This window comes from Neoarius graeffei, chromosome 24 (assembly GCF_027579695.1).
Source record: "Neoarius graeffei isolate fNeoGra1 chromosome 24, fNeoGra1.pri, whole genome shotgun sequence".
Classification (NCBI taxonomy): domain Eukaryota; kingdom Metazoa; phylum Chordata; class Actinopteri; order Siluriformes; family Ariidae; genus Neoarius; species Neoarius graeffei.
This window is the reverse complement of record NC_083592.1, coordinates 23,110,307-23,182,395: the sequence shown is the minus strand read 5'-3', so window position 1 is coordinate 23,182,395 and position 72,089 is coordinate 23,110,307. Positions and strand designations below refer to the sequence as shown.

General features: G+C 45.5%; 2 protein-coding genes and 1 long non-coding RNA gene across 3 annotated transcripts; 1 reads left to right on the top strand and 2 right to left on the bottom strand.

The window, feature by feature from the left end:
* Nucleotides 1–15,509: 15,509 nt before the first annotated feature.
* On the bottom strand, nt 15,510–17,678 carry LOC132872735 (uncharacterized). Its single transcript, XM_060907782.1, has 2 exons — nt 17,356–17,678; nt 15,510–17,152 (listed from the first exon to the last, which is right to left on the bottom strand). Exons 1-2 carry the CDS (start codon nt 17,477–17,479, stop codon nt 15,660–15,662), a joined length of 1,617 nt encoding a protein of 538 aa, XP_060763765.1. The 5' UTR covers nt 17,480–17,678; the 3' UTR covers nt 15,510–15,659.
* Nucleotides 17,679–30,385: 12,707 nt separating this feature from the next.
* On the top strand, nt 30,386–57,233 carry LOC132872352 (uncharacterized). The gene is made up of 6 exons (XM_060907123.1): nt 30,386–30,512; nt 55,604–55,706; nt 55,801–55,928; nt 56,256–56,435; nt 56,713–56,927; nt 57,126–57,233. The coding sequence occupies exons 1-6, from the start codon at nt 30,386–30,388 to the stop codon at nt 57,231–57,233; spliced, it is 861 nt and encodes a 286-aa protein (XP_060763106.1).
* A 634-nt stretch (nt 57,234–57,867) lies between these two features.
* LOC132872734 (uncharacterized) lies at nt 57,868–58,474 on the bottom strand. Its single transcript, XR_009651476.1, has 2 exons — nt 58,206–58,474; nt 57,868–57,927 (listed from the first exon to the last, which is right to left on the bottom strand). It is a non-coding gene; the product is annotated as an uncharacterized LOC132872734 (long non-coding RNA).
* Nucleotides 58,475–72,089: the final 13,615 nt, after the last annotated feature.

Here is a 72,089-nt window from a genome sequence, read left to right as displayed (position 1 = left end):
CTGGTGCTGATGGCCATTCGGTCCACTCCTCACCGCACCACTGGAGTCACCCCGTTCGAAATGATGACTGGCCGTGAAATGGTTCTTCCCTTACACCTCCTCTACCGACCAGAGGACCTAAGCGTTGCCACTGCGTACACCGCACACCAGTACGTCACCGACTTGCAACGCCACTTGCAGGCCACATTTGCGTGGGCCCAGGAACACCTTGAAAAGAGTGCGAAAGGACAGAAAGCTTACTACGACAGAAAGGTGACACACCGTGAGTACGAAGTAGGCGACAGAGTCCTATACTTCAATTTCACCAAACCGGTAGGAGTAGCCAGAAAATTCTTACCCCGTTGGTCCGGCCCTTTCGAAATCGTCGGTAAACTGTCCCCTGTCGCCTACCGCATCAAAACTTCGAAGCCCAGCCAGGCGCCTTCGTATAGATGGGTCCATAGCAACCAAATAAAGCTTTTTGAGCAGTCCACACTCCATAGGGGGGTGGACAAACAATAAGTTATAGCCTGCCCAACTTAGTTGCATGCCTCTCAATCCATAAGCGTGCATCTATAAGTAACCACCCTTGTTACCACTCAAATCGGAATAACAAACTCCTGTATGTTGCAGAATGGCCCCTCTCTGGATCCTCGGCATCTTCCTAGTCCTGCAGACCACATTGGCCGGTAACATAGTGGAACCAGGTCCGCCGAGTGGCATCGTTCTCCAAGATGCCCCAGGACTGCTCCTCACCAATTGCCGCGTCCATACCCAGCGCGTGTACACCCGCCTCGATCCTTGGGACGTGTACCGTAAGCATTTTAGATCGCCCACACAAACAAACCTCGAAACCGGGCCTGACTCCGAGATTGGGTCCAACATTGAACACGCCAAGTGTACCACAGTTCACATGCTCGAACAGTTACAGAAGTTCATAGTCACTGAGGAGGAACTCAGCGGCAAAACACGCCCTAAACGGTTCCTCGGAGGACTACTTACTGCTGCATCCGCCATTGGCTCTCTGTTCTCAATGGGCCTGTCTGCCGTTAACACCGTTAGCCTGACCGCGGTCAAACGAGAAATGAACATTCTTAAGGAAGAAATGCCAGAAATCCAGGGTAGACTACTAACTCAACAGGAGGAGCTGCAGGGCCTAGGCAAAACCCTGCAGGGAACCATACTAACCGTTAACATGCATTCTACATTAATCAAGAACACAGTACATGCCGTAGACAGGCTAGCGACAATCATGAGAAGCGAAGTCAAGTACGTCCGAGTAATCCGAGACCTAATGCAGGACCTGATGAGAGAAGTAAGTAGCTCTCTCAGCACCCTGAGTGGAGGTAAAATCCCACCATATTTGATACCCCTCAGCATGGTTGACAGCACACTCCGATCTACTACCACGACTAACGTTTACTCATCACAGATTCATCTGGCTTATAGTCTTGGCAGTGCTATCCCCATTTTTGTGAACCCTCAAAACCTAGAAATAGGCTTCATCCTCAATCTCCCCGTTATTGAACGGCAAAACATCTACAGAATCAAATCTGTCCTTAATGTAGGTTTCTGGAACAACGACGTACACGTACGTTTGCAGACACCTTCCACCATAGCCTATCACGATGACAACCCCTCTATCTACCTCGTCCCTAACTTAGACATGTGCACCTCTACCAAAGATATCCACTGGGTCTGCCCCAGCAATCCCTTTATCCGAGACACCACAGACCGTCTCTGTGGATTGACAAAAGTCCCCGAGCAGAAGTGTGCAGGCAAATTGTCTATTAAAGATGAAGGAATAGGAACTAGAGTAGAAAGAGCTGGTAATCGGTGGCTAATCAACACTCCCCAAACTGAGATTCTGGTATCATATGATCAACATAACACTGCCACTAGAATGAAGATCCCTAACGAAACCTCTCTCCTAAGTGTCCCACTAGGAGCCACTGTTCACGTGGGTGACATCACCCTCCATCACCTTAGCGCTGACCAGTATGAGACCGAGATAGAAATGCCCGATGCCTTCCCAGGTCACGAACTTGAGATAAACTCCACCCTCCAAGCACAACTACTGCTGGAAGGGACCAAAACCGTGCAATTCGATCTTAAGCCCACTGGCATCGCTACCACTTTCTTGAATAACCGCGCAAACCCTTCGTCCGATCAAGGATCTTTAATAAGCCGAATTGCGCTGGGATTTCTAGCTAGTGGTTGGGTTATCACAGTCTTCATAGCCATCACTCTACATAGGTACATACTGACACTACACCGCAAACTGGACAAAACGGTCTACGCACCTGAGAAATTAGATCGTGGCATTGTCCGATTCTCCATCAGGCCTAAGGCCTCCACTAACTTTCTTGAAGAGTAGGCTTGCTAACATGCTAACTAACCCCTCTTTTCCATTTTCCTTTATGGAGTTTTGATTATTATTTTTGTTTGCTGTGTGAAATATTGTATGTAGAAGGTAGTTAAGTAGCCATAGTGTAATTGTTTTCATGTCCAAGTGCCTATGCTTTCATGCCCAAGTGCCTATGCATCTTATGGACTGTATGAAATGAATTGAACTGTTGAACTGTGTCTGAAAGACTTTTCACAGAAAGGACCCTTGGAACTACCTCTTTGTGGAACTACCTCTTTGTGGAACTACCTCTTTGTGGAATACTAGGGACCGTGGGTCGCAGACTAAACACCATGTGCCCATAGGGTATCACTCCTTTCAGCGCCTATGGCCAAGGGGGGAATGTTGGTAACTCGCCAGCGCCCCCTATAACGATCCCACAATTCCTTGCGCGCTCCACCCGGATGTGACGTAAAGTGGAACTGCTTTAACTGTATCGAGAGCGCCTCGATTCATCCTCTCGTGTTCTGACTACTGGAGTGGTCGGACGGACTGTAGGCACGCTCGCCTACAGTGTTGAGACTAACCGCTATTGTCTGAGAACAGCCTGTTCAAATTAGTTTCGGCCGAACTTTTGAACGACCCGCTAAGTTTCAGCGATATAGTGGTTTTGATTCTAAACCTTTGCAAAGTTTAACTACAGTTAAGTAGTTTTCCACGCTAAGAGGCATTTGCGGACAGCTTCGCTCCTCTCAGCTTTTTCTCGTCGACGCATCACCGGAGGTTTCTCCTGAAGCACCGTGGGCCAGCTAGGCCTCCATCTCCCTGCTTCGTTAGCCGTGGTTGGACGCAACGCGCCGCTAACCTCCTCTCCTCGGACTGCGACCCTCAGCGCGGACATCGGAGAAAGAACTTCCATCGCATTGAGTAGGCACTTGGGCAAATTTTTAATTTGTAGCTTATTCAGATGGTTGTTAGGGTCATGTTTAAGCTTTGAGCTATTTAGCATACCCGCTCAGACACGGAAGGTGTTTGTTTGTTTTTATTGTTTGTTTTGGTTCTGTTTTTTTTTTTTTTCTTTGAACTTGTTAGACAGGGTATCTTGCATGATATCTTTCCTTAACTCCATTGCTAGCTTCCCTATCTGATTAGCAGCGCAGCGACAAGTTTGTTATTTTAAGCTCCGAGGCTAGACCGCTACAAGGCCTAGTCCTCTCCATCCATACACACTCTCTCTCTCTCTCTCTCTCTCTCTCTCTCTCGCGTTGAGTTCTTTGCCTAGATAGTCTGTTGGAAATTGTTGTTAAGTGCAGTGTTTGGATCCAGCTGTAGCGTGGTCAGATTCTCCTTAGCAACTTATTGCTAGCTACCTCAGGGTGATACGCTAGCTCGTAGGCTTGTGTTCTCGACTAGGCCTGCAGGCGCCATTTTTCCGACGCCATTTTGATACCTTCCTCATTGAGTTACCTGTGATACGACACCTAGGCACTGACCGCCATTTTGTTTAAGCATTGCCAGAGTGGCTAGTCATTAGCATCTGCCCACAGATACCTACACAAAGCACACATTAGCCACAGAGCTAATCCTTTGTTCTATTTAGCTAACATTCCTTTGTTTTAGCTAACATTCCTTTGTTTTAGCTAACGACAAGCTAGGTCACACACACACACACACACACACGCACACACACGCATCGGCTTGCCCTAGCCTCACACACACGCACACACAAGGGATTCTTTTCTTTTTCCTTCTATCTCTTTCTCTCTCTCTTTCCCTCAAATTTATAGTCCAGGTGTAATTGTTCCATTGTTTTGTCTTGTTATTACCTTTGCCGACATTGAATGTATTTTGAGATTATTATTATTAGTGAGTAGTAGACAAATAAAAGCTAATAAAATTGAATTGCATTTTACTTGTTCCTGTTGTTTATTCACAAGGTCAACTATTTAGAACTCCTTTTTCCTTCAAAATTTAGCTTTTGTATACAACTGGGTTTCCCATCTAATACAGAGCTACCATTAATCTTGAATGTAACCATTCATGGTGAGTATTAAGATTAATAATTTAAGATTTTATGAGACTGATCTTTATTTATAAATTGATTAATTTAATTATCAATTATTACATAATTTATAATTTAATTAATCCCAATTCAACCTACACAAAACATATTTTTGGCGACATCTGACAAGTGATACATTTGATCTGTATTTTCTAGATGACTGGCTTTATAAAATCCAATGTCCTTTGAGTCCATGGGGCTGAAGAACAGTGACTAGTTTCAAAAACCTCCTAAAAAGTTATGTACGTTTTTTTTGTGTTCCCTCATCGCGAGTGAGGCAAGGTGGCAATTGTTGGTCCACATGTATGTTTGATTTTCAATATTGTCTTTGAGTTTTCTGGGTTTCATGAAGGCTCTTTCCAATGTGATGTGCCGGTTGTTGTAAAACCAATTGGGGTTTCCTGCAAACTTTTTTAATTTCGTGTAGTTTTCAAATGGAAAGGCTGATACTCCATTCAATGTTCCATATCTCCTGACATCATAAGCTAGATGGCATAAATTATGCACATTATACACCAATTAATTTGCTCCATATAATTGTTCAAATTCATTCAAAAAATGGGACTGAGATTGGTAATAAAGAGATTGAGGAAATTGGTGCATTGGGAAGATGGAACGATGCCTTACAAAACAATTGGGCACAGAAGGAACTCAATTTCTGACAAACGTCTTGGCTTTGAAATTCAATTAGGATGTGTTATCTTAGCTGCACCAGTCTTGCAGACATAGCCATCACTGCCTGAGAAACCAGCTTACAAAACAGATCTCCTTTCATCCAAAAACGCATCAGTTTTCGAGTGACGCCTAGACAAACGAGATGCATGTAATCCAGGATGAACATTGTTATCATGCCTAGATTAATTCGAGTAAGGGGGGAGTCACCCTTGTGGTGGTCCTCATCCACTTTTCTCAAAAACTGGTCATCTGTGCGGGGCACAGCTGTCTTAGGGAAAGTCATATGGTTGTGTATCAAATGGCACTTTGCCGAAGATTGGCTACAACTGCAAAGCTGAGCTCTTATACAAGGGCAAAGCATCCACATTAACTTGTAAACCAATCAACTCGCTAACATTGTGGAGGGCATCTGTTGGTATTGTCTGGAGGTGTTTAGGAATGCAAATGTGTAAATATTCCGCTCCATAGGCTGCTATTTTAGCTGTTTTTAGCAGGGTTCGAGCTTGCTTTGGCAGGCTTGGATGGAACTCCTGTAGCACACTAAGAAGATCAGAGGTGTTCTGTGGCGCATCCTTCCTCAGATCCCAGTCACAAAGAACATTTGTCAATTTTGAACATTCATCTTCACTATCTTCATCAGTTTCACAAACATCCTCTGAGTCACTGTTTTCATAGTCACCATCTGAGGTCATACCATCAACCCTCTTATTGTTAGTAATCAAATGTTTTCTCAAAAGTCAGGTTTTTTTTTTTTTAAGGATCCCTCAGGCCAGCAGAAAGACATACTCATCTTCCCCTTCAACACACAATTTCACATTTAATAATAAAAACCCATGCACAACTATTTTTGTATTGTGTTGTACCTTCAAGAGGTTATTTGAAATTATTTTAAGTAGAAAAACTGAAATAGTGGGTAGCATCAAAGCAAGGTTTACAGGTATGGAAATTTCAGACACTTTAAGGCAGTCTGAAAAGGCTTATTCACTCACCTGAAAATGTAAGTTTAATGACAATGCTTTTTATATTCTGGAAGATGACCATTAGTGTGGTGAAGTCATGTGATTTAATTTCACTCCATTCAAATCTTCATCTAAAATGGATTTTATTGGTACTGTCTAAACACATGTCATTTTGGTTCATTATTATGAGTTTGAAAATGTTTGAACCATTTGATGACGTAGCTCAGAGATAAAAGCCTACTTGCACACTACTAAACACGGCAATAATTTACCAAGGTGATATATTGATAGCCACCAAAAGGGTTAACCTGCAGCCCATTCACGTCCACAAATGATGCCTATTACGCTACCAGTAAGGTGAAACAAATTGCAATTAGTATGACTTAGTTTGGTGACATTTTTTCTATAGATATCAGTCTGTTCTATGGAAAGAAATAAATGGGAGGCATTCACGGGTTCTGGTTGCAAGAAAGGAGCGAAGACACCGTTAAAGGGTGAGAATATGTTATACATCGGCATCAATGGTTATAGGGATTAGGACTACATTTCTTCATCTAGGACTACTTGAAGAAACCGCGTAGCCTAGTGTGCAATGTCCTATAGTGCTGAAATTCTTGCTGTGGCATTATCAGTTGAAGCAAATGTAAGTATTTTATTTCAGAAAGCCATCACTGGTTTTACTTGGAAATTGATTTAATGAGGCTTACTGAATTGTCTGGGCGCCTTTGTGTTGCATAGCGGCCATAATCAGGCTGTTTGTGAATACCGCTCTAATCGTTGTCTGAAGGTTGTTGATGTCAGGAGGGGTGTATACCAAACCACACAGCAACAGTGAACAGTCGACATAGTTAAACTTGCAAAACAATCGATGTAGCTGCTATGCTATGTAAAATCATAAGTCAGTCTGTATTCTGCTTCTTGTCTGTGATGGAATGTGTCAAAATGTAAACAATGGCATCACAAATGATTCGCCTGTGGGCTGCCCACAGAAAGCCCACATCGGCCCAATTAAGAAACGACATATGGGCCCAAATGGGATAGCCCGCATTGGGCCAGTAGTGGTATTCCTGGGGCAATCGGGTAATTGCGGGCAGCCCACAGCTAGCCCGTGGCTGGGGTTCTGACGTGGGCAAGCCCTCGCTGGCCCTGTGTGGGCTAGGTTAGGGCTGGCCCTAGCCCACACTGCCCGAGGAAAGCCCACACGGGCCCCGTACGGGCTTGTTTGCTGGGGGCACACTCAATGATTAGAAAATCAAAAGTGGCACTCAATGTCTCAAAGGTTGCCGACCCCTGTTCTGGACATTTGCAGCCCAGTAGTAATGGATAAAACTGGGCAAGGCTAATCCACCTACACTTCGCTGCCTTTGTAAAAGATTCACCTTAACTCTCGGTACTTGATTGCCCCAAATAAATGAGGTCACAGCTTGACCTAGCAGTCGAAAGAAAGACTAGGTAAGAAAGAGAGGTAAACACTGAAAGAGGTATAAAAACTTTGGGAGAACCGTCATCTTTACAGTATTTATACGGCCTGCTAAAGTAAGAGGTAAAGCAGACCATCTTTTGAAGTCATCCTTTGTTTGATTAACTAGTGCTGTAAAATTTGACGAAAGGGAAGTGAAGGACTTCGTAATCTTAACTCCTAGATATTTGAAACCTGAACCAGAAATGTGAAACAGAAGGGAAGGTGTTTGTCCAGATGGTGCTTGTCCAGATGGTGCTGGAGAGTCTAGTAGGAAACATTCACTTTTCTGCAAATTCAGTTTATATCCAGAAAATCTCCCAAACTCTTCTAATATGGAAACAATTTTAGCTGCGCAGGTGGTTGGATGGCTGACATATAGCAACAAATCATCGGCATACAATGAAACCCTGTGTTCCAACCCCCCTCTTACTATACCCTGAAATGCTGTTGTGGTTCATAAGGTTATGGCAAGTGGTTCGATCGCAATGGCAAACAAGAGTGGGGAGAGTGGGCAACCTTGTCTTGTGCCTCTATTCAAGGGAAAAAAAACTGATCTCAAGTCATTGGTTTGCATGCTTGCTTGTGGATCCTTATACAAGAGCTTAATCCACGAAATGAAATTTTTACCAAAGCCAAATTTATTCAATGCTGCAAATAAATACTTCCACTCGACCCTGTCGAACGCTTTCTCTGCGTCTAAAGAAATAATTGCTTCAGGCAGACAGTCTGTGTTTTTTGTATGTGCTATATTGATAAGGAGATGTACATTCGAGAAAGAATGCCGACCTCTAATAAAACCAGTTTGATCTTCAGAGATGATTGTTGGAAGAAAATTCTTCATCCAGCGGGCCAAAATTTTAGCTAGGATCTTTGCATCCACATTTAAAAGAGATATCGGATGATAAGAACCACAATGGGTGGGATCTTTATCTTTCTTGAGAATAAGTGAGATAGATGCTTGAGAAAATGTGGGGGGTAAGGAACCTCTTTCCAGTGATTCAGTAAAAACTGCCATGAGGAGTGGGGCAAGCTGGTCTTTAAACTTTTTATAAAACTCGACAGGGTATCCATCCAAGCCTGGAGTTTTTCTGTTCTGCATGGCCATAATGGCATTGAGGACCTCCTCTATCTCTAAAGTTCGTTCAAGGGTAGATGCATCAGAGTGACTAAGGGAAGGGGTTTTCATTTTATTCAGAAAAGTCATCATAGGGGTGGTATCTGTAGGGAAATTAGAAGTGTAAAGTGAGATGAAATGAGTGACAAATATGTCATTTATGTGTTTAGGGTCTGAAATTAATGTACCATGTTCATCCGTTACTTGAGGGATAAGACGAGATGCAGCCTGGCGTTTTAATTGATGAGCAAGTAAACGACTGGATTTATCTCCATATTCATAGAAAGTCCCTCTGGTTTTAAACAAAAGTTGTTCTGCATGTTTAGTGGTTAAAATGTTCAATTTAGCTTGCAAATCTATCCGTTTCTTGTTCAACTCTGCATTAGGTGACTCAGAGAAGAGCTGGTCAAGCTTACTTATAGATTCAGTTTCTTTCCAATTTCTTATCCATCCATTAAAAAAAAAAAATCCCTCCCTCCCGAAAATTTTTTTGCTCACCCGGTGGACAGGAAACGGATTTTTTTTTAAGGATGGCCCAATGGAAGTGGATGGGGTATTTTACAGTGATCTGGTTCAGGCCTCGATAATCTATACATGGCTGGAGGCCCCCTCCTTTCTTTTCTACAAAGAAAAACCCCACTTAGGCTGGAGATTTAGTGTCAGACATACCCCTGCTGCAGAGCTTCTTGCACGTACTCCATCGCTGCTTGTTCTGCTAATGACAAAAGGTAGATGCAGTTTCACGGAGGAGTCATACCTGGGAGGAGGTCAGTGGCACAGTCATAGGACCAATTCAGAGGTAGGCCACAGGCTTTCCCTTTGCTGAATACCTTCTTCAGATCCAGATAACAGGTTGGGACATTGTCGAGGGAGTCAGGCTGAGGGCTCTCTACCGAGGTGGAAGAGTGTGTGATCTGTGGAAGTTTCAGGCAGTTTTGCAGACAAGAAGGTGACCACTGAAGAATGTTCCATTGTTGCCATGAGATCAGAGGGTCATGTAGTTGGAGCCATGGGTATCCTAGAATCATGTGATTTGAAGTCAGGGTGACCAGGAGAATTATCTGTTCTGAGTGGATGGCTCCTACTTGAATCTCATCGGGAGTTGTTCAAGTTGAGACCAGTCCTTCCCCTATGTTAATAGCTTTCAGTTTGATGGGTCTCAGAAGGGTGTGGGTGGTGAGTTGATACCTCTGTATAATACCACTGTTTATGAAGTTTCCCTTAGCCCCTGAGTCAATGAAGGCAGGAAGTACATGGATTGAGTTTGATAGCTTTAATAACACATTCAAACAAAGAAAAGAAAGTGTCTGGATCCTTCTCATTAAATTTTGGCACCAATCTTAAATTTGGCCTGACATCCATGACACCTTCAGAAGTTATTTTGCCATCTTTCAAAAGATTTAATCGAAGAAATTCCAGATCTAGTCTGGCTTTTTCTAATTCAATTTGATTATTTTCTGAAATATGCTTTATTTTTTCTTGTTCAATTTGTAACTGAAGCAATTCTTTCTTTTCCTGAAATGTCATATTGTAACGGTTCACTATGCATGGGTGGAGCACAGAGGACGGCAGGACAGAGATCAGGTTCGCAATAGGACTTTATTGCCACACTTTTCAGTGAACAATCTTTCACTCGAACAGACACACACACACACAACCAGCGTCTAGTTCGGGGATGAGCTCCTCTGCTCTCGCTCTCCCTCCTTAAGTAGGGCGCGGTCACTGGGAAGACACACACAAACACAGGCTAATTGAAGTCAGGTGTAGTGATTCCGCCACTTACCTTCCCTGACTCCACCCTCCTGTCACAGACCAGTGCTTGACCACGCCCCCGCTGCCACATACCCCCACCGCCCGACTCAGGCCGGGCGGCCGTCCGGCCTGCAGCCGACTACCCTCCCCCCTTGATGGGAGAGGAAGTCCGCCACGACCATCTGCGCCCCCGGCCTGTGGACCACCTTGAAATTGAAGGGTTGGAGTGCCAGATACCAATGGGTGATCCGCGCGTTGGCATCTTTCATGCGGTGGAGCCACTGGAGGAGCGTGTGGTCTGAACAGAGGGTGAAAGGGCGCCCCAGCAGGTAGTAACAGAGGGCGAGGACCGCCCACTTGATCGCCAGACACTCTTTTTCTATGGTGCTGTAGCACCCCTCATGCACCGACAGCTTCCTACTGATGTACAGGACGGGGCGGTCCTCCCCCTCCACCTCCTGGGACAAAACTGCCCCCAGCCCTCTGTCCGATGCATCGGTCTGTAACACAAAGGGGAGAGAAAAGTCAGGGGAGTGTAAAAGTGGCCCCCCACACAGTGCAGCCTTTACCTCTGAAAAAGCCCGCTGGCATTGCTCCGTCCACTGGACCAGATCTGGTGCCCCCTTTTTAGTGAGATCAGTCAGCGGGCTGGTGACGTCTGAATAATTAGGTATAAACCTACGATAATAGCCAGCCAGCCCCAGGAACTGTCTCACCCCCTTTTTGGTCTTGGGCCTCGGGCAGGCCGCAATTGCTGCGGTCTTGTTAATTTGGGGACGCACCTGCCCATTGCCCAAGTGGAAGCCCAGATACCGTACTTCCACCCGCCCAATCGCACACTTCCTTGGGTTGGCAGTGAGACCCGCCCGCCTCAGCGACCTAAGGACGGCCCTCAGGTGTTGCAGATGCCGCTGCCAGTCGTTACTATAAATGATAATATCGTCTAGATAAGCGGCCGCATAGGTGGCATGGGGCGGAGGACCCTGTCCATCAGCCGCTGAAATGTAGCGGGTGCCCCAAACAGCCCAAACGGAAGTGTGACGAATTGGTATAAGCCAAACAGTGTGGAAAAGGCCATTTTTTCTCAGGATAGTGGAGTCAAGGGGATCTGCCAATATCCCTTCGTCAAATCCAGTGTCGAATAAAAGCGAGCAGTGCTGATTCGATCGAGCAACTCATCAATACGAGGCATTGGGTACATGTCGAATTTAGACACCGCGTTGACTTTTCTATAGTCCACACAGAATCGGACCGACCCGTCGGCCTTGGGTACCAAGACCACCGGGCTGCTCCAGTCACTGTGGGACTCCTCGACGATGCCCATTTCAAGCATGTCCTGAAGTTCTTCCTGAACCACCTTTTTTTTGTGTTCCGGTAGCCTGTAAGGGCGGCTACGCACTACCACCCCTGGGGGCGTCTCAATGTGGTGCTCTATGAGGTCGTTGCGACCGGGCAGGGGTGAGAACACGTCCGAAAACTCAGTCTGCAACTGGGCGACCTCCGTGAGTTGGGTCGGGGAGAGGTGGTCTCCACAGGGGACCGGAGAGGTACGTGATGCCAATGCCCCTTTTTGAACCTCCGGCCCCAGATCCGCCTTCTCCGGAAGCACCGACACCAATGCCAAGGGGACCTCCTCATTCCAGAGTTTAAGCAGATTGAGGTGGTAAATCTGTAGCGCCCCACCCCTGTCCATTCGCCTCACTTCGTAGTCGACGTCCCCGACTCGCCGTGTGACCTCAAAGGGTCCTTGCCACTTGGCGATCAATTTGGAGCTCGATGTGGGCAACAGTACGAATACCTTATCTCCCGGAGTGAACTCCCTAAGGCGCGTACCCTTGTTGTACAGGCGGGCTTGCCGTTCTTGGGCCTGCCGCAAATTCTCCTGGGTTAGGTCGGTGAGCATGTGGAGTTTTGCGCGCAGGTCCATAACGTATTGAATTTTGTTTTTACTTTGGGAAGGCCCCTCCTCCCAATTTTCCCGCCACACGTCTAGAATGCCGCGCGTCTTACGCCCATATAATAATTTGAACGGGGAGAACCCCGTGGACGCTTGGGGGACCTCTCGCACTGAAAACAACAAGGGCTCGAGCCACTTATCCCAATTACGCGCGTCCTCACTTACGAATTTTTTAATTATATTCTTGAGGGTGCGATTGAACCATTCCACTAAACCGTCCGTTTGTGGGTGATACACGCTGGTGCGGATCGGCTTAATCCCCAAAAACCCATACAGTTTGCGCAGTGTCCATGACATAAACGTGGTGCCTTGATCAGTCAGAATCTCTTTCGGGATTCCAACTCGGGAGATAACATGGAAGAGTGCCTCCGCAATACTGCGTGCTGAGATATTGTGCAGGGGCACTGCTTCCGGGTATCGTGTTGCATAGTCCACCAGAACTAATATAAAGCGGTGCCCTCGTGCTGACCGATCTAATGGCCCAACGAGATTCATCCCAATTCTTCGAACGGGGTCTCGATTAATGGTAGAGGGCACAAAGGTGCTTTTGGAATGGCCGCTGGATTTACTAACTGGCATTCGCGGCACGCCGTGCACCACCTACGAACATCGCCGCGAATCCCCGGCCAATAGAATCGGGCCATTATTCGGGCTAGTGTCTTATGTCGCTTTTCCACTACAAATGCGGCTGAGCCGTGCCGTGCTGAGTCGAGCTGAGTCGAGCTGAGTGGGACTGTTGGAGTTGCATTTCAACTACAACCGCGCTGAACCGTGCTGGCTGGAAGTGGGTGGACACATTGGGTGGAGTTAGCGAAAGTGGGTGGACGTCCCGTGATGTCGTTAAGCGGCGCAAACAGTGACATCAGTGAGCTTTTAAGCGGTAGTCTCACGACCCGGATAGTAAACAATAAACATGGAGGACATGGAGTCGTTAGTGTTGCTGGTCTTGGTTCTGTGGCTTGTTGTCACCGACAACGCCAACAGATACTGGCAAGAGCGTATAGATGAGGCGAGGCGCATAAGGCTTCAGAAATTCTCGTAATTCGTAATTCTTCTTCTTCCGGGTTTACGGTGTTTACAGATCCCAGCGCGCTCGCGGGGCGTGTGTGGGCATGTGAGGACACTCCTCCTCACCAATCAGTGCACAGGGGAGTGTCTCCTCACGCCCCCAGACTCACTCGGCTCGGTTTGGCTCGCTTCAGCCCCACTCCAAAACGGTGCGAGTTTTAGGGGCTAAGCAGGGCTGAAGCGAGCCGAGTCATGCTGTTCTTTGGTAGTCGAAACGCGAGCCGTGTCGGGCTGAAGTGAGCTGAAGCGAGCTGAAGTGAGCTGAAAAAGGGTAGTGGAAAAGGGCCATTATCCTGCCCTAAGTGTCCAGCCATGGGATTAAAGTGAGCCGCCTGGAATTCCAATTCCCAGCGGCTCTTTGGAATTAAAAGCTGCGTGACTTGCTCTTTCATCTGAGTGTCCTGCGTCACTCGGTATAATCTATCTTTCATAATAGAAAAATAGGGGAAGGATGGGATGGAGTTCGGCGGGAGCGTTTGACCATCGATTGCTCTCACTTGGTCAAACGCATGCCGCAGAGTCTCGTCTCGCGACTGTTCTAACGGGAAATCCGCGAGGGATTCCCCGAGAGAGAGAGGAGGAGCCGGTGGCTCCTCATTCTGATGTGGAGATGACGTCGACGGCTCTGTGACAGCTGCTCCCGCCAAGGTGACACCGGGACCTCCCCCTGCTGAAGTATGGCAGGACCCACTCTCCACTAAACGGCTCATCAACTCCCCAAATCCCAGCCACTCAGTCCCCAAAATTATTGAGTGGGTGAGGCGAGGATTAACCGCCGCCTTTACTATGCATTTTTCCCCTCGGAAGAAAATGTGGACCGACACCAACGGGCAGCTGTGAACATCCCCATGCACAGACAACACCTTCACCCCCTGTGCTCCCCCCCAATGCCTCATTTTGCACCAGGCTTTGGTGAATTGAGGTTTGATTACAACCGGAATCCACCAATGCCTGATATGTATCCCCTTGAATACTCACCGGTATGCGATACGCTCCGGCCCGATCAAGGGTGGCCTCTGGCGCGTCGGGGATCCGAACCACCCTGCCCACCTCCATCGGTGTGCACTTCTGTTGAAGCTGGCCCGGCTCCCCGCAGCGCCAGCAAACCGTCCTGGGCTTCCTCTCTGCACCGGTGTTCTGGGGCTCACTCACCTGAGGGGGGGAGAGACAGACACAGAAGGGAGAAATGGAAGGGCACCGCGGGTGCAGCGGGCCGGCTGGGGTGGTGCCAGTCCCCGCCTCCGCGGTGGGGGAATGGGGCGTGGATGGGACACAGGAGGAGGGGGAGAGAGAGAGGGAGAAGAGGAGAGAAGAGAAGAGGCTGTCTGCTGTCCTGCCATCGGAACAGCCACCAAATGATCCTCCGCCAGCTCCACTGCCTGATCCAGCGACGCTGGGCGGTGGCACTGGACCCACTCCGCGGTTCCTGCTGGCAAGCGAGAGATGAATTGCTCCAGCACCACCTGGTCGAGGATAAATATCTGATACTCCCTATTAGTCAGACAGAACTGAGGAAGCCTTTCGGACGAGAGGTGAAAAGTTTTCAAAAATCTTCAAGCAAGTCCAGTTGCCCTTTTCTCCCACCCACAGTTTACTATGACCTGGATGATTGAGAATTTTCACAGACATATCAAGCAGGTAAAGAAACATCTACACTATTATGTCTGAAGATAAGAAAATATTGAACACATCTAAACTTATCAATCCATCACTCACTTCAAAAATTGTAAAACTTATTAACACCAGAATGACCACGGAGGGGTCAATTGACCTTTTTACCTAAAAGGCCCACAAGAGGGTCATTTGACCCTTTTTACCTAAAAGGCCCACAAGAGGGTCATTTGACCCTTTTTACCTAAAAGGCCCACAAGAGGGTCATTTGACCCTTTGGACCCCCTGTGGACACTCCTTTTGTTGTGGAAATGTGGCTGTTAGCGGCTCACAGAAGTCACTTGAGTCACAGAGTCGCTTGAGCCGTGTTTTTGCATGTGTGTGTGTGTGTGTGCCCATATGGTGGATTTATAAACATATGGTGGATTTTTATGCAGTGAATCATCAGGATGAACGAGAATTTGGGATCAAAACTCTTGACATTTATTGTTAAAAAAAATCAAAACAAAACATATTTACAATGAATGAAAAAGCAACTGTTTTCCCAGTTTTCGTGTGGAAAGTTTTTGCAGAAGTAACTGTTATTTTTGTGTGCCAAAAATAGAAAAAATATATTTACAAAGAAAAAAGCATATTTACAAAGAATGCAAATGAGTGAAATACATTTGAGCAGTCACTCACAATTCTGGCACAGCCATTGCTCCTTTCTGCATTTCCCACATGTATATTTATAACAGCCAACACAGCGCACAGTTGCACGATTGTCCTTGCATTTGATTTTAGCCTGACACTTGGCTCTTTGTCCGAATTGTGGTGTGGAGGGTTGTTGCCGAAGCAATTGCTCCTTTTGGACCTTTTTCATACCCACGTGGGAGTGAGCCAACTCTCTTGCCAGTTCAAACAGGAAATCCACCCGTCTTTCCTTTCTCCCAGTGCATAATTGATAGAGCACGTGGGCATTCAGTGCTGCAATGTCTATCATGTTGTAGAACACTGATATTGGCCAGCGCCTTGTTCCTGCGCGGACAGTGTATTCCCGCACCATCTGGTCCATGATATCGACGCCGCACTTTGTTGTGTTGTAGAGTGTGATGGTGTTTGGCTTCTTTTTGGCGGTTTCCTGTGTCTGAATCGTGCTGTGCATGCTGCTGAGAACATATACTGTCTTCTTCCGCTTGGGCGCATACACAGTCAGTGTGGCACCAGTGGATGAAAATACCTGGGTGGTAAATTCATCGCGGTGCATCTGTCGAGTTGATGGTGGAATTTCTTGGCGAATCCTGTTGACTGTGCCGAGGATGGTTGAATTCCGGCTAAGTAGTCGTTTTGCAAGTGACAGTGATGTAAAGAAATTGTCTGTGGTAACATTTCTGCCCTTGTCCAAGAATGGTTCCATCAGCCTCATGACTACACTCTCAGACACTCTCTCCCCACGAGGCCGAGTGGGGTCCTTGCCAAGATATGGGAGGATGTTGCAGACGTATTTGGTTTTCAAGTCACACGCCACCCAAAACTTGATACCAAACTTGTCTGGTTTAGTTGCAATGTACTGTAGGAAACAGCAGCGAGTCTTGCACGGGAAAAGTTGTTCGTCAATGGTGATGTGTTGACCAGGGATGTAGGATGTGATGCAGTTGGTGACAAACAATCCCCATATGTTTGAAATTGCAGCAAACCTATCAGTCTGTACTCGCTCGCTGCGGGTGTCTCTGTCATCAAAGCGCAGGTGATGCATGATGTTTTTGAAACGCCCTCGGGACATGGTTTCGATGATGTGTGGGTTTCCCAGGTTTTTCGACCAGCAGTCATGCAGTGATGGCACCTTGATGATTCCCCTCATGATGGTGATGGAAATAAATGCCATTAGTTCAGGTATGCCCATGAACCAATCCACATGCTCAGTTTGCTTCGCATGTTGAATTGTACAGTCTCGTATGATGCCAAGCATGTCCAGAGTGATGAAACAAAGGAAGCTCTGAAGGCGACTTGTGATTGACCTCCTGGCCTTAGCGGTTGGCTCTCCATCTGTGCTGTATGGCGTTGGTGGGGTGAAATGTGGACCCGTTCCCACCTGTTCTTCATGCCATACTGTGCCATCTTTTGCAGTCTCTGCCACATCAGTCGCTAGCCGAGCTCTCTTTGTTGGTTGGGGAGCACTCTCCTCATCTGTAGCATGAAAAAATGTAATTATGAGCAATGGGAAATTCAAATGATATCACAAATGCAAGTATAGAAGCTAATCACTGCAAAAATGGTTTATTTTTCTAGTTTCAAGTAATGTAGTAAAAATCACCTCTAGTATTTTTTAACTAGAACTAGTAGTTTTTGGGAAATAACTATTATTTTTACATTGCAATAACTAATATTACCTGAAGACTGAGACAGCTCGGAGTCTGAATCCACCTGGAGATTGATGTCTTCTCCATCCGATTCGCCAGGGTCAGCTCCATCCAGGATCATTTCCAATGCCTGTTGAGTGCTGAATCTCTGCATCTTCGTTCCTTGGAGAGGAGCTTCTTTCACCACAAAATTCTTGAGGGAAATGAAGCAGTAGTCCACATGCACTGGTATTTATCCATCTAACAATTGCCAGGTTGCATTCACATGAGTCGTTATGGTCACATGGCATGAGAGATTCACACGCTAATTCAACCATTATCTGGTTGCAGTCATATGATTCGTCATGATCACATGGGAAGTTTTTCCAAGCCAGGTGTTAAGACTGAAGAGTCGAGAAAATGCAAAAATTCCTCTCGCTGGGAGTGGGCCACTAATAAAAGATTGTATTCCAGTCTTATAGAGATCAGAAAAAAGTTTTCTGAAATCATCTTGGACAAACAGCTGTTCTCTGAAAACATCATTTGCTCCCACATGCACAACAATACGTTTGATAGTTTTATGCTCGGACATTTACATACAATTACACACACATTGTAAGGTGTGACCCCCTCACCCCTCACCCCACACACTGCCCCTAACAGCCTCATTACCATAACAAAATGAGTGATTAGTGTATTCGGCAAAAGCTGTGTGGGTCAAATGACCCCTCTCTGGTCCTTCTAGGTAGGCAAGCTGTGTGGGTCAAATGACCCCTCTCTGGTCCTTCTAGGTAGGCAGAAAAATTGTGGTCTTTGTTAAACCTATATCCTCCCATAATTTTTGTTCAATTGACACCGAATGTGCAAGAGCATCTTCAGACTGTACTACTATGCAGATTTTTGATTAATCAAAATTGAGCCTGGAGTACATCAAAATGTTTGACTGTAAATGGAACATATACTAGCATGCAGGCTACTGATTAACCCATAAGAGCCCAGACCGATTTCTCAATCAAGGAAAATTATTGAGGAAATAAAATGAACTAAATAGATGACAAAGAAAACATTTCTGACCTTTTATTTTTTAAAATAGCACTTTCATGTCTCAAGATCTGAAATATTAAATGGCAAATTTGCAGAACACTGCAACACTATTACACTGTTAACCCGAAAGTTCATTCTATGCAAACAGTTTGAGTAAATACCACTTTTAAAGATTAGTTTTATTGCGTTACTTAAACAGTATGAGTATATGAGACAGTCATTGGGTGTACTCATTTTGTAATTTAAACAAACTTTAATTATCATGTTTTACCTCAGGCCACAGTGCTGCCCGGTTGTGATTGGCTCAAAACTCAAGACAAGTCTGTGCTTGTCCGTTGACGGCTACAGAGTGTCATGGTCCTACCTGTAGGCTTCTCTCTTCAGGTAACATCTCCATTCAGCATTACCGGCCACGCCCACACTCACTTCCTCTTATTATATTTCAGTGACTGTCATTGGCTGTTGCCGATCACCTGCTTCCCCCCTGTGTGTATTTAAGCTGCAGTCCTCCCAAGCTTCTGTGTCAGATCATCTGCAACTCTCAGCCTGATAACCTGCTCTGTGTTCCTACTACTCTGACTCCTGAAATTATCCTGTTCTGTCTGACTCTGTCTGCTCTCCAGCCCTGGTAACCTGATCTGCCTTCCGTTCTGTCGACTCTGCCTCTTGCCTGCCTCTCCTATACCTTCGCCTGATCTCCAGCTCACTTAGCCCTGCTACTCGCCTGCCTCTCCATCTGCCTGGTCCTGCTCTCCAAGTATTGTCAGCCTACAGCCACACCTCTCTGACTACACCTGATCCAGTCAGATCTCAGAAGCTAAGCAGGGTCAGGTCTGGCCAGTACTTGGATGGGAGACCTCAGATGTCACCACCAGCCATCCCTGCCTCTCAGTTCTCCTGCCACTGCACTTCACCCACACACATTCTCCCAACTCCCTTTTCCCCTGTTATTAATAAACTGTGGTTTGAGTGCATTTGATCTCCTCTCCTGTTTGGTCCCTGACAGAACGATCTGACCACTACATGGAGTCAGCGCCCGAACCCTCTGGCCTAGACCGGCTGCAGTGCACCAAAGGGGAGGTCAGTCGGATGTCTGCCGACATTACAGCCCTGATCCAGCTTGGTCACCAGCAGCAGCAACAACGACTGCTCCTCTGAGTCAACCACCGCAGCCCCTGTCATACCTGCCGCTGATGTTCCAGCTCTGGAAGGTGCTCCTGCTACACTCGATGCCCTGGAACCCAAGGTCGGCAGTCTGGAGTGTTTTGACGGTGATCCCTCCCAAGTCCATGCTTTCCTGACCAGCTGCCGGTTGCTGTTCGACCTGCAGCCCAGAACCTTCGCGTCGGGGGCAGCGAAGGTGGCCTTCATCATCACTCATCTGACTGGCCACGCCCGCCTGTGGGGGACTGCACAGTATGAATGCCGGACACCGGCGTGTGCCTCCTTCTCCCTGCTTGCAACGGAGATGACCAAGGTCTTCGACCTGGGCTCATCGTCAGTAGAGGCATCCGGAGGACTGATGAGTATTCGCCAAGGTGGACAAACAGTGGCTGACTACTCGATCGATTTCCGGACCTTGGCCCGGCACAGCAAGTGGAACATGCAGGCGCTGGTGGACGCTTTTCTGCACAGCCTGGCCAACTACATGAAGGACAATTTGGTCTTGTACGAACAACCATCGACACTCAATGAGGCCATTGCCCTGGCTGTCCGCATTGACCGCCGGGTCCGGACCCGTCGACGAGAGAGAGCCCGCCAGAATCAGCCAGTCACCAGCGCACGGAGTAACCCAGCCCCTTCGATATCTCCTGCTGCTTCTCCGCTGAGCCTTCTGGACCAGTCAGAGCCCATGGAGATCGGCCGTGCTTCCCTCAGCCTGGCAGAGCACCAGTGTCGGATCACCTCCAATCTGTGCCTGTACTGTGGGGGTGATGGTCACCGTGCTGCCTCTTGCCCAGTAAAAGCGACGAGCTCACCGGACATAGGAGGGGCTCGGCTGGGCTCAATGACCATCCAATCCTCCAACAGCCTGAAACCTATGCTCCAAGTCTGCCTTCATCTGTTGGATTCCACCCACACCCTGGCCACCCTGGTGGACTCTGGCACCGAGGCTAACATCATGGACACTGAGCTTGCGTGCCAGTTGGGTCTGTGAAGCCATCACCTATCCTCTCCTGTTCCAACCAGGGTGCTGGATGGCCATCTCCTTGGCACCATCACCCGCCTCACTGCCCCTGTTCTGATGACTCTGTCAGGCAACCACCACGAAACCATCCAATTTCACCTGCTCCGTTCCCCCAGCCAACCTCTCATCCTGGGCTATCCATAGCTCTGCCAGCACAGTCTTCACCTCGACTGGGCCACTGGAGAGATAAGAGAATGGGGCAAGGACTGCCACTGGACCTGCTTACGAGCCGCCATCCTAAACACCCGTACTCCACCTGCCAGCTCTGCCCCCGACCTCACTAATGTCCCAGTGTGTTATCACAGCCTTCGGGAGGTATTCAGTAAAACCAAGGCCACTTCCTTGCCTCCTCACCGGCCCTACGACTGCGCCATTGATCTCCTCCCAGGCACTGCACCACCCAAGGGTCGTCTCTACTATCTGTCCGCCCCGGAAAGGAAGGCGATGGAGGCCTACATCAGTGACTCTCTGGCTGCCAGCCTTATCCGTCCATCCTCTTCTCCCGCCGGTGCTGGGTTCTTCTTCGTGGAAAAGAAGGATGGATCCCTGCACCCCTGCATCGATTACAGGGGTCTCAATGACATCACCGTCAAGAACCGATACCCTCTCCCACCGCTTACCTCCGCCTTCAAGCTGCTCCAGGGAGCCACGGTCTTCACCAAACTCGATCTCCGGAATGCCTACCACCTGGTTCGGATAAGGGAGGGAGACGAGTGGAAGACCACGTTCAACACCCCCACCAGTCACTATGAATACCGGGTGATGCCGTTTGGCCTTACCAACACGCCAGCGGTATTCCAGGCTCTGGTGAACGATGTCCTGCGAGATATGTTGAACAAGTTTGTGTTCGTTTACCTCGACGACATCCTGATCTTCTCTAAAACCCTGTCCGAACACACCCAGCATGTCCAGCAAGTGCTCCGTCATCTCCTGGAAAACTCCCTCTTCGTCAAGGCGGAGAAGTGTGAGTTTCATGCCAAGTCTGTGGGGTTCCTGGGGTACATCATGGCAGAAGGGAGCATCCAGATGGACCCTGCCAAAGTCTCTGCAGTTACTTCATGGCCAGTACCAGAGAGCAGGAAGCAGCTTCAGCAGTTCTTGGGCTTCGCAAATTTCTACAGGAAATTCATTCATAATTATAGCACTGTTGCATCACCCCTCACTGCCTTGACCAGCACCAAACAGCCCTTCACCTGGACTCTGGCCACCAACGAAGCCTTTGCCACCCTCAAGGCTCGGTTCACCACTGCTCCTGTCCTCAGGCTGCCTGATGAGGAGCGGCAATTCATTGTTGAGGTGGACGCCTTGGATGTGGGAGTCGGGGCAGTGCTCTCACAGAGGTCTGCGGATGACAACAAGCTTCACCCCGTGCGTTCTTCTCCCGCCGGCTATCGCCGGCCAAATGCAATTACGACGTAGGCAATCAGGAACTGCTGGAGGTCAAGCTTGCCCTGGAGGAATGGCGCCACTGGCTGGAGGGGAGCGTAGTCCCATTCCTGGTCTGGACAGACCATAAGAATCTAGAATACATCCGCACCACCAAAAGACTCAACCCCAGACAGGCCCGCTGGGCTCTCTTTTTCACCCAATTCAATTTCACCCTTTCGTACCGGCCTGGATCTCGCAACACCAAGCCTGACGCACCCTCCCGCCAGTTCCAGAAGGATGATGCCCCCTCCAAGGACCCGGCTCCCATCCTATCTGACCCCTGTATCGTTGCTGCTCTGACCTGGGACACCGAGGAACGAGTGCGGGAAGCCCTCCATGACCAACCCAGCCCCAGCGCATGCCCCGCAAGTCGCCTCTTCGTTCCTGAAGACCTGTGATCCCAGGTTATACAATGGGGACACGACTCCCATCTAGCCTGCCACCCTGGTTCCACTCGCACCTACCACCTGCTCGCCCAACGGTTCTGGTGGCCTACTATGAGCAGGGATGTGCGAGACTTCGTCCGAGCCTGCCCTACCTGTAACCAAAATAAGTCCTCCAGCCGGCCCCCTGCCGGTTTGCTCCAGTCTCTGCCCGTGCCAATACGACCCTGGTCCCACATTTCCCTGGATTTTGTTACGGGTCTACCCCCTTCTAACGGGATGATGGTCATACTCACCATCGTGGACCGCTTGAGCAAAATGGCACACTTTGTTCCCCTCCCTAAACTACCGTCAGCCAAGGAGACTGCCCAGATCATCTTGCAACATGTCTTCCGCATCCATGGGCTGCCCAAGGACATCGTTTCAGACTGGGGGCTGCAATTCGCCTCCTCTTTTTGGAAGGAGTTCTGTCACCTACTCGGGGCCACCGCCAGCCTCACCTCCGGATTCCGACCCCAGTCCAATGGCCAGTCGGAGCGGACTAACCAGGAGTTGGAGAAGGCACGTTGGTGCATGGCATCACGCAACCCTAGGGCCTGGTGCGAGCACCTGCTGTGGGTGGAATACTCTCACAACTCCCTCACCAGCTCAGCCACCGGGCTGTCCCCATTCCACTGCGTGTATGGCTACCAACCACCCCTGTTCCCCAGCCAGGAGGGAAAGGTCACCTGCCCGGCTGCCCTCACCTATGCACGCCGATGCCGCCGCACCTGGTCTCAAGCCCGCGCTGCACTCCTCAAGTCAGTCACCAGCTACTCTACTGGAGCCAACCGGCAGAGGATGCCTGCGCCCACCTACCAGGTGGGCCAGAAGGTGTGGTTATCTGCCAAGGACCTGCCCCTCCAGGTGGAATCGCATAAGCTAGCACCTCGGTTCATCGGACCATTCCCTATCCTGAAGATAATCGGCCAGTCTGCTGTCCGGGTCCGACTGCCCAAGTCTATGAGAGTGCACCCCACCTTCCACGTCTCTAAGATCAAGCCAGTGCATGAGAGCCCGCTGGTCCCAGTTGCACCTTCTCCTCCTCCTCCTCGTCTCATCGATGGTGGCCCGGTCTACTCCGTCCGGCAACTGCTGAAGTCATGGCACAGGGGCAGGGGCCTCCAATACCTGGTAGATTGGGAGAGCTATGGTCCGGAGGAGAGGATGTGGGTCCCTGCTGGGAGGATCTTAGACTGTACCCTCATCAGCACCTTTCACCGCCTGCATCCGGACCAGCCGGCCAACCGGAGGGGCCGACGAAAGGGGCCTTGTCGGAATGACGATGCGCCCACCGCTACTGTCCCTGAGTCCGATCCTGAACCAGATCCTGAGGCCTTGGACTCTGACCAGTCAGAGGAGTTCTGACCCTCCACCGGTATTCCCCCTCCTCCCACCCGTCTTTGTGGATCTGTGGCTAGGGACTTCTGGAGCCGTCCCTTGAGGGGGGGTTCTGTCATGGTCCTACCTGTGGGCTTCTCTCTTCAGGTAACATCTCCACTCAGTATTACCGGCCACACCCGCACTCACTTCCTCTTATTATCTTTCAGTGACTGTCATTGGCTGTTGCCGATCACCTGCTTCCCCCCTGTGTGTATTTAAGCTGCAGTCCTCCCAAGCTTCTGTGTCAGATCGTCTGCAACTCTCAGCCTGATAACCTGCTCTGTGTTCCTACTACTCTGACTCCTGAAATTATCCTGTTCCGTCTGACTCTGTCTGCTCTCCAGCCCCGGTAACCTGATCTGCCTTCCATTCTGTCGACTCTGCCTCTTGCCTGCCTCTCCTGTACCTTCGCCTGATCTCCAGCTTGCTTAGCCCTGCTGCTCGCCTGCCTCTCCATCTGCCTGGTCCTGCTCTCTAACTCCTGCCTGCTGAGGTACTGCTTGCTGGGAGACTGCCTAAAACCCAAGTACTGTCAGCCTATAGCCACACCTCTCTGACTGCGCCTGATCCTGTCAGATCTCAGAAGCTAAGCAGGGTCGGGTCTGGCCAGTACTTGGATGGGAGACCTCTGATGTCACCACCAGCTATCCCTGCCTCTCAGTTCTCCTGCCACTGGATTTCACCCACACACATTCTCCCTTTTCCCCTGTTATTAATAAACTGTGGTTTGAGCGCATTTGATCTCCTCTCCTGTTTGGTCCCTGACACAGAGGAAGTTGCGCCATTTTCTAATTTTACACAGAGCAATTTAAGGTCTTTGCACTTTGCATGCTCCTTGGACAATATGCCTGCATTTTTCTGTTTTTAAACAATAAGATAAAATCTCTTGCGATGGTGATCTCGTCAAGATGGCAGCAGTTACACTTCAGTTAAACAGCAAAAAGAAACATACAATACTAGTAACAAAACAATGCTAACTGCATAGATTAAAAAAGTGGCTATGAACAGACAACAGCACATATCACGTATCATATTACGGCAGGAACAAGCAGTAGTAACATCCATGACCTTACGCTTAAAGCTCAACAAAGGAAAAACTTGACAGCAAGCTAATTAACATTTGTTACCGGTTACAGTCGGTACTCGGCACGTTAAAAGTGGGTCAACATTGTAACGACATAACATTACTGTACAACTAATGCTTATTTAACAGTAACAAACTTGAGCCCTATAGGTTGAAATTACTCTCTTATTCGTTCGTCAATTTATCACACAGTCTTACCTCAGTCAACTTCTTCCCTCCTTCTGTGAAAATTCAACGTCTCAGACATGGACACGTTTGATTAAGTCTCCTGGTTGGCTGGTGATAGATTGGTGTCATTATAGCATGTCGGAGCGGTTCATGCCAGGCTCAAGTCCAATCCACCACTGATGAGTTGCCCAATAAGAATCCAGAATGTCATCAAAAGACGTATTTTTTTTCTCAATAGACGCAGGTGATGTTAAGGCCTATTGGCAGTCACGAGGCAGACTACAAAACCGCAGGGCATCAAGGCCACTGTGGCCTTACAGCAGATATTTTTTTCCAAGGGCACAAGGCCAAATTGAGAGGGCATGAGGGCCATGGCCCTCGTGAAATTCCTGCCCTGGCTCCAACAATGGATCACAAAATGCTGCAGAAAGACCGACGTCCTCCAACGAATATTACTCATTTAAGAGCAATCAAACAAATTATTACAAACAATTACTAATTGCAAATAGATGAGCCCCCATTTTGTTACGATCTGGCTCAGAATCGTAAAAAAAAACAAAAGGAGGACACGGGACACAAGATTACCAAATAATGGAAGAATTTACTTAAAGGTCTCCTTGCATAGTTTTTTCATTAATTGTGCGGTAGTCACTAGTATGAATGAATGCCCTGTGAGCCGGTTTTGGTGAAAAAAATGCTGTGGTTCTCCTGTTTCAGGCTGTTCTAGTTTGCTGGAGGAGTGGGTGGCGGGAGAACACAGGATTTCAGCTCTTACTCATTAATATTCATGACCTCTGATTGTTACTGATGTGTTACCTCTGATTGGCTAACAGCACTGTGATGCTACCAGGGCCGCTGACAGCTTTGGCTGGGCCTGGGACAAAATGCTCTGAATGGGCCCCCCACTTAGCTTCAATCAGATATATGAAACACAATGTTATTAAGCCGTTGTGGTTATGAAATGATTCAATGCCCTGTGCATTTGATATGGTGTTCAGTGTGACTTGCTCTCCCCTCGTTTGTAACATGAATTGCGTGCCGCGGGTGCCTTGGTTGGGGTTACTTTATGGGGCTGGAAAAAGTTGGCTGTGTCTTACCTGGCTCAGCTGCCCCACTGCCTTTGCTGGTACCTGCTGCATCATCCGAATCTTTTTTTAAAATATTTATGCAGTGAGCCCCTGAGTCTCTTGGTTTCTTCCTCTCTTTTTCTCTTTTCTTTTCTTTTCTGTGCTCCTGACTTGTGCATGTTGGCAAATGGCACACACGCTGATTGTCAAAGCGCTATGATCGAACAATGTCGTTTTTTCCCCTTAATCAAAGAGTCAGACCAAACCATTTTTGCATTAGGGGTGGTAGGGGGTTCTTGACGCCTTTTTCAAAGACAATAAAGGCAAAAGATCTAGAAATCATTTATTGAATGCAAATATAGCACATTTCTCCCCCAAATCAACACATTTTGAAATGAAATAAAATAATTTAATCGCAACTTCATGAGAGCCCAGTTCTGGGCCCTCCCCATTCCTGGGCCTGGGACAACATACCCGTTTGTCCCCCCCTGTCGGCGGGCCTGGACGCTACCTCCAGTGAGTCAGAACAAGTGGATGTGGATGTCTTACTATGGTGAGAGAGAAGGAACAAACCGCGAAGGGAAAAATACCGCGCGCTGACGTCATTGAGGTGCGACGCGAGGAAATAAAAATTCAACAAATGTTTAGGTTTTTACTGAACAAACGAATAAAATGAACGAGTGACTTAAAAAAAGAATGTGGGTGTCTTTGTAAAAACTGTTTTGATTGGCTATTGTGGTCTCAATGTCGATGTTTTGACCAATAACAACGTAGATAACACAAATTTTACATCACATTCAACAAGATTTAAACGAGACTAAAGATCCCCAACAACACACATGCATCGGGCTGATGTTGGCCTAAGATCGTATAGGAACACTCTTAAATAATTTGATCGTACAATGATCAGCCAGAGAGCGGAGCCAGTTTTTTTCACCCCTGCTCCCATCTACATCGGCTTTTGATTGGCCCAAAATCAAGAAGTACCCTACACATTCATTGGGTTAGTGTTGGCCTCAGATCAGCTATAATTAGATCATGACATCGGCTATGGGGAGAAGATTATACTTTTTTTTTATTTTTGTGTTCATCCCTGAATCCCATCTACATTGGTTTTTGATTGGCCCCAGGGCATATCCGAGAATGTGCTGTCTATTGTAGTTCCCCAAACACTAAAGTATAATGTCATATTGCATAAAAATTCTTCCCGTTTCCCGTTTAACAAAAATGTGCCATCTGATGTTATTTTTTACATACCGACTATCTCAATGGGGGCACTTTTATTTCAAATAACTGTGCAGACACCCGCTGTCTTCCGTGGCAAAATAGCTTAACCATTTATTAGTGCTGCGCATTGCCTGCCTGCTGCTGCTAGTGTCAAAACGAACTCTAGACACTTCAGAACGCAATTCACAGAAATATGCGCACGCATCTTGGGGACTTTTACTATATAATGTAAACATCTCATAACATGTTATTATCTTTGCATGGGTATCAAATGACTAACCTATTTATTTACATATGTTCCCGGTCCCTAATCGACAACGAGAGAACATATTCCTAAACGTGTGCATATCCTCTAAACTTGGAATACCCCATGCATCTTCTCTACCTCTGTGTGTCAGCACGCATGTGCGAGATCTTCTTCGGGTCTTAAGCGGTTGGCAGCCAGCAGCCTTCAGCGCATTTGACTGAGTGAGAGCAGCGTACTCAGCCAACCATTTTTTTTTTCAGGTAAGTCACTTTGGTGTTAAATGAAAGGAGGTAGCATTAATAAACTTAGAAATGTAGTAGTATGCTGGTAGTTATGAGTCGGTGTGCAATACGTTAAAACGTTAATGTTTGCCTGGCCTCGTTAAAGGGCTAGTTCAAACGACTGTATACAATACAGTCTATGGCTAGTTCAGTTAGCTATCTAGCTAATTTCCGTCTGGAAAATTATTCCCATAAGCAGTCGGTTAACATGAAATGGATAGTAAATCACTACTTTATACTTTTACACTGCAACTTAACGCAGTAGTCAGCTATTTTCTGTTGGGAAACGTTTGTAAACGTGCCTTAAGTTTGTTGATAGCTAAGGTATCCACCACAAGGCGGGAAGTCTAGTCAGAGCAGGTTGCTCCATGGTCTGTGGCCGGATTGAAACATGGCAGGCAGAGTAAATTACCAAACTTATGTATTTTCATACTAACAACACTTCGTTTCACTTTATTGGTGTGTGTTATTAATACTGCTCATGTGTAGAAATTAGCGCCGTGTTTGGTAGTGACTTGTTTTCATCATACCAGTAATGGTTTGTTTCTTTTGTACATGTTTTGGTTTGTATTATTAATATGGATCACGTTTGGAAATTATCACCGTGTTGTATAGTTTATAACATTTAAAATATGTTATATTATTTATTAACTGCATTGTTACCTTCGGCGGGAAAGATGACATTTGTTTATCATCACCATAGCAACACTACTCTACCATGCAGGATTTTTCGGAGGAGTTCAATTTCTTTTTTAACTCATTCGGAGAGCCTTGGATGCGGAATTTCTTCCACACTGTTCTATCTGTTCTGACCCAAATCACATACGGATTGCGGATCTCTATAGACAATGAATGATTTCCCTTAGTTCTCGCAGCCATATTACTGGACGTAGTGTGCAGTGGGCTTTAGTCTACTTTCAAACGTGTGCGCGTGCCCAAATTGGTCAATTGAACAATGTTTGATTTTATTGTCATTTCATGTTATGCAATATGGTAATATTATATCACAGGATGCTGTTATCTGTGGAGGGTGAAATGTGCCATGGCATAAATGCACCAATAAATATTTACTTTTTCAGATACTGCTAGTAATGACTTTGTCTTTTTTGTCCCTAAACCTTTTTGTCCCTAAACTACCTACTATTTGGCCTAGTTTTTCAGATACTGCTAGTAATGACAACAATTAAAGCGTAATTCAATCAGAAGGTTTGTGCCAATTTCCAAAAAGCAATAACTTAAATATAAAACTACTTCTGTCTGTACTGTATGTACAGCAGCATTGTCTCCCAAGATGTTTCTTATATTTAATGTAAAGTGATGTTTTCTTTATTCTCATAACTTTCCTTTTTTTGTCCCTAAACAGTGTGTCGTACCACAAGCATTGACCTGATTGTCCAGGGAAACAAGGTAATTTTAAATAATGTGTTTTTTAAAATGACAAATGTAGAAGGGACTCTTTACCATAATGGATGTGTCAATTGTAACAGGACTAAATGTAGCACCTGTCTGGGACCATTTCAACCATGGCTGCTTGTGAGGAATACAATAACTCTGAAGGCTTAAGTGCAATTACAGCTGGGTCACGGTTACCAAAATCATTGCAGGCTTGAGACAGGGTTTTTGGCGAGTCTTAACCCTTTAGGTGGCAGGTATTTAAAAAAAATGCTGAATGTTGGCATCTAAATTTCAAAAGGCTGTGCCTTGAAAGTGATAACAGAGTAAACTGTAAATGAGAAAAATATTGAGTTTATGTTGGGATTTGCATATTGTGATCTCACAGGGTGGTGTCCATCTTGAATTTGGATTTTTTTTTTCATGAAATTCAGAGTATTTTCGATAAATAACTCGATAAAAACTTATTTCATAACATTCACACGCCATCCCAAAACAATACATCGTAAACCAACAGTGTACCTTATGGTTAATATGGTACCATATAGTGACAAATGCTTGTAAATGGTAGGCTTTTGCCTGCAGAGGCCTAAAGTGTAACAATATATCCAGGTGACACTAGATTTTCAGCATATTGTACTTCTCATTGTAAGGAACAGGACACAGGCCTACTTCATACTTATTACACCTGTATTTTGTCTGATGGTAGCCTTTGGGGCAGGTACAGTCAGAGCAAACAACACATACTGGCTGATCATCTGCACTGTATAGCCAGTGACCCTGTAAGTCTTACTAACATTTCTGTAAACTAATGTGCATAGTGATTTGTTTTAGCTATGAGCAAATTCATGAAATTAGTTAGACAAAGGCAAAAATATGGGGCCAAATAATAATTGGTCATCTCTAATCCCCTCTATATCCAACTGGCTCATGAAAGGCCTTTATCCATTATTGGTATTTTCCTCATCACTGTTAAAATACAATTGATGAGCTTATGCTTTTTTGTTTTCTTTGTCTTGCTTATCTATCTAGTATGGCAGGTTCACCCTCATACTGGACACTGAAGCGAAAATCCAAGGCACGCGTTAATCAGCAACTGGCGTCCATTCATTGTAGATTGGCTTCTAGCAGCATTGCTGAGGATGAAGAAATGTCAGAAGATGTCCCTGACATTCCTGTTGATGTTTGTGAATTGGAGGATGGCTTCTCTGACGAGGACATCTCTATGGAGATAGAGGAGATTGATTCTGATGGCAGTAGCTGGGACAGTGGAGACGGTGATTTAGAGGGAAGTCTTCCAGCTTGGGCAACAGAGGAGTATATTACACAAAGTGCACTAACTAAATTATTAAAAATTCTTAAACTCCATCATCCATCACTCCCAAGTGATGGAAGAACATTGTTAAGGACCTCGCAGTCAGAGTCATTAGTAGTCAGGGAGAAAGCCTGTGGGAATTATCACTATTTTGGCATCCTGAAATCAATTAAAACAATTTTAGAAGCATGCAAGCACAAATTGGTCAATGGTGCATGCATTGAATTGCAAGCTAATGTTGATGGGCTGCCAGTTTTTAAAAGTTCCTCCACTCAATTCTGGCCAATTCTGGGATACCTCAATGTGGCAGAGGGGGCGTGGTCAAGCGCCGGTCTGTGACAGGAGGGCGGAGCCAGGGAAGGTGAGTGGCAGAATCGCTACACCTGACGGTAGTTAACCTGTGTTTTGTGTGTTTTCCCAGTAACCGCTCCCTATTTAAGGAGGCAGAGGGAGAGCAGAGGGAGTGCTACCCGGGACCAGAACGCAGAGTGTGTGTGTGTGTGTGTGTGTGTGTGCTTACGCCACATTTAAACTAAAAAGTTGTTTAATAAATAGCCTTCTCTGCCTCTAAGCGTTGTCCTGCCGTCCTCTGTGCTCCACCCACACTTTGTAAGCACTACAGTGGTGCCGGAACCCGGGAAAAGGTGGAGCACCAACTTTGCAGCCCCATGGAATCCTCCCCATTCGCGGACTTGGTCCACACCCTCGCCATGGCTCAGCAGAGCCAGCACCAGGCACTCATCACGCTCCGAAAGGAGCAGGAGCGCCGCTTCGAAGCCCTGGTGCTGGCCCAGCAGGAAGATCGTGAGGCGTTCCGGCATCTCCTCGCGTCGGCGGGGTCCACCAGCGCCCCGGCCGCGGGCCTGTCTCCTCTCACCATGACCAAGATGGGCCCGCAGGATGACCCCGAGGCATTCATCACCTTGTTCGAGCAGGTCGCCGAAGCCTCGGGGTGGCCGATGGAGCAGCGCTGCGTGCCTCCTCCCCCTCCTGACGGGAGAGGCACAGCTGGCCGCACTACAGCTCCCCACCGACCGCCGGCTGGCCTACGCCGACCTTCGCCGGGCCGTCCTCCAGCGCGTGGGGCGCACGCCCGAACAACAGCGCCAGCGCTTCTGCGCGCTGCGGATGGAGGAAGTCGGCCGGCCGTTCGCATTCGGCCAGCAGCTCCGGGACACCTGCTGGCAGTGGCTGAGGGCCGATGATCGCGACGCTGAGGGAATCATCGATCAGGTGGTGCTGGAGCAATTCATCGCCCGCTTACCAGCCGGAACCGCGGACTGGGTCCAGTGCCACCGCCCGGCGTTGCTGGATCAGGCCGTAGGACTGGCAGAGGATCATTTGGCGGCTGTTCCGGTGGCAGGACGGCCGACGCCGCTGTCTCTTCTCTCCTCTTCTCTCTCTCTTCCTCCCCCCCCTTCTGTGTCCCGTCCTCGCCCCATTCCCCCACCACGGAGGCGGGGGCCGGCTCCACCCCAGCCGGCCCGCCACACCCGTGGTGCCCTCCTATTTCTCCCTTCTGTGTCTGTCTCTCCCCCCCCCTCAGGTGAGTGAGCCCCAGAACACAGCTGCAGAGGGAAGGCCTGGGCCGGTTTGCTGGCGCTGCGGGGAACCGGGCCACCTGCAGCAACAGTGCGCAGCTATGGAGGTGGGGGCGGTGGTGCGGATCCACGACGTGCCAGAAGCTGCCCTCGATCGGGCCAGAGCGTATCGCATACCAGTGAGTGTACAAGGGGCTACATATCAGGCATTGGTGGATTCTGGTTGCAATGAGACCTCGATCCACCAAAGCCTGGTGCAAGACGAGGCATTGGGGGGAGCACAGGGGGTGAAGGTGTTGTGTGTGCACGGGGATGTTCACAGATACCCTTTGGTGTCGGTCCACATATATTTCAGAGGGGAAAAATCTATAGTGAAGGCGGCGATTAATCCTCGCCTTACCCACTCTTTAATTTTGGGGACTGATTGGCCGGGATTTCAGGGTTTAATGACACGCCTAGTAAAGAGTGGGTCCTGCCGGTTGACAGGGGAAGGTCCCGGTGTCACTTTGGCTGGAGCTGCGGTCGCAGAGCCGTCTACGTCATCTCCGCGACAGAGTGAGGAGCTGCCGGCTCCTCCTCTTTCTGTTGGGGAATCCCTCGCGGATTTCCCACTAGAACAATCGCGAGACGAGACTCTGTGACACGCGTTTGACCAAGTGAGAGTAATCGATGGTCAAACGCTCCAGCCGAACGCCACCCCGTCCTTCCCCTATTTTTCCATTTTGAAGGATAGATTATACCGAGTGACGCAGGACACTCAGACAAAAGAGCGAGTCACCCAGTTATTAATTCCAAAGAGCCGCCGGGAATTGGTATTCCCGGCGGCTCACTTTAATCCCATGGCTGGACACCTCAGGCAGGATAAGACACTAGCCCGGATAATGGCCCGATTCTATTGGCCAGGGATTCGCGATGACGTCCGTAAGTGGTGTACGGCGTGCCGCGAATGCCAGTTAGTAAATCCAGCGGCAATTCCAAAAGCACCCTTGCGCCCCCTACCATTAATCGAGACCCCGTTCGAAAGAATTGGGATGGATCTCGTTGGGCCATTAGATCGGTCAACACGAGGGTACCGCTTTATATTGGTTCTGGTGGACTATGCAACGCGATATCCGGAAGCGGTGCCTCTTCGCAATATCTCAGCATGCAGTATTGCAGAGGCCCTCTTCCATGTCATCTCCCGGGTTGGAATCCTGAAAGAGATTCTGACTGACCAAGGCACCTCGTTTATGTCACGAACACTGAGCGAACTGTATGGGCTACTGGGTATTAAGCCGATCCGCACCAGCGTTTATCACCCACAGACGGATGGTTTAGTTGAACGGTTCAATCGCACCCTCAAAAATTTAATCAAAAAATTCGTAAGTGAGGACGTACGTAACTGGGATAAGTGGCTTGAACCCTTGTTATTTGCAGTGCGAGAGGTCCCCCAAGCCTCCACGGGGTTCTCCCCGTTTGAATTATTATATGGGCGTAAGCCGCACGGCATCTTAGATGTACTGCGGGAAAATTGGGAGGAGGGACAGAGCAAAAACGAAATTCAGTACGTTATGGACCTGCGCGCAAAACTCCACACGCTCACCCACCTAACTCAGGAGAATTTGCGGCAGGCCCAGGAACGGCAAGCCCACCTGTACAACAAGGGCACGCGCCTTAGAGAGTTCACTCTGGGAGATAAGGTACTCGTCCTGTTGCCCACGTCGAGCTCCAAATTAATCGCCAAGTGGTAAGGACCCTTTGAGGTCACACGGCGAGTCGGGGACGTCGACTATGAGGTAAGGCAAACTGACAGGGAGGGGGCACTACAGATCTACCACCTCAATCTGCTGAAACTCTGGAACGAGGAGGTCCCTGTGGCATTGGTGTCGGTAGTTCCGGAGAAGGCGGAGCTGGGGCCGGAGGTTCAAAAAGGGACATTGGCATCACGTACCTCTCCGGTCCCCTGTGGAGACCACCTCTCCCCGACCCAACTCACGGAGGTCGCCCAGTTGCAGGCCGAGTTTTCGGATGTGTTCTCGCCCCTGCCCGGTCGCACTAACCTCATAGAGCACCACATAGAGACGCCCCCAGGGCTGGTAGTGCGTAGCCGCCCTTATAGGCTACCCGAACACAAAAAAAAGGTGGTTCGGGAAGAACTTCAGGCCATGCTTGAAATGGGCATCGTTGAGGAGTCCCACAGTGACTGGAGCAGCCCGGTGGTCTTGGTTCCCAAGGCCGACGGCTCGGTCCGGTTCTGTGTGGACTATAGAAAAGTCAACGCTGTGTCTAAATTCCATGCATACCCAATGCCTCGTATTGATGAGCTGCTCGATCGACTAGGCACGGCTCGCTTTTACTTGACACTGGATTTGACGAAGGGTTATTGGCAGATCCCCTTGACTCCATTATCCCGGGAGAAAACGGCCTTTTCCACACCGTTTGGCTTACACCAGTTCGTCACACTTCCGTTTGGGCTGTTTGGGGCGCCTGCTACGTTTCAGCGGCTGATGGACAGGGTCCTTCGGCCCCACGCCACCTATGCGGCCGCTTATCTAGACGATATTATCATTTATAGTAATGATTGGCAGCGGCATCTGCAACACCTGAGGGCTGTCCTTAGGTCGCTGAGGCGGGCGGGTCTCACTGCCAACCCAAAGAAGTGTGCGATTGGGTGGGTGGAAGTATGGTATCTGGGCTTCCACTTGGGCAACGGGCAGGTGCGTCCCCAAATTAATAAGACAGCAGCGATTGTGGCCTGCCCGAGGCCCAAGACCAAAAAGGGGGTGAGACAGTTCCTGGGGCTGGCTGGCTACTATTGTAGGTTTATACCTAATTATTCGGACGTTACCAGCCCGCTGACTGACCTCACTAAAAAGGCGGCGCCAGATCCGGTCCAGTGGATGGAGCAGTGCCAGCGGGCTTTCTCTGAGGTAAAGGCTGCACTGTGTGGGGGGCCACTTTTACACTCCCCTGACTTCTCTCTCCCTTTTATGTTACAGATGGATGCGTCGGACAGAGGGCTGGGGGCCGTTTTGTCCCAGCAGGTGGAGGGGGAGGATCGCCCCGTCCTATACATCAGTCGGAAGCTGTCAGTGCGTGAGGGGTGCTACAGCACGATTGAAAAGGGATGCCTGGCGATCAAGTGGGCAGTCCTCGCCCTCCGTTACTACCTGCTGGGGCGCCCTTTCACCCTCTGTTCGGACCACGCGCCCCTCCAGTGGCTCCACCGCATGTAGGATGCCAACACGCGGATCACCCGTTGGTATCTGGCACTCCAACCCTTCAACTTCAAGGTGGTCCACAGGCCGGGGGCGCAGATGGTTGTGGCGGACTTCCTCTCCCGTCAAGGGGGGGGTGTCGGCTGCAGGCCGGACGGGTGCCCGGCCTGAATCGGGCGGTGGGGGTATGTGGCAGCGGGGGCGTGGTCAAGCGCCAGTCTGTGACAGGAGGGTGGAGCCAGGGAAGGTGAGTGGAAGAATCGCTACACCTGACGGTAGTTAACCTGTGTTTTGTGTGTTTTCCCAGTAACCGCTCCCTATTTAAGGAGGCAGAGGGAGAGCAGAGGGAGCACTACCCGGGACCAGAATGCAGAGAGTGTGTGTGTGTGTGTGCGTGTGCTTACGCCGCATTTAAACTGAAAAGTTGTTTAATAAATAGCCTTCTCTGCCTCTAAGCGTTGTCCTGCCGTCCTCTGTGCTCCACCCACACTTTGTAAGCGCTACACTCAAGAACACACCTCATAAGGACCCTTTTGTAATTGCACTTTTCTGTGGCAGTCAGAAGCCATTACTCAATGAATATCTTGAGGAAGAAGTTCTGGAATTGGAGAGGGGATTTACATTCCAAGGAGTCAGCATGACTCTCCATCTCTCTTCCATGATATGTGATGCTCCAGCTCGAGCTTTTCTTAAGTGTATCAAAGGCCACACAGGCTACTCAGGTTGTGAGAAATGTACTCAGGAGGGGGAGTATACTAGCAACCGGATGACATTCCCCAAAACGGATGCACCTCTGCGGACAGACCAGGGAATCAAAGATATGGTTGATGATGGTCATCATTTTGGAACTTCACCTCTTGCAGTCACTTCTCTGGGCATGGTTAGTGGTTTCCCCCTGGATTACATGCATCTGGTCTGTCTGGGTGTAATGAGGCGTCTGCTGTACCTGTGGCTCAGGGGTCCACTGGCTTGCAGACTCTCAGGGGCCCAAGTTAACGTTCTGTCTGAGAAACTTGTTAAGGTCAGGGCAAGTGTGCCAGTGGAGTTTGGAAGGAAGCTGAAGTCCTTGAAAGAAGTAGACCAATGGAAAGAGTCTGAATTTCGCCAGTTCCTGTTTTATAGAGATCTTGCATGTGATGTCACAGCCGATCCAGATTGTAACAGACGCCATCTTGTAGGTCAAATGCCATATTTCCGCCTTCTACTTCTACTTCTGGTTCTAGTTCTGCTTCTACTTCTACCTTTTCTTCTGAAAAACCCTACTATATTTTTATATTTTTTATATATTTTATATTTTTCTTTTTCTCTCCTCCTGTGTAAAGTCCACAAGCGGAGGCCATCTGATCTGCTTTAATATCAACAGATCTTCATTTAAGGTACGTGAATCTTTTCATCATGGCACACCTTCAGCCTGTTCAGTGTGCTGAGTGCAGGATGTTTAGTCATTCTTCCTCTGTCACTAGCGATAGCTCTATTAGCTTTACTTGTGATAAGTGCAGGTTAGTTAGCTCTCTGACGGAGAAGATTTCAGTGCTAGAAGCGCGTGTCCAGGCTTTAGAGCAGGTTAGTGAGTGTGAGAACAGTGTAGTTTCTGTTAGGGAAAGTCTGGACGCCCTAGGTGGAGTTAGCAATCCCCCAACTCCGGCATTAGAGCCCTTACAGTGGGGCGAATGGGTGACGGCTCGGCGGCATAAGCGTAGAGCCAAAGCTACCGCTGAGGCTCGCCCACAGGAGCACCACTCCTCTCCGCGTCACGTGTCGAACAGGTTTGCTCTCCTTAGTGATGCACCCACTGAGAAACCTGAAAGAGCTCTGGTTATAGGGGACTCTATCATACGGCACGTGAAATTAGCTCAGCCTTTAGGGGCACCAGCAGCTTTAGTCAGGTGTATACCGGGAGCCAGGGCGCCGGACATAGCAGGTAATCTTAGGGTCCTAGGCAAGCACAGGTTCTCAAAGATAGTTATCCATTCAGGAGCTAATGATATACGCCTTCGTCAGTCTGAGGTTACTAAGAGTAACTTTGTAGAGGTGTTTAAATTAGCGAAGGCGATGTCCGATGCTGTAGTATGCTCTGGCCCCATCCCAATGCGGCGTGGCGATGTAGCTTACAGCAGGTTATGGTCGCTGAACTGCTGGCTGTCCAGGTGGTGCTCTGAAAACAGTGTGGGCTTTATAGATAATTGGGCTAATTTTGAGGGCACTGCTGGCCTGTTAGGGCGGGACGGTATCCATCCCACTCGGGAAGGTGCTGCTCTCATTTCCTGCAGCATAGGTCATAGTCTCAGAACAGGCCTAGTTAATTTCTGACAATCCAGAGCCAAGGCCAGGGAGCAGACAAACAGGCTAAACCCACTGTCTGCTAGCTGCACAGAGTCGTCACTCAGGGCCCACTACATCGAGACTGTGTCTGTTCCCCGAGCTCAACAAAAAGGTAGAAATTTTCAGAGAGTTTGTTCCAGTAACCTAATCAATATAAAATTAGATCAGACTGACTGTACAGCTGCTGCCAGCACCTTTGATCTAAAGGTGGGGCTATTAAATATTAGATCTCTTACATCTAAAGCGCTAATGGTTAATGAACTCATTACTGATCAGGAGTTTAATGTACTGTGTTTAACAGAAACATGGATTAAGCCAAATGAATATATAGCATTAAATGAAGCGAGTCCTCCTGGATACAGTTATATACACCAGCCTCGTCTAACTGGCAGAGGAGGAGGCGTCGCGGTTATTTATAACAATTATCTAGGTGTAACACACAAACCTGGTTATAAATTTAATACATTTGAAGTTCTTCATACTCATATAATGTATGTAGCCTCGAAAAATAAGTCTACCCAGTTAATTCCATTGCTTATTATTTACAGGCCCCCGGGGCCATATTCTGAGTTTCTTTCTGAATTTGCAGATTTTATCTCAGATTTGGTTATTTCCTTAGACAAAGCTTTAGTTGTCGGAGATTTTAATATTCACTTCGATAACCCAGAAGACCCTTTAAAAACAGCGTTTGTGTCCATCTTAGATTCAGTCGGGATTAAGCAGAATGTCATTGGACCGACCCATAATGGTGGTCACACCCTTGATCTAATACTAACATTCAGATTAAACGTAGACAATATAGTCATACTTCCACAGTCTGAAGTTATCTCAGATCATTGTCTCATCTCATTCAAAATATGTCTGAGTAATAATATATGCACCTCACCACGCTACTGTATTAAACGTACTTTCACGTCAACTACTGCACAGAGCTTTATAAATGATCTCCCAGAGCTGTCAACTTTGATTGGGTCACTGTCAGCCCCTGCAGAACTTGATCAGGCAACTGAATGCTTAGAGTCAACATTCCGCCATACTTTAGATAATGTAGCTCCTCTAAAAAGGAAAATGGTCAGAGACAAAAAATTAGCACCCTGGTATAATGATGACACTCGCACATTAAAACAGACCACTCGAAAATTGGAACGTAAATGGCGTCAAACAAAATTGGTAGTTTTCAAATTAGCTTGGAAGGAGAGCTTCCTGAAGTATAGAAAAGCTCTTAGTGCTGCGAGATCAACATATTTCTCCTCCCTAATAGAAGATAACAAAAATAATCCTAGATTCCTATTTAATACTGTAGCAAAATTAACCAGGAATAAGTCCACTATCAACACATGCACACCTGCGGTATGTAGTAGCAACGACTTCATGAATTTTTTTAATGACAAAATTGAGAATATCCGACAAAAAATTCAAACTACTAATTTAAGGTTAGACAATGAAAGTGACCTTGTAGTTAACAATATAACTGTATCAGATCATCAGTTAGAATGTTTTACTCCCCTAAAAGAAACTGAATTACTTTCATTAATCTCTACATCAAAAGCCTCAACTTGCGTACTAGATCCCTTACCGACACATCTATTCAAACAGATAATGCCTGGAGTAATTGAACCGCTTCTAAAAATAATAAATTCTTCTCTTATGATTGGCTATGTACCCAAATCCTTTAAACTAGCATTCTATTCTTATTCTTTTAAGTTCGTTTCTTAAGACACGTATTTTTAAGTATGTTACCTCGCTTGTTGACAGTTTCGGCGAACACTTCCGCCTTCTTCAAAACAGTCACCAGATGTCGAGTGGTGACGTGCCTTATCAGCTGATGTTACTCTATGGAGGCGTGAACGTCCCGCCCAATTTGACAGGTAGTCCACGCCTCCTGCTGTCAGGTCGCTGCCCCAGGACTGCGCTCCAGGTGTGTGACAGCGCGTACGCTCCCTCATCCCGGTTCATGGTCCTCTGCGCCCGCTTACGTATCTCCACTGCCTCTAAAATCCAACGCTGATATCTATTCTCTTCAGCGCGAATGACTCTGGCCTCTTCCCAATTCATAATATGATTTTTTCGTTTGCAGTGGTCTGAAATGGCTGATTTTAAGTTTTCTTGGTGTGCTTTTTCTTTTTCGGATCTTGTGAGTCTTTTTGTTGTTTCTTTTTCACATTCTAATTGGTGTTCTTTCCTGCGAGTGTGGAAGCATCTGCCCGTTTCACCAATATAGACTTTATTGCATGAACGGCAAGGGATTTCATATATGATATTGCATTTATTGTCCAGTTGTATTTTATCTTTGGGGTGAACTAGCAGCTGTCGGAGGTTCTTGTATGGTTTGACCGGGGTGTTGATGTGGTATTTCCTCATGGATCGTTGGATGCGTTCTGTAACTCCTTTTATGTATGGTAATGTGACAAAGCCCCGGTTTGTTTTTTCTGTGTTTTTTCTTGTTTGTTTGTTTCTTTCCTTTTTTTGTGTCTGTGATTTTCCTTTTCGAATTGCCCACGGTGGATATTGGCAGTTTTTTAATGCCTGTTGGATGTGTTGTTCCTCCTCCTGTCTGTCTTTCTCCTCCGTGATGTTCTCTGTTCGGTCGTATAGTGTTCTGATTACTGACATTTTGTGTGCGATGGGATGTTCAGATGTCCAGAGAAGATATTGGTCGGTATGTGTAGGTTTTCTGTATGTTGTAATTCTGATGTTTCCTTCTTCTGTGTGGTGTATTTTTAGGTCCAGAAATGCTATTGTCTTGTCCGTTTCCTCTTCGTGTGTGAATTTGATGTTGCCTGTCTTGTCTATGGAGTTTAGATGATCCGTGAGTTGTTGTGTGTGGCCTGTTTTGGTTATTTCAAGAATGTCATCAACATATCTTTTCCAGAAGATAGGTTTGCAGTCATCCGGTGCTGTTTCTATGGCTCGGGTTTCCAGATCCTCCATAAAAAAGTTGCATAGAGTGGCAGATAGCGGGTCCCCCATTGCAAATCCCTCTTTTTGTCTATAGATTGTACCTCTGTATTGGAAATATGTGGACGTGGAAATGAAATGTAATAGTTTTGTTATGTCCTGTGCTGTAAGTTTTGTACGTTTTTTCAGGGTTCTGTCTGCTTTTAACCGGTTTTCTACTATGTTAAGAGTGTTTGTGACCGGTGTTTTTGTAAAGAGGGCTATGACGTCATGTGATACAAAGATTTCATCCTTTTTTATCTTGATTTCCTTTAGTTCTTTCGCCAGTTGTTTTGAGTTTTTGCAGTGGTATTCCGTGAGTCCGAGGAGTGGTTTAATTATGTCTGCCAGTGTCTTGGAAAGGTTGTAGGTAACTGATCCTACACTGTCTACTATGGGTCTTAGTGGTGCTCCGGGTTTATGAATTTTCGGTGTGCCGTATATCCGGGGGGTGATGTCTGCTGTGGGGATGAGGTGGTTGTATGTTTGTTTATCAATTTTGTTGTCATCCATTAACGGTTTGAGTAATAGTTTTAATCTTTTTTTCTTTTCCTCCGTCGGGTCTTTTTTGAGTATTTCATATGTGTTTGGGTCCGTGAGCATTTCATTCATTTGTTTTTCATATTGATTAGTGTCCATGATAACCGTGGTCTTCCCTTTATCAGCCGGTAGTATTGTTATTTTCTTGTTCTTTGCGAGTGTTCTGATGGCTTCCATTTCCTGTTTAGTTGTGTTTCTGGGTGGCGGTTTAGCTGAGGTGAGGATGCCTGCTATTTTGTTCCTTAATGCGGCCTTCTGTCCTTGGTCCTGTAACATGTTGCATGCTAGTTCCGTAGCCAGTATGAATTCTTCATTTGGGATTTTATTTGGTGTGATGGCATAGTTTAGTCCCCATGAGAGTATAGTGCGTTCTGCTGTTGTTAGTGTGTGTAAACACTTCTTCTGTTTTGAAGAAGGCGGAAGTGTTCGCCGAAACTGTCAACAAGCGAGGTAACATACTTAAAAATACGTGTCTTAAGAAACGAACTTAAAAGAATAGTTATAATTATCAGACATAATGAATTTTCACTACATATTAAAAATAAGTTATGGAGAAGATTGTGCCAAAGAGGTACGCTGCCTGGAAAAACTAAAGAAAAAACTGGCGCGACAAAGAAACCATCTCCGCTTCAATCTCCGCTGCCGGGACGAAGGCGTCATTCCAGCAAGCCTCTACATAAAAAATCCAATACCAACAAAAAACGCGGAAAGGACCATCGAAAGAGCGCGAATGACTCTGGTAAGAGAAAGAATTAGATGCACGACAAACAAAATCAACAATTTAAATACAGAAATAACACAAAGAACACAAGATTTCAAACTCCGGTTCAAACTCAGCAGTGACATGGAAAAAAGTATGGAAGAACATCTAAATGCAATACAAGAACAAGAATTCTCAAAAACAAAAACACGCCATATTAAAAAACTAAATAGGCTTATCAAAAAGAAACAAAATAAATGCAAGGACAAACAAATAAATGAAAAATGGACATGCAACCTGTCTAAACACACACTAACAACAGCAGAACGCACTATACTCTCATGGGGACTAAACTATGCCATCACACCAAATAAAATCCCAAATGAAGAATTCATACTGGCTACGGAACTAGCATGCAACATGTTACAGGACCAAGGACAGAAGGCCGCATTAAGGAACGAAATAGCAGGCATCCTCACCTCAGCTAAACCGCCACCCAGAAACACAACTAAACAGGAAATGGAAGCCATCAGAACACTCGCAAAGAACAAGAAAATAACAATACTACCGGCTGATAAAGGGAGGACCACGGTTATCATGGACACTAATCAATATGAAAAACAAATGAATGAAATGCTCACGGACCCAAACACATATGAAATACTCAAAAAAGACCCGACGGAGGAAAAGAAAAAAAGATTAAAACTATTACTCAAACCGTTAATGGATGACAACAAAATTGATAAACAAACATACAACCACCTCATCCCCACAGCAGACATCACCCCCCGGATATACGGCACACCGAAAATTCATAAACCCGGAGCACCACTAAGACCCATAGTAGACAGTGTAGGATCAGTTACCTACAACCTTTCCAAGACACTGGCAGACATAATTAAACCACTCCTCGGACTCATGGAATACCACTGCAAAAACTCAAAACAACTGGCGAAAGAACTAAAGGAAATCAAGATAAAAAAGGATGAAATCTTTGTATCACATGACGTCATAGCCCTCTTTACAAAAACACCGGTCACAAACACTCTTAACATAGTAGAAAACCGGTTAAAAGCAGACAGAACCCTGAAAAAACGTACAAAACTTACAGCACAGGACATAACAAAACTATTACATTTCATTTCCACGTCCACATATTTCCAATACAGAGGTACAATCTATAGACAAAAAGAGGGATTTGCAATGGGGGACCCGCTATCTGCCACTCTATGCAACTTTTTTATGGAGGATCTGGAAACCCGAGCCATAGAAACAGCACCGGATGACTGCAAACCTATCTTCTGGAAAAGATATGTTGATGACATTCTTGAAATAACCAAAACAGGCCACACACAACAACTCACGGATCATCTAAACTCCATAGACAAGACAGGCAACATCAAATTCACACACGAAGAGGAAACGGACAAGACAATAGCATTTCTGGACCTAAAAATACACCACACAGAAGAAGGAAACATCAGAATTACAACATACAGAAAACCTACACATACCGACCAATATCTTCTCTGGACATCTGAACATCCCATCGCACACAAAATGTCAGTAATCAGAACACTATACGACCGAACAGAGAACATCACGGAGGAGAAAGACAGACAGGAGGAGGAACAACACATCCAACAGGCATTAAAAAACTGCCAATATCCACCGTGGGCAATTCGAAAAGGAAAATCACAGACACAAAAAAAGGAAAGAAACAAACAAACAAGAAAAAACACAGAAAAAACAAACCGGGGCTTTGTCACATTACCATACATAAAAGGAGTTACAGAACGCATCCAACGATCCATGAGGAAATACCACATCAACACCCCGGTCAAACCATACAAGAACCTCCGACAGCTGCTAGTTCACCCCAAAGATAAAATACAACTGGACAATAAATGCAATATCATATATGAAATCCCTTGCCGTTCATGCAATAAAGTCTATATTGGTGAAACGGGCAGATGCTTCCACACTCGCAGGAAAGAACACCAATTAGAATGTGAAAAAGAAACAACAAAAAGACTCACAAGATCCGAAAAAGAAAAAGCACACCAAGAAAACTTAAAATCAGCCATTTCAGACCACTGCAAACGAAAAAATCATATTATGAATTGGGAAGAGGCCAGAGTCATTCGTGCTGAAGAGAATAGATATCAGCGTTGGATTTTAGAGGCAGTGGAGATACGTAAGCGGGTGCAGAGGACCATGAACCGGGATGAGGGAGCGTACGCGCTGTCACACACCTGGAGCGCAGTCCTGGGGCAGCGACCTGACAGCAGGAGGCGTGGACTACCTGTCAAATTGGGCGGGACGTTCACGCCTCCATAGAGTAACATCAGCTGATAAGGCACGTCACCACTCGACATCTGGTGACTGTTTTGAAGAAGGCGGAAGTGTTCGCCGAAACTGTCAACAAGCGAGGTAACATACTTAAAAATACGTGTCTTAAGAAACGAACTTAAAAGAATAGTTATAATTATCAGACATAATGAATTTTCACTACATATTTAAACTAGCAGTTATCAAACCCCTGATTAAAAAACCTGACCTTGATCCCTGTCAGCTGTCCAATTATCAGCCAATATCAAACCTCCCCTTTATCTCCAAGGTCCTTGAAAAAGCTGTGGCACAGCAGTTATGCTCATATTTACATAGGAATAACATCCATGAAATGTATCAGTCAGGATTTAGACCTCATCATAGCACAGAGACAGCACTGGTTAAAGTAGTAAACGACCTACTGTTGGCGTCTGATCAGGGCTGTGTCTCGCTACTTGTGTTGCTTGACCTTAGTGCAGCATTTGATACCATTGATCATTCCATTCTTCTGGATAGACTAGAAAATGTTGTGGGAGTTAAGGGAATGGCCCTCTCCTGGCTCAGGTCTTATCTAACTGATCGTTATCAGTATGTTGATATAAATGGTGATATTTCTAGACGTACCGAGGTAAAGTTTGGTGTTCCACAAGGTTCTGTCTTGGGTCCACTGCTTTTTTCTCTATATATGTTACCTCTGGGCGATATTATTCGTAAACATTGTATTAGTTTCCACTGTTATGCTGATGACACACAGTTGTATGTCTCTGCAAAACCTGATGAGAGACACCAGCTTAATAAAATTGAGGAATGTGTTAAGGACATTAGACACTGGATGCTTATAAATTTCCTTCTGCTTAACTCTGACAAGACTGAAGTACTTGTGCTAGGACCACATACAGCTAGAAGTAAGTTTTCTGATTACACAGTAACTCTGGATGGCCTTTCTGTTTCTTCACGTCCAGCAGTAAAAGACCTCGGAGTGATTATTGACCCCAGTCTTTCATTCGAAACTCACATTGATAACATCACCCGGATAGCTTTCTTTCATCTCAGAAATATTGCAAAGATAAGAAATTTAATGTCATTGCATGATGCAGAAAAACTAGTCCATGCTTTCATTACCTCCAGGTTGGATTATTGTAATGCCTTACTGTCTGGATGTTCCAATAAGTGCATAAACAAGCTCCAGTTAGTTCAAAATGCCGCAGCAAGAGTCCTTACTAGAACTAGAAAATATGACCACATCACGCCTGTCTTATCCACACTGCATTGGCTCCCAATCAAATTTCGTATTGATTATAAAATACTACTATTGACCTTTAAAGCACTAAATGGTCTCGCACCACAGTACCTGAGTGAACTTCTGCTCCTCTATGACCCGCCACGCCTACTTAGATCAAAAGGTGCAGGCTATCTGCTGGTACCTCGTATAGTGAAGGCTACATCAGGGGGCAAAGCCTTTTCTTACAAAGCCCCACTGTTATGGAACAGCCTTCCAAGTAATGTTCGGGAATCAGACACAGTCTCAGCATTAAAGTCTAGGCTGAAAACATATCTGTTTAGTCAAGCCTTTTGTTAATGGTGTTTATGAGGTAAAGGAGTAGATCTGGAGGGTCCTCAGACATAGAGTGTTTTGGTAAACTGGGATGTATGGATGCTGTCAGTCCCCACTCGCTTGCTCACTCGAGTTTGTTGATGGTGTAGTGGCTGGCTGCTTTATGTCCCGGGGCTCCCTCATGCCTGTGTTACCTTCTGGCTCTCTCCTTTTAGTTATGCTGTCATAGTTAGTTGCCGGAGTCCCTGCTTGTACTCGGTGCAATATGTATACTGTTCCTACTTATTCAGGTGACATTGGGCATACCTAACCACCTGTGTTTTCTTTCTCTCCCCCCCCACCCCAAATCTGTCCCTCTGAGTTACATGGAGTCAACAGGAAATCTTTTGGTGGAGACAGTGGGGACCTCGACTGGCTATCGTAGCCTGCAGGGAATCGGCCGTCAGACATTCTGTCGCATGTCCCAGACCCGGTGAAATGTAACTGAATTGTCTTGGCCAGGCCTAAGGGTCCCATCTGTATCTCATCATTGCTGAGGAGTGTGCTCCCATCACCCAATCAAGCATCCAGCCAGAGCAGGTCATGATATTTTTTACCATATTAACATGCCATTGTGTGTTATGCCTGATGTAAAGACTCTCGTCTCTGCGAGCCTACCACACAGATTTAATACTTGTCATTTTTAGGGCATATCTAACAACGTGTTTTCTTTCTCTCTCTCTCTTCCCCCCCCCCCCCCCCCCCCCCCCCCCCATCTGTCCCTCTGAGTTACATGTTGATCCTGGGATTGAGATGCTGGCCTCTTCTGCCCCTCGGACCTGCTTGATCCATCCTGGTGCCCTGTGTCTGGTCGGAGTTTTATCGCCCCACTCCTGTGAAGGACGGCCCCATGAGGACAGTTGAGGGTTATACCTGTTAAAACTGCTAATATTATAGTCAGGCTGTCTGTTGTTGCCCAAATGAGGATGGGTTCCCTTTTGAGTCTGGTTCCTCTCGAGGTTTCTTCCTCATGTCGTCTGAGGGAGTTTTTCCTTGCCACCGTCGCCACAGGCTTGCTCATTGGGGATAGATTAGGGATAAAATTAGCTCATGTTTTAAGTCGTTCAAATTCTGTAAAGCTGCTTTGCCACAATGTTTATTGTTAAAAGCGCTGTACAAATAAACTTGATTTGATTTGATTTGATTTGACTATATACAATTCTACTACAACGGCTGCGGCTACAAGCTCTCCCTACCTGTGCACGTTTTTTTATGTTTTTTTGTGTGTATTTTTGCGTGTTGTTCGTCTGTACCGGACTTCAATATCCACTACAACCGTATGGACTTACTGGACATTGGTTTCCAGCAGAAAATGACGGTTTGTAGCGATTTCCATCACATGCACAACATTCCAGACGAGATAGCGAGGCCAGCGGGGTCTCCGTGGATTGTTATCGGGTCTGGCAGGCGGAGGCGGTGTCGGGAGAAGAAGCAAAAGCGAGGCTGCAGAGCCGGCCTGTTGACTAAGCTCAGAAAACAGCCACTCAAATGTCCACTGCCAAGCCTCTATCTCTCCAACGCCAGATCCATGGTAAACAAGACGGACGATTTGGAATTACAGCTGGAATTACCTTATTCTATTCTATAATCAGCTGGTCAGTGCTATACTAGATACTACTGATATATCTAGTATCAGTACTAGTAATACTTAAGTGACTTACCCGTCCAATGAGGATTGTTATTTTCTTGTTTCCAAGATGCCACATCTGAGGGTGGCTGACAAATCCTGAATTTCTGTAAAGATAACTGTCCAGAGATTTATAAGCACGCAGTGCTTCACCACTGAACAGCGAGGGAAAGTTAATGAGGTAATTATACATGTCTGGGTATTCCACAGGGGCGATTCTAGCATCTGATCTTTGGGGGTGCTTAGCCCCCAGAGCTGACAGAGGCACCTGGCTTGAACGACAGTGTTTCCACGTTTATTCCACATTTAGACTAGACTTAACTAGACAAGAAGACTAGACTAGACAAGACTAGACTTATGCAATGTTTTAACAGAAGCTGACCCAATAAACTATGATATCTACACATTTACCACTGACACAAATTTTTACGTTATATTTTTAACTAAACAAGACAGTCCGTACCTTCACATCTTGCTATGCCAGTAATACTGAGGTGCTACTTCGAGTTTCTCATCGGCGTGGAATCCAGTTAAAAAAAACTCCATGTCGTAGCAAGCACTCGCGCGGACAGGCAACCCAATCAGAGGGGACACAAGGAGGAGAGGTATTTTACTGCTCATAGAACTATCACGTAACAGATGAATTCAAGAACACACACACGCCCGCGCACACAATCATTGTGCAGTGCGCAAGGGCACTTATTTCTGAAAATTACGTCCAAAAGCAGTGTTTTTGAAGGTGCTGAGCTAGGGGGTGCTGAGCTCGTTTTTGGGGGTGCTTGAGCACCCCCAAAAATAGGCTAAACACGCCCCTGGTATTCCACCTCTGGCAGTTCAATATCCACTGACACGGTCATGAAAACTACGTCCGGTAAGCGATAAGGGTCACTAATCTGTAGGTCGTTTATTTTAGACATATATCTAGTTATCTGTTCATTAGAAAAATGAGCCATGTAGTCCATCGGTTGAAATTTATCCATTTTGTAAATGAGTGCAGCAGTATTCAGCGGTGTTTTTTACCGACAAGATGGCAGCTGTGTACTTTCCGGTCACGTGACTGCAAGATCTCTATACTGGTCCTGTTCTTCTGAAGGACTTTTTGCATATGTCTGTGTATCAACATTTCCTGTTGCTGTTTCTTGGAATGCTCATACTGTCTAGCGAGGAACTGTTGGATACCTACAGAGAGTATGCAAATTATGCTTTGTTGCTTTTCGTCCAGCATTTCAGGGAGTTGTATGGGGAGATGTACCTGTCATACAATGTGCATAACCTTATACACCTTGCACAAGATGCAGAAGTTCATGGTACTCTGGACTCCTTCAGTGCATTCAAATTCGAAAATTTCATGCAATACCTGAAGCGACTAGTGAGAAAGCCTGAGCTTCCCTGCTCACAAGTTGTGATGAGGCTGTCTGAGAGAGGACCTCTTCGACCACAGAAAGTGACACATTTAGGTGTTAAGAGAGAGAACACAGACGGACCTGTGCCAGCCTCTTTTAGCTGTGCACAGCAGTACTTACAATACAGAACTGAACACTTTACATTAAAATTGGACCAAGCCAACAGTTATATCTACATTCAAGGAAAGGTTGCAAAGATTAGGAATATAATTGTTGAGAATAAAGAGGTATATCTGGTCTACTCAAACTTTGCCCAGCAGGAGTCCTTCTTTCAATACCCCACATCTTCCTCCACATTTGGCATATATGTTGTACATGGACTGATGGATACAACACACTACTGCCGAGTTGAACTGGTTCAAAGGAAGGTTTTCCTGATGCCTCATCGCAGACAATTTGTTGCTTTTCCACTCTTACATACTAACTGACCTATTGGCTGCTTGTTTCTGCTGTATCTGTGTCAATGGCCATTAAAGTTTGAGGCCTGTGTGTGTGTGTGTGTGTGTGTGTGTGTGTGTGTGTGTGCACTGTATGTTTCAATGGCCATTTAAGTTAGAGGCCTGTGTGTGTGTGCACTGTGTGCGTGTCAATGGCCGTTTAAGTTAGAGGCCTGTGTGTTTACTGTCTCTGTGTCCATGGCCGTTTAAGTTAGAGGCCTGTGTGTGCATGTACTGTCTGTGTCAGTGGCCGTTCAAGTTCAAGGCCTGTGTGTGTGTGTGCACTGTATATGTGAGTGGCCATTTAAGTTAGAGGTCTGTGTGAGTGTGTACACTATGTATGTGTCCATGGCCATTTAGGTTAGAGGATTGTGTGTCTGTGTGTACTGTTTGTCAGTAATTCCACGAAACAGTGTAGCATGAGACGGCCTGCAGTGTAATAACCCTCACAGTAAAAAGAAACAATAGGCAAATATATGCCATCTAAGAATTAGCAAAGTATGATGCAACATGTATACACACTAGCGATATGTCTGTGAATGGACTACCACCATTTTACTGTCCTGTTTCCTAGTAGGTGCAGCATGTACTTGATTGTTGTGTTTGAGGACGACAACCAAACCGGCCTGGTGGCCAAGGAATGGTTTTCAGGTGGCCTGGCATGGTGGCCGCCATATAAGGACCAATTTCAGATCCTAAGAGCAGTTTAGAACAGGGTCATGCCAGACCCAGCAAAAGGGGTGGAGGCAGTTCCGCGCTCGTGTACTGTATGAATCAGGTAATAAGTCAAGTCAAGTCAAGTCAACTTTGTCAAATATGCTATACATGCTCGACATACAGCACAGATGAAATATCAGTCCTCTCTGACCCATGGTGCAAACTGGCAATGCAATAAATAAAAATGGAATAATTGAAAAAAAACAAACAATATAAACAATATAAACACTCTAGATAGGAACTAGACATAGACTAAACACTCAAACAATATAAACAGTATAAATAAACAGTATAAACACTAGATAAGAACAAGACAGACTAAACACTCAAACAGACAATATAAAAACAGTATAAACACTCTAGATATGAACTAGACTAAACACTCATATATACACACACACACACACACATAAATTGGTACAAATAACCAAACAGTCAAGGGCACTTGAGGTATAGCAGGTAAACATGAAATAAGCAGAATAAACAAACTAGCAGCTGTTAAGGTGAGGTAGTGCGGAATAGTGCAAATGAGTGAGGTAAAGTGAGATGTGTGGTCCCTGAGTTCAGTGTGTTAATGAACGATGAGATGTACAGTGGGGCAAAAAAGTATTTAGTCAGCCACCAATTGTGCAAGTTCTCCCACTTAAAAAGATGAGAGAGGCCTGTAATTTTCATCATAGGTACACTTCAACTATGAGAGACAGAATGGGGGGAAAGAATCCAGGAAATCACATTGTAGGATTTTTAATGAATTAATTGGTAAATTCCTCGGTAAAATAAGTATTTGGTCACCTACAAACAAGCAAGATTTCTGGCTCTCACAGACCTGTAACAACAACTTTAAGAGGCTCCTCTGTCCTCCACTCATTGCTTATATTAATGGCACCTGTTTGAACTCATTATCAGTATAAAAGACACCTGTCCACAACCTCAAACAGTCACACTCCAAACTCCACTATGGCCAAGACCAAAGAGCTGTCAAAGGACACCAGAAACAAAATTGTAGACCTGCAGCAGGTTGGGAAGACTGAATCTGCAATAGGTAAGCAGCTTGGTGTGAAGAAATCAACTGTAGGAGCAATTATTAGAAAATGGAAGACATACAAGACCACTGATAATCTCCCTCAATCTGGGGCTCCACACAAGATCTCACCCCATGGGGTCAAAATGATCACAAGAATGGTGAGCAAAAATCCTAGAACCACACGGGGGGACCTAGTGAATGACCTGCAGAGAGCTGGGACCAAAGTAACAAAGGCTACCATCAGTAACGCACTACGCCGCCAGGGACTCAAATCCTGCAGTGCCAGACGTGTCCCCCTGCTTAAGCCAGTACTGGTGCATGTCCAGGCCCGTCTGAAGTTTGCTACAGAGCATTTGGATGATCCAGAAGAGGATTGGGAGAATGTCATATGGTCAGATGAAACCAAAATAGAACTTTTTGGTAAAAACTCAACTTGTCGTGTTTGGAGGAGAAAGAATGCTGAGTTGCATCCAAAGAACACCATACCTACTGTGAAGCATGGGGGTGGAAACATCATGCTTTGGGGCTGTTTTTCTGCAAAGGGACCAGGACGACTGATCCGTGTAAAGGAAAGAATGAATGGGGCCATGTATCATGAGATTTTGAGTGAAAACCTCCTTCCATCAGCAAGGGCATTGAAGATGAAACATGTCTGAGTCTTTCAGCATGACAATGATCCCAAACACACCGCCCGGGCAACGAAGGAGTGACTTCGTGAGAAGCATTTCACGGTCCTGGAGTGGCCTAGCCAGTCTCCAGATCTCAACCCCATAGAAAATCTTTGGAGGGAGTTGAAAGTCCATGTTGCCCAGCGACCACCCCAAAACATCACTGTTCTAGAGGAGATCTGCATGGAGGAATGGGCCAAAATACGAGTAACAGTGTGTGAAAACCTCGTGAAGACTTACAGAAAACATTTGACCTCTGTCATTGCCAACAAATGGTATATAACAAAGTATTGAGATGAACTTTTGTTATTGACCAAATACTTATTTTCCACCATAATTTGCAAATAAATTCTTTAAAAATCAGACAATGTGATTTTCTGGATTTTTTTTTTCTCATTTTGTCTCTCATAGTTGAGGTATACCTATGATGAAAATTACAGGCCTCTCTCATCTTTTTAAGTGGGAGAACTTGCACAACTGGTGACTGACTAAATACTTTTTTGCCCCACTGTATGTATGTGTGTATGTGTTGGGGGGGAAACTGTGAGGATGACATGTCAGATGCTGAAGGGGGTTGTGCGAGCAGAATCTGTGGCAGGGGGCAGAGGGGGAGGAGGGGCAGAACAGGGAGGGAGTTGAGCCTCCTGACCACCTGGTGAAAGAAACTGTTCTTGAGCCTGCTGGTTTTGGCCCGGAGACTCCACAGTCTCCTCCCCGACGGCAGCAGGCTGAAGAGGCTGTGAGATGGGTGGGTGGGGCCACCTGTGATCCTGATGGCTTTGCGGGTGAGGCGGGAGTTATATATATCCATAAGAGAAGGGAGAGGGACACCAATGATCCTCTCAGCTGCTCTCACGATGCGCTGTAGAGTCTTGCAGCAGGACACGGTGCAGGCACTGTACCACACGGTGATGCAGCTGGTCAGGATGTTCTTGATGGTGCCTCTGTAGAATGTGTGTATGATGGGGGCCGGGACTCTTGCTCTCCTCACTTTGCAGAGGAAGTACAGATGCTGTTGGGCTTTTTTGACCAGTGATGTGGTGTTGTTGTTCCAGGACAGGTCTTCAGAGATGTACACACCCAGAAACTTGGTGCTGCTCACCCTCTCCACTGCAGCACCGTCGATAGTTAGTGGAGCATGCTGGGTGTGCTCTCTCCTGAAGTCCACAACAATCTCCTTCATCTTCTCCATGTTCAGACGGAGATTGTTGTCCTTGCACCACATGGCCAAGCGGCTCACCTCACTCCTGTAGATTGTCTCATCGCCATTGTTGATGAGACCCACCACAGTCGTGTCATTCGCAAACTTAATGAAGAGATTTGAGCTGGATGTTGGTGTGCAGTAGTGGGTCAGCAAAGTGAAGAGGAGGGGGCTTAGCACATATCCTTGGGGGGCCCCCGTGTTTAGTGTGATGGTGCTGGAGGAGTTGCTGCCGACCCGTACAGACTGTGGTCTTCCCGTCAGGAAGTCCAGCAGCCAGTTGCACAGGGAGGTGTTGAGTCCCAGCTGGTCCAGGTTGTGAATGAGCTGCTGAGGAATGATTGTGTTGAATGCTGAGCTAAAGTCTATGAACAGCATTCTGACATATGAGTCTTTTGTCTCCAGGTGGGTGAGGGCTGAGTGGAGGGCAGTGGAGATGGCGTCATCGGTCGAACGGTTGGACTGATATGCAAACTGGAAAGGATCCAGGGCAGGGGGGAGGGCAGACTTGATATGCCTCATGACTAGCCGCTCGAAGCACTTCATGAGGATGGGAGTGAGTGCGACAGCGCAGTAGTCATTGAAGCAGGAGGGAGACGGCTTCTTCGGGACTGGGATGATGGTAGTGGTTTTGAGGCACATGGGGACAACAGCCTGGCTCAACGAGATGTTGAAGATGTCTGTAAAGACATCTGTGAGCTCCTCAGCACAGTCTCTCAGGACACGACCAGGAATGTTATCAGGACCCGGGGCTTTCCGTGCATTTGTCATCCTGAGAGCTCTCCTCACGCTGTCTGGGGACAGTGTCAACACCTGGTCGCCGGGAGGTGGTGGGGTCTTCTGTGCCGTGGTGCTGTTGTCTGCCTCAAAGTGAGCGAAGAAGTCGTTCAACTGATTCAGCAGAGATGTGGAGTTGTCACAGGTCTGTGGCGAGGGCTTGTAGTCTGTGATGGTCTGAATCCCCCGCCACAGGTTCCTGGTGTCTCTGCTGTCGTTGAAATGGTCAGCAATGTGCCTGGAATACTGTCTCTTGGCCACCCTGATGCCTCGTGACAGGTTGGCCCTAGCTGTCCTCAGGCCTACCTCGTCCCCAGCTCTGAAGGCGGTGTTCCGAGCCCACAGGAGCCTATAGACTTCCCCTGTCAGCCATGGCTTCTGATTGGCTCGAATGGAGACAGTTCTGATGACCGTAACCTCGTCCGTGCACTTCCTCATGTAGGCAGTGACGGTCTCCATGTATTCCTGGAGATCTGTGGTGTTGTTGTAGGTGGCCACCTGTCTAAACATGTTCCAGTCAGTGGTGGAAAAACAGTCCTGGAGTGCCTCTGAGGACCCCTCTGGCCACACACGTATCTGCTTTTTAGCTGGTTTGATGACTTTAACCAGCGGCCTGTATGCTGGCATTAGCATAACAGTGGAGTGATCTGAGGCCCCAAGGTGAGGAAGGGGTAGGGCTTTGTAGGCATCTTTATGCATGGTGTAAACATTGTCCAGAGTATTGTTTCCACGTGTAGGAAAGTTGATATGTCCATAGAGTTTTGGAAACACGCTTTTGGGGTTTGCATGGTTGAAATCCCCAGCCAGGATGAGGAAAGCATCTGGGTGGGCTGTCTGCTGCTCACTGATCTGCTGATAGAGTTCACTCAGTGCTTCACTCCTGTTGTTATTGGAGCCGGGAGGGATGTATAATGCTACCAGCAATATGGCTGTAAATTCCCTCGGCAGATAGAATGGCCGGCACTTCATCTCATCTCATTATCTCTAGCCGCTTTATCCTTCTACAGGGTCGCAGGCAAGCTGGAGCCTATCCCAGCTGACTATGGGCGAAAGGCGGGGTACACCCTGGACAAGTCGCCAGGTCATCACAGGTGGCCGGCAATTAATAATCATAAACTCCACCAGAGGTGAGCAGTGTTTGCAGATCACAACAGCATCACGGCACCAGGCATCACTGATGTAAACACAGAGTCCTCCGCCACGAGTCTTCCCCCCCTCGACTAGTGCTCTGTCTGACCGGTAGCATATTAGCCGGGCTAGCTGAATGGCACAGTCCGGGACACTGTCGTTAAGCCATGTTTCCACAAACACAAGGACACAACACTCACTCACAGACTTAAAAGATGAGTGGAGCAGGCGGACATAATCCAGCTTGTTGTCCAGCGAGCGTACGTTGGCCAGAATGATGGAAGGGATAGCCGGACGGTGAGGGCTAGCCACTAGCCTAGCTCGGACACCTCCGCGTTTGCCTCTCTTCTGCTTCCGCATGTTCCGCCTGTGGCGCTTCCACTGCGGGCTGGATGCAGGAGTGGGGGTCGGTGGTTGAGCAGGCCTCCGGAGCAAACCGTAGCCGCATAGCGCTTCCGCGTCCGCTGGATTTATATCCGTGAATAAAGTTCTGTGGATGTCGAGCAGAAACTCACAGGAGTATGTGCGCCTTGAGACTAATGGACGCGACAAAGATGAACAGATACACACTGTTTTAAAACACAAAAAACACAAAAACACCATTCTGTCGGGACAGAGAGGAGCCACTGCGTGTGTGCGCACCGCCATCTTGGATCATAACAGTAAAGCATCCAAAAGACTGTTACATCTCAATGCTAAAACACAACCACATAAAGATCAATTTTTATAGATATCCAAATATCTGTAAACAGCACCTCAGTGGAATTGTGTATCTAGTCATTGTAAAAAGCCTTTTTGTCAGAGGTGATGCTTGAGAAGATGATAGCAGAGACAGTAATTTTGTTAAATGCTAGGGTTTTTTTTTTTTTGCTCTGGTATTATAGGCTTATAATGATATGTTGTTCACAGACTCCATTCAAACTATCCAGTCCAAGTGGGACAAAGCATGCATCACGTCAGACTTAAATACAGATGTTGAAATGCAGGAGAATCCAGTTAGAGAATGTAAAAGGTGAGCCCATTTCTTTTATTTAAATTAAATTAGATATTGTCTGTATATCAAATACTTGTATGTGAAGAAAGTGCTAATTTTTGTAAATGTATAGACCAAGACGGCTCAGAGAGTCATCATCATCACTATCTGAGGAGGAGGATGATCCTGAACACCTAAGAAGACCTCCCCCTTTACCTTTGAAAATTGCAAGACCAAGAGAAGAGCCAACTTACACTGAACGTAAGTATCTTTCATAGATTCCAAGCATTAGGCTGTCCTTAGAAATAGACCTCTACAGTGGCCTCATCAAAACGTGATTGAAATCCTGCAACTGGTTCCATCCCAAAAAATCCTATAGAAAGCCACGCTGTGGTGACCACAAGCCAGCTTCCAATGCAACTTCATTTGTTGTTTCATAAACTTGTTAGACCATTTTGACAGCCGATCAAAAGATGGGATTCAAAAACCTCTTCGTCAAGCTTCTGTGCAGACAAACTATAAAACCTAACTATAAAACTTTAACATTACCATGTTCATTAACATTTGCCACCCCTTCACATCCCCAAGTCTCAACAGTAACTTGCCTCAGTGATATGGAGGCTGAAGGACCACTGCACCACACTGATCAACAGCAAACCTGCCTGACTGAAATTCCTCGGCGTCCCCAAACCTGCCTGACTGAAATCCCCTGGCGTCCCCAAACCCGCCTTCCTCAAACCCACCAGCTGATTCCAGCTACCTGTACTGGTAAGTTTTGAGAACAAATCTGTTTTAATATTGTTGTTAAAGGTCACAGAGTGCTGTATGATTGAAGTCAAAGTCCCATTTTTGTCATTGTGACACAGCTCACAGCGCACACAACGAAATTGCAAACATTTTGCCATTTCATGCATGATGCATAAATGCAATCACTAACCCACAGGGGCATAGAAAATATTTTCTTTCTTCCCTGTCAGTGTTACTTTACCCTGGAATGCCACTTTAAAGGTATATTGCACTTTTGTATTTTGCACTTCCCCATCAGCTGTCGAAAGATTGATTTTGGAGCAGCAAGGGGAGCTGCACCTCAAGGTTGATCACATCATGGCCCTTCTTCAACAACTTTTGCAAAACCGTGATGTAGAGAGGGGTGAAGAACAACGGCGAGAATACGACCAGAAAATTCCCTTAACCTCAGCACAGGACCTTGACGATTTCGATGAGCTGCTAGACAGTGACTCAAATTTTAAGAAATACATGGTATGAGAATACTCGCAGTTAGTTCTCGCCGTTGTTCTTCACCCCTCTCTACATCACGGTTTTGCAAAAGTTGTCATTGCATAAAGAAAGAGTATAGAGTAGTGATATGCAGGATTTTTAACAACCGTGTGTATACACTGTCTGTGTCAATGGCCGTTTAAGTTAGAGGCCTGTGTGTGTGTGTCCTGTCTGTGTCAGTGGCAGTTAGAGGCCTGCGTGTGCACATTGTCTACATTCATGGTGGTTTTAGTTAGAGGCCTGTGTGTGTGTCTGTACATCGTCTACGTCCATGGCCGTTTTAGTTAGAGGGGTGTGTGTGTGTGCGCGCGCTTCCTGTCTGTGTCAGTGGCCGTTTATAGTAAGTTAGAGGCCTGTGTGTGTACACTGTCTATGTGCTCATCGCCATTCCCAGATAGCAGAGGGTCGTTGATTCGACGTGGAATCATCGGCATGTTCTTCGACCTATACGCCGTCGAATCACCGTCGATCACCGACGTTGATTCAACACCGCTTTGCTCATACGAGTTTCCGTTGAAACGACGTTGAAAAGTGGATGGTGCCTGACAGAGAATAGACCCCCTTTCACCCTTTATTCAACTACGTATTTCGGTCGATTTATAGTTGAATTTTCGGCGATGATTCATCCAACTTTACTTCCTGTTTTATGTACAACAGGAAGGCTACAAATTAAGCAAAACAGGCTAAATTAAACTAGCTAACAATAAAGCATCGGGGCTCTTGCCTAGGATGAACACACACATGCATACTTCAACCATGAAAGTGAAACTTAATTTATATCAATGTGCGTAGGCTACGTCCTGTTTAATGTACAACAGGATATAAAAATGCATGCAACAATGCACCTCTCCTAATGTTTGTCAAGCTATCTAATGAGGCATAACTTTTAACATTTATAAGGAACAGAACACACTTGAACAAGTTCTTAGAAACATTTTATGATTTATTTATAATTGTGGCCTATTCCTCCTGCGGCGCAGACCTGTACATGGAAACAGAAAAACATAACCAAAATTAATTTGATGCAGCATTGATAAAGAAAGTCAGCAGTAGGCTATGGGTTTCTAAATGCCACCCTACCTCATTATTTGGACATGGGGAAAAACTATATTTAAAATCCAAAGAGGGATGGAGGGAGGAAAATTAAAACAAAAGAAAGAAATGAAATATAGAGTAGAGAATATTTGATAAAATTAAGGATGTTTTTATTCAGTAAACATTTTAAAAAATGTTCTACAACACTCTAGCCTAGTGACTTACCAGTAACAAAATAGACTTGAAGTATTCAGATCCGCTCTGCATAAAGCAGCTAAATCCTCTCTCTGTCTCCCGGCAGAAAGCTCCTTGGTTTGCTTGTGTCTCAATCACAGCTGGTATTCTGTAGAAAGACTTCTTTCCCATCAGCTTTGTTAGAACCCTAACACAGCACAAAAAGTTTACCATTGTAGGTTTATGATGAACCAAGTGCCTCGTGGGTTCACATACCGCGCGCTGCCTTTATTTCCCCCAAATCACGAGTTTATGGTCTTCCAATGTGGCGCAGGGTTTGTTTACTTCCGGTTTCGGGTGACGTCAGTGAAAGGGGTCTAATGGGGGCATTACCGCCACCCACTGGATTGGGGTGTAAAGCAGTCTGAACAAAACGTGTAAACATAAACATAGGAGAAATGAACCCGTTTTTCTAACTCGTCCTCACTTAGTCTACTTTTCTTTTTTGATTAGTCTGGATTTGATATTGTAAATTTAAATGTGAATCAATGTATATTCATCGGACATGAACAAATGAATAAATCTTGAGTAATCTTGAGGGGCGTGTGTGTCCGGGGCGCGGTGTCGCGGGGGGGGGATCGAATTCACGAACCCTCCGATCCCCCCTGGCTACGGGCCAGTTGCTCATCCTACCAATGTTGAAAACTGGCCGGCAAAAGTGACGATGGTTCAACGTCATATATTCAACCTTCTCTGACGGTCGACAGATCAACCTTTACCCACGTTGATTCAACGGTGATAAATCGACCCTCTCAGACGGCGGAGAAATCGACGTTTCACGGCGCCGTTTCAACGTTGATTTTCTGACGTACGACGGAAACCGACCATTCTGACCAAAACTCTACGTCGTTTCAACGACCCTCTGCTATCGGGGTTTAGTTGGAGGTCTGTGTAATAGGTTCAGTAGATCCACTCACCATTGTGTATAGTAATAATCCGCTGTCACTTTAAGAACACAGTTAGTTATGGGAATGATGTGTTGGGGCTCTTCCCTGTTTGTTTTTCAAATGTAATTATCAATTCCCCTATATACTGTTGAGCCCAGTTTTTCAAATACAAGTGCCATTGCCATTGGACACTGCCACACCATTCACAAAGTGCCTTTGTTTTGGACCTGCAGAATAAAGACTGGTTACAACACAATGCAATGACTTCTGTTACATGTATATTGTATTATCTGAGAGACAGTAATTTCTCTGTACTGTGTATTTGTTTTAATTGGTCGTTTTAAATTAAATAATCAAATGTGTGTGTGTGCCTGCTGTGTATGTGTTAATGGTTGTTATGCAAGAGGGGTGTGTGTGTCAGTTTGAGAACAGGTGGTGACAAAACAATAAAATGATGTCTTTAAATTCTGTAACACTTCTTAAACACTTAACTATTACACTATTATAACACTTAAAATTACATGGTATATGTGAAATTACCTAATATACAATGATTTAAAATGTGTGTGGTATATATGTAAAAGGCTGTTTTAAGTTAAGGCCATCCCTCAGAATCACTGAAGTGTCTGCTATAGAAGTAAGGGAAAGGGTGGTTGTGTAAATAACTTGACACTTGACACTGGATTTACATATTGCTTTGCCTTGGTGCGCAGTGATTTTTTCCCCCTGTGATTTTGTTTAAGTGTGCTCTGATTGAGTGGTGTGCTTAACTTTTTTTCCAAAACCATCCATTTATTAAAGACTAACAACATGTCGTTAATGGCCAGGTGTGACTCGTGTGCATTTGGGTGATGGGAGATTGTGCTGATCTAGGACAGGTCTCTGGTTATGTCTTGCCCTTTTTGTTTCAGGAGGCCACCACTGGATGGGCAGAGAGAGGGTCGCTGGATACATGATACATGGAACACTGGTGATGATGCAATACTGTGTACTTTAAATGTTAAATTGTGGGGGGGAGGGTAGCGTTGCATTGTAAATACGTCGGCCCGTGATCAAAGCCTTGAATCGTTTAGACATCGGCCAGTAGTCATTTACGATGGCTGGCCGACATCTCGGCGAAGTCATAGCAATGAGCAAAAGATCTCCATGCGATGTCTGGCGGACATAGCTGACATACATTGGCCCGATGTCGGCCCTATATACACATGTTGTTGGGGATGGCGACTTACAAATAATGTGTAAACATCGTTGGAGTTAATAAAATTTGAACAGCATGAAGGAACATACCCCAACCCCCCGAAATTAATAAAAAAAAATTCTCAAAGGATTTGGCATAATATAAAAAGGTCGGGTTTTTTTACTCAGAAAAAGCGGAAAACTCTCATCCCTGCCTAGCTTGTGACCATGTCATGCATGCTAATGTGGAGAATATGAACATGCTATTTTGTAACAAAAACCTTCGAACAAAAAGTTCATGTTTTACTTACAGCTTCTTTTCAATGAAGATCACTTTAAACTAATCAGAAATACACTCTATACATTGCTAATGTGGTAAATGACTATTCTAGCTGCAAATGTCTGGTTTTTGGTGCAATATTTACATAGGTGTGTAGGTGGGTGCAATTGGTCTTAAGTGATCAATCTCATTAAATCAGTCTCATTAAATCATTAAATCAGTCCCATTAAATAATACCATTAATTTTGGTGCTTACTAATAAATTACCAAACAGCTAAATTATGGTATATTACAAGTTGTTATGATCACTACCAATGCAGCAATAATGTATAACTTACTGTATCACATAAATGCTACAGCCAATAGCACACTGAAGGTAATTTGAAGGTCTTTTAGATTGTGTGACTTCAAGTATATTAGGAGCAACAAATAAACACACAGTTTCAATAATAATTGAATTTATTATAACAAAGATAAAAATGAGTAATAGCAGTTGAGATACATTCAAATGGTCATCAGTGATATCTGTGGATGTGTGTATATGAGACCGTGTGTGTGTGTGTGTGTGTGAGCGTGTGTGTGTGTGTGTGTGTGGCCTCGTGGCCTAAAACAAAAGGGTTAGCCTTGGTTGCTAGCTAAAGTGTGTGTGTGTGTGTGTGTGTGTGTGTGTGTGTGTGTGTGTGGCCTCGTGGCCTAAAACAAAAGGGTTAGCCTTGGTTGCTAGCTAAGGTGTGTGTATGTGTGTGTGTGTGTGTGTGTGTGTGTGTGTGTGTGTGTGTGTGTGACCATGTGGTGGAGACAAAAGGATTAGCCCTGTTGCTAATGAGACAAAAGCATTAGCCGTGGTAGCTAACTCCACTAGCTTATAACACTACTAAATCCACTGAAATCTTGATGAGGTCAAAATATGTGTAATAATGAAATTAAAGGTGTTAGGAAGGAATAGAGAAAAAGAGCATGCAACGCTTATCTTTTAAACAACTGAGAGGACATAGAACAATGTAGAACACGAAACCAGTGTGCACAATTAAACAGTTCCTGAATTTAAATTCATATTACTTCATAAAGCTAATTCCTAAGACTAGTTTGCCCAAAATGCCAATCTTACTTTCCAGTATCTTGCTTCCAGTGCAAGATTATAGAGATGTTCCGTGACTTTTGGAGTCCACAGGAGCATGTGAGTTGATTCTGTGGAAGCGCAGAGAATTCTTTGTCCGACGCTTTGTCATTCATGAAGAAAAGTCTCTGATCAAACAATGTGCACAGCGATTTAGTTAGAAGGAATCTGGTCACTTCTAACTTTTAATTAAACTGCTTTGGGCGGCAGTCGTAACGTTACTTATAATAGACAAACAAACCGGTTGTAGCTCAACCAAGAGAGAGAGTGCAACTCAAGTAGTTCTACCGTGGCCAATGGTAAACGAAAGCGCGCTAAATATCTCTTCTTGCAAGAAAGACGTCTTTATCTTGGGTTTCTGAGGAGCGGGTCTCCTTGTGTCCGTATAATGAGTTCATGCGGTGCCAAAAGAGGAAGAAGGAAGCGTGATTGAGTAACTTATGGCTTCATGGAGGAAGTGACGTAGGTGATCCCGCCCAGTCATGACGTAGGTCATCGCAGAAGTTAGTTGATGGGATCTGTAGTTCTTAGACTGACTGTGCCTTTTGGTCTCAGGGGTATGACGGAGTCGTAGCACTGAGAGCACAGTACCGTACAGTCCACATGTCCGCAGTCCTTGAGGCAGCATCCTCTGTACATTTCGTGGTGTCCTGTGAAAACTGTGTAAACTCATGAGTCCTAGTAAGACAGTTGGAGGCAAGGGCATTTGGGCATATAAGCAGGCAGTAGGCATTTGGGCATATACTCACTCTATCTAACTAGGTCAAAATAACATCTATAAAAAAACATTAAACATTACATAGTTATTTCATTTCCTATGCATAAAAACAAGAAAAGAGAAGAAATGAAGGAAGAAAAGAAGTATTAGTGCTTGGGTTAGTAAGCCTAATCTTCTAGAAAGGTATTGGGTTGGTGAATGTGACTGGGAATGTCAGTGTATGCTTATGGGTGAGTGAGGCATACAAGCTAGGTGGACAGGATGGGCCTAACTATCGTCCCCCCCTTTTGGAGTGAGGACTGTTCAAAGGGCTAGATTTGATTGTTATGGACCCATCAATATGAGGGCGTTTGATTAGGCCTGGATGTCCTAATGCAATACGTGACGGAGAACAGTTTTCCCACGATCGAAAGGTCCTGACCAGTATGGTAGGAACTTCTTTGAGATTCGGGCGTAGTAGGCCTTTTGTCCGTTTACGCTCGTTTCAAGATTCTTTTGGGGCCATGCAAAGGTTGACTGTAGGTGGCGTTGTAGGTCAGCGACATATTGACATAGCAACAGGGCTAATCCTGGGCAGTTGCGACGCTCATGTCCTCTGGTCTGTACAGGAGGTGCAGTGGGAGAACCATCTCCCACCCAGTCATCATCTCAAAGGGAGTGACTCCAGTGGTGCGATGAGGGGTGGACCTAATGGCCATTAGCACCAAGGGAAGTTTCACATCCTAATCTTTACCATGATGGGTGACATACTTCTGCAGCATGCTCACAATGGTTTGATTGGGTCATTCAACCTGACCAGAGGATTGAGGGTGGTACGTGATATGGAATTTTGCCTCAACACCTAACGTTCCACAGCGCAGCCATTACACCAGCAGTGAAATGGGTGCCTTTGCCTAAGTCGATGGCTAGAGGGAGGCAGGAATGGTTTTGACACAGCATGTCAAACGAAGTCTGGCTGATGGCTGATTTCTCAGACCAAAGCATCAGAGCTGCATTGAGGACCGTGGTCCCATTGACTCGCACTTCACCTGATAGGATAAGGCAGTACATAGCTGAGGTTGAGTTACTCAAGGAACCGAGAAAAAAGGTGTAGTTTTCCAAAGAATTGTGGCCACTAGGGGGACTCACGATGTCGGGTGTTTCGACACCAGACTCGGTGTACAAAGACATGAACTGAAGTTCATTGGAAATTTGGTCTCCCATGGTGCTTGGTTGGTCGGTGTCTGCACTAATCTCATCGCAATGGGTTTGTGCATGTTTTGTGGGGTCCAACGATGGTGGGGTCGTGATTTGGGTGAAGCTGACCAAGTTTATGTTGCAGGGCTTGGTTGGGATTGTGTCACCTTGTGGGAGCCGTGTCTGAGAGATGGTGGTGAAGACTTTAGCGCACATGAGCGGTGCTTTTTGTGTTTGCGCCTTCACCACCAGGGGGGGCCCTACATCCTGACCATCACCTGCTGTTTCACAGGGATCTCCTCCCCCTTTCACGAGATATACTCATGGTTCCTGGCCTAGTCATGCCAGCGGGTAGCTTTTGTCATTTTTCTTGGGCTCTTTTGTTTTATCTGTTGAGGGGTCTGACCTCTGTAACAGTTCTTTAATCTCAGCCAACTGGGCTTTCAAAGAGTCCAACTCTGAGCAGAACTCACCAGGTTGGTCTGTGTCACTGTGTCAGTCACCTCTACCCCTACGTGGAGAGCTACAGTCGGAGCACTCCTGCCATCTCTGGCCAGGGCGGGGATGGCAGTCTTGCTGCCAACCGCCTTGTTCCTTATGATCATTCTCATCTGATGAGCGGTTGCCATGGTCACTGTGGCCTTGCCATCGGTCCCTCCTGGCCTTACCTTGCCAATTCTTCCACTCACCCTGGTGATGGCTCGGCAAGGGGCGGTTTGGACCGTAATTTCTCCAGGTGGGTTCCCCTTTTGGGGCTTCACCTCCTTCTAAGGCTAGTGGGGGCTTGTCCTCACCCTGGAGACTAAGAACCCTGGGTTCATCATTGTCTCTGTCTGTGGTTTTGACAATGGTCTCCCAGGTCATTTGGGCTAGTTGGCTAATTTCCCTCATTGAGTGGAAACCCTGTCGACACGTCAGTGTGACTTGGGTCCGCATGCTTGGGTGGAGGTTATGTAAGAAGAGGGATTTGAAGCCTCTATCTTCTTCCAAGTCTGGTGTGCTACTACCCTGGAAATAGGCAGTACGTAGCCGTCTATAATACTCATGAGGTGCCTCAGAGTGTTTCTGCCTAATTTGTATTGCACACAATGTCGCGGAGGTTTCATCCGTGTACGGCGCATATTCTTCCCTCATGTAATTGCGAAGTCTCGAATAGCTATCACGAACGTTTGGGGGTAGAGTCTCTAAAAAGGCACGCACGCTGCTACTGGAGGTCTTCCAGATCAGCTTAAGTTTCTCTCGCGTTGTGGCTTTCGGCAGGTCCATCAGGCATCGGTAAATTTCTCACAAATAATAATTTACATTTGTTCTTTTATTATCAGGATCGAATCGCTCAACATCTTTGGCAAGTAGGTCAATTTGCCGTATGTGGAGGGCTTGGTGCACGTCCTTGTGCGGCCTCCTTCGCTCTCCTGAGTACTCACTATCTGAGCTACTCTGGTATCGCTCCCATTTCGCACGAGATTCGTAGTCTGATTCATCCGAGGATGGATCAGGGAAACTGTAGCGCACTGACCTGGGTGTGCTACGGGTCTGGGCTCAGGATGAGCGCAGGATGGCTCCACCCTGGCTAAACGATGAAGGAGTCGTGTAGCGAGGTGATGGAGTTTGGCGGGATGTCTGGTCCTCGACCAGGTAATCCACGCTTCGGCGCATTGCTGGGGGTCTTTCATGCCCCTCGCACCCTTCTTGGTGGGTCTGCTCCTTGGCAGCCCTTTTGGCGGCCTTTTCGGCTTTCTCTAGCCTTTCGGTGCAATCATCAAGGGAGTTTTTCAAAAGCTCACGCTCCCTATATAAATCATTGACATCGGCTGCCAGCTCGGCGTTGCTGGTGGTCAGCCTTTTAACCTCTCCATGGAGGTGTCTGATTTCTAAATGAGTATCTTGGAAGTGTAACAGGAATAGCTTACCTAGTGCCTCTTGGACACTAATAGTTGTTCTCTTTGGATCTCTCATATGTTTTATTGAGTTATGTATGTTGATTTGGCATTCATGCTTACTCATGTCCCTAATGTTTGCCCTTTCAGAGGCAGAGCAGTGAATGAGGTCTGAGATGACATCAAAGAGAGACACATCTTGAGCATTGTCGTCAACTTCTGAGACACGAGGGGATGCCATTTTGCTTAGGTTGGATATTAGATAATTAATCAATCAATGAGTAAATTAATTAATTATTAGTAATTAATATTAACTACATAATTAATTAATTAATCTTGTTTTGTTTGGGAATACTATCTCTTATCCTAAGTTAAGAATAGGTTATTACTATTTTGTGATATAGTTATCACGCTACTGTTAACCGTTTAACACACCTGGGGATATACCTTGGCAGTTGCTTAATCAAGCTGATAATTTATCTGTTGTTGCAACAATATTCAAGAAGTCAACAAACCAATCGCCTCACATGGGTCACCAACAATGTAGGTGGGTGCAATTGGTCTTAAGTGATCAGTCTCATTAAATCAGTCTCATTAAATCAGTCTCATTAAATAATACCATTAATTTTGGTGCTTAATAATAAATTACCAAACAGCTAAATTATGGTATATTGCAAGTTGTTATGATCACTACCAATGCAGCAATAATGAATAACTTACTGTATCACATAAATGCTACAGCCAATAGCACACTGAAGGTAATTTGGAGGTCTTTTAGATTGTGTAACTTTAAGTATATTAGGAGCAACAAATAAACACACAGTTTCAATAATAAAGGATAAAGCGGCTAGAGATAATGAGATGAGATGAGATATTTATTGTGTAATGGTGCAAAGTGAGAGAGAGAGATAATTGAATTTATTATAACAAAGATAAAAATGAGTAATAGCAGTTGAGATACATTCAAATGGTCATCAGTGATATCTGTGGATGTGTGTATATGAGAGCGTGTGTGTGTGTGTGTGTGTGTGTGTGTGTGTGTGTGTGTGTGTGTATGGCCTCGTGGCCTAAAACAAAAGGGTTAGCTTTGGTTGCTAGCTAAAGTGTGTGTGTGTGTGTGTGTGTGTGTGTGTGTGTGTGTGTGTGTGTGTGAGACCACATGGTGGAGACAAAAGGATTAGCCCTGTTGCTAATGAGACAAAAGCACACTAGCTTATAACACTACTAAATCCACTGAAATCTTGATGAGGTCAAAATATGTGTAATAATGAAATTAAAGGTGTTAGGAAGGAATAGAGAAAAAGAGCATGCAACGCTTATCTTTTAAACAACTGAGAGGACATAGAACAATGTAGAACACAAAACCAGTGTGCACAATTAAACAGTTCCTGAGTTTAAATTCACACTCTTCATAAAGCTAATTCCTAAGACTAGTTTGCCCAAAATGCCAATCTTACTTTCCAGTATCTTGCTTCCAGTGCAAGATTATAGAGATGTTCCGAGACTTTTGGAGTCCACAGGAGCACGTGAGTCGATTCCGTGGAAACGCAGAGAATTCTTGGTCTGATGCTTTGTCGTTCGTGAAGAAAAGTCACTGATCAAACAATGTGCACAGTGATTTAGTTAGAAGGAATCCGGTCGCTTCTAACTTTTAATTAAACTGCTTTGGGCGTCAGTTGTAAAGTTACTTATAATAGACAAACAAACCAGTTGTAGAGCAACCAAGAGAGAGAGCGCAACTCAAGTACAACCCCGATTCCAAAAAAGTTGGGACAAAGTACAAATTGTAAATAAAAACAGAATGCAATGATGTGGAAGTTTCAAAATTCCATATTTTATTCAGAATAGAACATAGATGACATATCAAATGTTTAAACTGAGAAAATGTATAATTTAAAGAGAAAAATTAGGTGATTTTAAATTTCATGACAACAACACATCTCAAAAAAGTTGGGACAAGGCCATGTTTACCACTGTGAGACATCCCCTTTTCTCTTTACAACAGTCTGTAAATGTCTGGGGACTGAGGAGACAAGTTGCTCAAGTTTAGGGATAGGAATGTTAACCCATTCTTGTCTAATGTAGGATTCTAGTTGCTCAACTGTCTTAGGTTTATTTGGTCGTATCTTCCATTTTATGATGCGCCAAATGTTTTCTATGGGTGAAAGATCTGGACTGCAGGCTGGCCAGTTCAGTACCCGGACCCTTCTTCTACGCAGCCATGATGGTGTAATTGATGCAGTATGTGGTTTGGCATTGTCATGTTGAAAAATGCAAGGTCTTCCCTGAAAGAGACATCATCTGGATGGGAGCATATGTTGCTCTAGAACCTGGATATACCTTTCAGCATTGATGGTGTCTTTCCAGATGTGTAAGCTGCCCATGCCACAAGCACTAATGCAACCCTATACCATCAGAGATGCAGGCTTCTGAACTGAGCACTGATAACAACTTGGGTCGTCCTTCTCCTCTTTAGTCCGAATGACACGGCATCCCTGATTTCCATAAAGAACTTCAAATTTTGATTCGTCTGACCACAGAACAGTTTTCCACTTTGCCACAGTCCATTTTAAATGAGCCTTGGCCCAGAGAAGACGTCTGCGCTTCTGGATCATGTTTAGATACGGCTTCTTCTTTGAACTATAGAGTTTTAGCTGGCAACAGCGGATGGCACGGTGAATTGTGTTCACAGATAATGTTCTCTGGAAATATTTCTGAGCCCATTTTGTGATTTCCAATACAGAAGCATGCCTGTATGTGATGCAGTGCCGTCTAAGGGCCCGAAGATCACAGGCACCCAGTATGGTTTTCCGGCCTTGACACTTATGCACAGAGATTCTTCCAGATTCTCTGAATCTTTTGATGATATTATGCACTGTAGATGATGATATGTTCAAACTCTTTGCAATTTTACACTGTCGAACTCCTTTCTGATATTGCTCCACTATTTGTCGGCGCAGAATTAGGGGGATTGGTGATCCTCTTCCCATCTTTACTTCTGAGAGCCGCTGCCACTCTAAGATGCTCTTTTTATACCCAGTCATGTTAATGACCTATTGCCAGTTGACCTAATGAGTTGCAATTTGGTCCTCCAGCTGTTCCTTTTTTGTACCTTTAACTTTTCCAGCCTCTTATTGCCCCTGTCCCAACTTTTTTGAGATGTGTTGCTGTCATGAAATTTCAAATGAGCCAATATTTGGCATGAAATTTAAAAATGTCTCACTTTCGACATTTGATATGTTGTCTATGTTCTATTTTGAATACAATATCAGTTTTTGAGATTTGTAAATTATTGCATTCCGTTTTTATTTACAATTTGTACTTTGTCCCAACTTTTTTGGAATCAGGGTTATAGTTCTACCGTGGTCAATGGTAAACGAAAGCGCGCTAAATATCTCTTCTTCCAAGAAAGACGTCTTTATCTTGGGTTTCTGAGGAGCGGGTCTCCTTGTGTCCATGTGATGAGTTCACGCGGCGCCAAAAGAGGAAGAAGGAAGCATGGTTGAGTAACTTATGTCTTCATGTAGGAAGTGACGTAGGTGATCCTGCCCAGGCATGACGTAGGTCATCGTGGAAGTTAGTTGATGGGATCTGTAGTTCTTAGACGGACTGTGACTGTGTACCTACAGGTGTATAGAGGCCCATTTCCAGCAACTATCACTCCAGTGTTCTAATGGTACAATGTGTTTGCTCATTGCCTCAGAAGGCTAATGGATGATTAGAAAACCCTTGTACAATCATGTTAGCACAGCTGAAAACAGTTAAGCTCTTCAGAGAAGCTATAAAACTGACCTTCCTTTGAGCAGATTGAGTTTCTGGAGCATCACATTTGTGGGGTTGATTAAATGCTCAAAATGGCCAGAAAAATGTCTTGACTATATTTTCTATTTATTTTACAACTTATGGTGGTAAATAAAAGTGTGACTTTTCATGGAAAACACAAAATTGTCTGGGTGACCCCAAACTTTTGAACAGTAGTGTATATCAGGCAAGAACTAGACAACATTTCTCTTTCAAAACTATCGCAATTGGTCTCCTCAGTTCCCAAAAGTAGAGGTGATGCAACACAGTGGTAAACATGTCCCTGTCCCAACTTTTTTGAAATGTGTTGCTGACATTAAATTCAAAATGAGCATATATTTGTCAAAAAACAATACAATTTCTCAATTTCAACATATGTTGTCTTTGTACTATTTTCAGTGAAATATAAGGTTTCTAAGATTTACAAATCGTCATATTCTGTTGTTTATTTACATTTTACACAATGTCCCAATTTCATGGAAATGGGGTTTAAGTATATATATATATATATATATATATATATATATATATATATATATATATATATATATATATATATCAGTGTTTCCCACAGACCAGGTAGCAATTTGTGGTGCTCCACTGTGCCGATGAGGGAATCATGTGCGTTGGTGTCGTGGCGGTCGGTGGAGTCAGTCATTGGGGTGTATGCAAAGTGTTTACAGTGGGCAGTGTTCAAACACACAGTATTTTTCTTCAGAGTCACCTGCAGGGACTATTTTAAAGCTACAAGAAGCATTTGAGATTATTCAGTTCAATCTAAATTCTTTTAAGTTCTTTAAGAGAAGACAGCTAAAACAATTTTTACCAGAACCCTGCCTGGTTTCATTCCTCGACCCAACTTTACATTACAGGGCAGGCCATTAGTTTGCTGGGCTTGATGTTGGTGGAAAACCTGTCTTTTAAATTTATGAAAATTACTCACCAAAATTGAAGTTAAAGTTTAGTTTTTACCTTAGTTTTTTGCCTTTTTGGTGGCAATCTTTCAATCATTCTTTAGTTAACATTCAAAGAATAAATTACAAAAAAATAGCTGGAGGTTTTTATTTTAAATCTTGAACTCAACACTTACCTCAACCAATACTAAAATGAAATAAATAGTATAATGTAACAACAAAATAATAATAAAATAAAATATCATAATTAGATGTAAGAAACCACTTAAGGTAACACCAAGGCAACTAACAATAATGAAAAAGCATTACCCTAATTGGTGCAAAGCCTGCATGCCCTATCAGAACATTTAATTCTGCGTGGCTTCCTGAAAAAAACTCAAGTGCCCTATCGTAAGGGAAGTCATTGGGTCTGGGACCATTTATAGAGATTCGTAAGCAGGCTGCCAGGTGTTCCCCTTGGAGCCTATTCCTGAGGTCTGTTTTAATCTATGGATAAAAAAGTACATTTTCTTCATCATCAAAGCACTAAAAATGTCCATTACATCAAAAAATATACAAAGGAATACTGAATTTATATGTGCTTACCCTATTCATAGCTGAGAAATCCTGCTTGCAATTCTACTTCGCCAATAAAGCTAATAAAGATGTTTCTTAAAATATTCAGATTTTATGCTTCAGATAGCATCAACTAGGCATCCCCGCGAGTATAACAACATTTTATTTGGGCTAGTGGGAAATCCTTATTTATTGTGAATGTCAAGCCATTATTAATAAATTGCATGAATGCTGAAGCGGGATAAACGGGATAATGCAATAAGGCCAGTTCCTCGCGTCAAGCTGCTACTGTATGCATCAAACTTGGTTTATAGCCTGACTCAGGAATGTCCATTTCATGTAAGCCAAGAAGGCTGTATGTGTAATTAAGGATTTGTGTATTTAAGATTTGGATAAGTGATCAATCTTTAATAATTACATAAAATCAGTCTCATTTGGATCGTTGAAGTGAATCATTCAATGAATCGAATCAAGGAGTCATTTAATGAATCCGTGAATCATTTAGTGAATCGTTCAATGAATCATTTGGTGAACCGTTCAATGAATCATTTAGTGAATCATTTAATGAATCATACCATTAATCCTGGATAAATTACCAAACAGCTAGATTATGGTATCTTATCAAATTATTATTGATCACTTACCATATTACAAATTGTCTACACCTTCCTTGAATTCTTTTGACTGGGCAACTTCAAATATCGAACAGCAGATGAGTACACACACAGCTTTGATAATAAATGAATTTATTATACAAAGATAAAAATAATAATCAATATATACAAGCAGTGAGGTGTGTATAAATGTGTGTTTGTGTGGTGTGTGTGTGTGTGTGTGTGTGTGTGTGTGTGTGTGTGTGTGTGTGTGTTAGGCCCCTAGGCCTGAGCCAAGGTGTGTGTGTATGAGGGAGCTATAAAATTTGGAATGTTCTTATCTGATGTTTTGTTATGTTTGTGTGTGTGTGTGTGTGTGTGTGTGTGTGTGTGTGTGTGTGTGTGTGTGTGCGCGCATGTGTGTCCGTGCCAGGACGAGCCAGAGTGTCTTATCTGCAATCTTGGAGGAGGGGACCTCTCAGGATTTAGTGAGCACACATTTTCTCAGTAACAAAGAAATTCCACACTCATAACATTATCAAACTCACTGAAATCTTAATAAGGTCAAAATATGAGTGAGTTAAATGAAATTAAAATGTTAGGAGAGAGAGAGAGAGAGATGCACAAACTTATGGATTAACCAATTTTAAATCAATAATACCAAATAATAGAAAATCAACAATAATACACAGTGTGCACAGTTGTTCCTGAATATAATTTCACGCTTAGTGAATTAATTACTGTCTAGACTAATTATTTTGCCCCGTGCCTTTCCTTACTG

Bases quoted from the DNA above. Each gene is read 5' to 3' on its own strand.
- LOC132872735 (XM_060907782.1), bottom strand. From the start codon at position 17,479: ATGCAGAGATTCAGCACTCAACAGGCATTGGAAATGATCCTGGATGGA. The intron at 17,153-17,355 runs GTAATATTAGTT...TTCATGCTACAG, and splicing joins CGAGCTGTCTCAGTCTTCAG to ATGAGGAGAGTGCTCCCCAA.
- LOC132872352 (XM_060907123.1), top strand. From the start codon at position 30,386: ATGTCAGAAGATGTCCCTGACATTCCTGTTGATGTTTGTGAATTGGAG. The intron at 55,929-56,255 runs GTAAGTATCTTT...CACATCCCCAAG, and splicing joins AGAGCCAACTTACACTGAAC to TCTCAACAGTAACTTGCCTC. The intron at 56,436-56,712 runs GTAAGTTTTGAG...CTTCCCCATCAG, and splicing joins GATTCCAGCTACCTGTACTG to CTGTCGAAAGATTGATTTTG.